The 57,609-nt window shown below is 50.2% G+C and overlaps 1 protein-coding gene across 1 annotated transcript; it reads right to left on the bottom strand.

Moving 5' to 3' along the window:
• Positions 1-35,530: 35,530 nt before the first annotated feature.
• IL37 (interleukin 37) lies at positions 35,531-52,401 on the bottom strand. Its single transcript, XM_088796344.1, has 8 exons — positions 52,354-52,401; positions 47,578-47,712; positions 41,454-41,513; positions 40,573-40,690; positions 39,320-39,382; positions 36,453-36,566; positions 36,063-36,205; positions 35,531-35,811 (listed from the first exon to the last, which is right to left on the bottom strand). The coding sequence occupies exons 1-8, from the start codon at positions 52,399-52,401 to the stop codon at positions 35,548-35,550; spliced, it is 945 nt and encodes a 314-aa protein (XP_088652470.1). The 3' UTR covers positions 35,531-35,547.
• Between the last annotated feature and the right edge of the window lie 5,208 nt (positions 52,402-57,609).

The raw sequence follows: 57,609 nt of genomic DNA, 5'->3' as shown, positions 1-57,609 counted from the left end.
CGGACTTTTTGCAGCCGGTCCTTTGGTCCAGTATAGATGCGTTTGATCACAGGCCCTCTCCTACCTCTCCTCTTGTCACTCACATTAGGCCCCTCTTCCTCACCCTTTGTCAACCCTACCTCTAACTCCCGAAGGTTTCTCCCTAGAGTGGTGCGGAAGACCAAACATCTGTAAACTAGGGGAGAGATTCAACTTGCCAATAAGGGACTGAAAGTCAAATGGCTTTATGGGTAGGAGATTTGTCTTTTCTGTACGAGAGATGCAAAGACACCAAGAAGCCAGCTCAACACTGCACTGGCATTTTCACTTTCCTCCAAGGACCTGCCCCTCCCCATCCCAGACCCTGCATCTGCCTTCCCTTTCAGAGAGCAGGTGGCTGTGAGGCCTGAGCTCAGACTCCCACCCTCTATGCCCCTTCCCATCTCCCCAGCTCATCTCTCCTCTCGTGCTTCCTGCAGGTCCCTCATCCACCGGCAGTCATCTCCCGTCCCCTGTGTTTTCAATGCTTTCCCTGCTTTGGGAACAGGCCCTGTAGCCTGCTCTCTCCTATTAAGGTACAAGTCTAGAAACATGAACATGGACTCAGTATTAGATCACAGGAAGGACTTACTGTGAACTGGCTGGGTGTGAAAAGGGTACTGTGCTTGGGTAAGACAATATCCTTACATTTGAGAGATACACACACAATGAAGGGCTCGGCACGAAGACGAATTCTCTGCGACAGGTTCAGCAAAACCTCTCCCTCAACCCTGATGCTCCATCTGGCTCGTTCTGTAACCTCAGCCCCATTCAAAGGCAAACTCCTTAAGACAGTCCGCATGTCTCTGTTCCCTTGGACAGCCCCGCTGACTCTCTCCAGCCCACTCCACGCCACTCCACGGCCCCGCACCCCAGGTGCTCTGGCCAAGCCACCAGTCAACTCACTGCCCTGCAGGTTCCCCCCTCTCTGAGCTCACCTCTTAGCGCCACACCTCACCGGCACCTGGCAAGACTGTCACTACTTGAAAGGCTCTCTTTTCTTGTGTCCGTGACACTGATTTCCTGCTGCTCTCCCGCCTGACCTCTCTTACTCTGTGTCTCTGCAGCAGACACGTCTCTTTTCTCTCGTCACCCGGGAACTTCAAGTTCCCAAGACCTCGGCCCTCCTCTGGTTCTGCACCACCAGCTTTCAACCATATGAAGGTCGCACGCGTCCTCTGAGAATCTAGTGACCGTGACAGTCTCTCCTTCATGCCAACACCCCCACGGTTACTCTGCACGGGCAACAGGGTCACCAGAAGCCCTGCAGCCGCAGGCTCCCCCACAGGCCCTCCAGGAACCTGACCCCTCCGCACTCCTTAAATTCCAACCCACGTCTCCTGTCTCCATCACCTCCGAGAGGCACACGACTCCCAGGTTTCTTGCTCTGTTCCTTCCTGACTTTACACCCACACCTAAAAGCACCTCCTCGTAGCTCTCCTCAAGTGGGACAGCCCTAAAAGCCAATCTCTCAGGCCTCCCCTTTCTTGGCCCTTCCTCTTGGCCCCGTGCCACAAGCAGAGGGCGCGAATCTCTAGTTCCCTGAGATTCCACGCACTCACACTGCTCACCTTCTCTTCCGACGCCCTCCGCCTTCTGCACTTCCCCGCCCGCTGAATACCTACTCAGCTTTCCAAAGCCACACCAGCGGGACAGGCAGTGTCTCCTGTATCACCACCCTTCTGTGTCTCTCTGAGGACACAGACAGGGACCGATCTGGCTGCTGACACACAGGCACTAGCTTACATACCAGGACTGGCTGAATTAACAACTGAATTCTTAAAAAGAACATAAAAAGAGAAAGAGAGGTCACACGGAACAGACGTCTGAACTGTGTTTCCCCAAAGGAACCTCTAATACTCAAACAAACGTGGGCAAGAAGAACAAAAAAAGAAACTTAAGAAAATGCTCTGAAATCCCAAATTTCCTATTCTATATAAACGAGTAATTTCTCCCTAAAACATGAAACACCTTAAATCTGAGAGACTACTACTACTAAGTTAAAGAAATAGCAAGAGACCAAAAAAATTTGATGACCACTTTCATATCATTAATGTTCTGCACTGAGACCTCTGTGTGTTTTATAAGGATTAATAACGGAGTCAATTGAAAGGAAGCTGAAGCAAAATACCAAGTATTTCCTAAGAGTTTTAGCAACATTTTTCTTAGGATATAAAAATACATACTCCAAAACTTACATTAGCTTTTGTCCACAAATGGTCACTATGCAGTTCCGGAACCGTTGGCTCTCTTCCTAGTGCAGGAAATGAGCCATCCTAATTCTTATTTGGAGAATGAGAAATACCGTGCCTCCGTGGAGACTCATTATGGCTGGAAAGGTTTAGCCTTTGCACCCCTGAGGAAGAGTGCACTCCTAAGGCGGGGGAAGGCGCACCACTGCAAACTCAACAGAGGACAGAGGGCGTCACAGGGAACGACGCAGGCTGGTGTCAAACACTTACCACTCACCCTGCTCAAAATTCTGGGTACGCACAGCACTCACTGCGCAATACCAATCAGAAAGGCAATTTCTTCAAAAAGGAATAGCTACTTAAACGGTTCACGTCAATGCGGTTCACTTTATTGTAAAGGTTTAGAATTCTTGTTGAAATTCATTCCTTTAAAACTCTGCATTCGTTCGTTTTGTGCCTGAGAAAATTAATTGTTCATAGTCTTCAAAAAGGTCTAAACAATGTTCCTGTATATTCACACATAATACACACCAATCAAACTATATCTCTATGTCACTAGACACACAGGTAGATGATTGAGAGATGACCCACAGAGAAAGGTAGACCACAGACACACAGACAGAATGACAGACAGGCAAAAACCAAAGAGAAGCTGCTGTGCAGGGCGGCCTGCGGGGACTCAGCTCCCGCTCCCCACATAAGAACGCGGGATGTGGCTAGGCCAAAAAGGAACACCCACGGAGCCACAGGGAAGGGAGTCATACCACTATAGTCTCACTGGAGGCTGGATTCACACGACATGCGACCTGCTGTCCGCTTTACTGCCTGCCACCCGACCAACTCCACTTGACTCAACTCTCCACTCACCAACCAGCTCAGCCGCGGCAGCTATATCAGGGGCCAATTGGCTAATTGGCTACTACAGCTGGCGGCCAACTAGCCACGGCCGATGGCCATCTACTACCCAAGTCAGCACCCCCCCACGTGAGGCTGAGGGCCTGGAAACTGCTCTCTGGGGCTCTGTCCCACAGAAGCTCATGCAAATGAAGACGAGCTAGCACCAAAATATATATACAATCCATGTTCATCAAACTGCTGCCACTGAGCGGTAGAAATGAGGCAACCAGTCTGACAAGAACAGGCAGCCTCCCAATGGGACTCCTTGATAGAGGTAACACAGTAGCAGGCCTGGAAATCTTAGGAAAAGCAACACAACTGGGGTAATGGCTGTCTCCCCTAGAAAGTCCCCAAGAGCTGGCAATAGAAACTATGAATCCCTGCAAATGAAGACAAAGTTGGAAAACAAGGTACCTCTGTCTTGGGCTAGCTCGGTCACACAAGGAAACACTGCACGCTCCATTCCCACTTTACAGCGCCGTGTGGGAGATGGAAGGAGAAGGAGACTGCAGAGTGGGTGAGGAGGTAGGGCCGCTCGGACTGGGGAGGGAGGACTCCTTCTGGAAAGGCCAGCCCCTGGAGGGAGTCTCCTTGGGAGAGGCTTCGGAGGTGTGCTGTGAGGGAGGGCCTCGCGGACACGGTCCAGGCTTGGACCCTTATTCAGACAAACAGTGTTCTCTCCCCTAAGTCAAAATGATGAGAAGGGGGAAGAAAGATCGTCATTAGATGAAAGGACTAACCTTCTTGTGAGAATTCAGCGTAGATTCGAGTTATTAATGACATAATCTTTCTTTTTCTCCTGAGAAGCTCAATCGATTTCGCCAATAATTCCTCCAAAAACACATGTCAGGGTTTTCAGGATTAACTGGCCTTTCATATTAACTAGTGGCACTTGCGTTGATCCTTACGTCTGTTTGTACTCTCCAGAGGACCCACACAGAGCGCACACTGAACAGCATCATAGGTCATGACAACCGAGGGGTCGGTGTTGAGAGAAACTATCTCCATCACCTGAGCTACAACACCTTGCACCCATGATGAACCAAAAAGACCTTCAAGAGAAAATAGAAATGATCAGGTTTTGTAAGGCTGTTCTTTAGAGAAAGACTTTTTGTCATTCTTAAAGTTCAAGAGAAACCAAACCAAAGAAGAAAGAAAACCCATTTGTACATTAATTGACTAATCCTGAATTTGTAAGGAATTCACTTTGGGCATCAACTCCCTTAAAATTCAGATTTTGAGCGTGTTAGCAGTTTGGATTTCACAGCCATGCAAGCAAACGTTCAAGATTTGTGCAGACTCACCATTACATGCGTCAGCCACAGGCCCCTTCAACCAACTGATTTCTAAACTGCAATCAACCAGGCTGCCGTGTTTCACTTCTTTACTGGTTCTTTTCATGGACGACGTGAAGTCCATCCTCTCTAGTAAGCATTCAAACACTTCTGCAAAAGTACACCTGTTTCTGACTTACTTGTGAGACATGCAAACTAGGGTTTTTCGAATGAGGTTAGCATCTACTGCTATACCACCGTGAGCTGATTTCTAGGTGCTCATTTGATGATTTCCTCCCTCCACGCTTCCCTCTCAGGTAAAATATTACAAAATACAAGTAGATACTTACTTTATAAAAATAATAAGTCCTTAACAAACATCACTAAGCTTCCCACTGTCTCAGAAGAGCCACGATGAATGTATCAGGGAATTCGCCTTCCAGTTTCTATCCTTCTTACGTTGTCGCAAAATTAGAATCATGTTCTATTTAGTTTTAGATCTTACCTAACATTAGAAATGAGCCATTTCGGAGGTCATTACATAGGATTCAAAAACATGATCAGTAATGGCCGCATGCTAGTCGATCACAGGCCCTAGCCTGTGTATTCGGGTTGTCTGCACTTGCTACCGATAAAATGGAGAATTACCAAGGAGCTTGTTCTGTACAAGACCAACAACCAAGTAGTTTAGGCTCTGTGGACCACTTACTGATGCTTCTGCACAATCTCTTTTGTTTTCTTCTACAACCCTGGGAAAAGGCAAAAACCACTCCGAGCTCTTAAGCCTTCAAAAAAACAGGCGGTTGGGTGGATTGCGCCCAGGGCTGGAGTTTCCCAGGCCTCCCTGGAGGCAGAAGACAAAACCCTTGGTGGTGGCACTGCAGCACATACGCTTGGGACAAAGTTCTGAAAATAAAATGGATCAAAAATGTAAGCAGTGTTGGAGCTTTCTATCCTCGTTATGCACAATGACCTATCATGTTGGGCCACACTGAAAATTTAGAAATAAGCATCTACAAATACCTGTAGCACACATGAAAAGTTCTGAGCCCCAGAGAATGATGTGAAAATGAAGTAATAAAATGTACATCGCTACAAGCCTAAAAACTGATTTTTTCCCCTTCAAACAAAAATCACAAAACGTTTGTAGTTCATGCAACTATCATTCATTGATGTATTAATTCCTGACGAAGAGTCCAGAGTCTTCTGCAGGTAGGTGGGCAAATCTGTCCTGGATTGTGATTGACTTAAAGCCCTTATTTTTACTCAAAGAATAACTGTGAAAACAGTTAAGACTGTGGTATTCAACAACTTCTTTCTTTAGTGTGAATTATTTTCCTAATAAGGTTGATTATTGTAAATGCCTAAGTTACATTAGTGTTATACAACAAGTCCCATCTTCATAAATTCATTCATATTCTCCTATCTTTCAACTTGGAAAAAGAGCTATGCGAAAGATTTAGAAAAATATACTTACTGGCACGTGACACACAAGTGTGGTTCTTTCTTCTAGTGGAAGCAGCAAGCTGAACACAGTGGGTAAAGGTGCTCTAGGAAGAAACAAACAAATAGTCAATAGATCACCAACACAAGATGCCTCCATTTTTACATAAATTTTACACTCTCTCCAGGTCACACCAGCGACTAGACACATGCCATCTCAAAAAGCAACCCTCTAGACTGTTATATACTGTTTCGCAGTATCTTCTACTTCACGCCTGGACACCTCTCCTCTTAGGCAGGGGAATCCTAAGCAAGCACACACAGAGGGAGATCGGTACAGCCCAGGGAGGGTCTACACACCGCCCTCCTCACATTACAGACCCAAAAGGGCATAAGGCAGTCTGGGTTTGTTTGTTTGGTTCTGGTTTTTAACCTCGCTTATGGAGTAGTGGAGTAGCGAGGGTGTCTTTGGCAGCCGAAAAAGAAGTTATGTCTCCTACACTAATTTACAAAAAAAATGAACTTGAAAAGAAAAGAAAGGAAAGAAAACCTTCAAGTCAATAAAAAGCTTTTTTGAAAGTGAATGATAGAAAAAAGTGGAAAACACCAAGCCTTCTATCTAAACACAGAAATGGAGTAAAATCTATGAGCCATTTTCTACCATCGTCGTGTCTACTACTTGCACCACACTGAGACCAGCCCTGTGTGTCCCTCCCCTTCAGGGAGCTCACAACTGGCTGGGGACAGGGAAACACACCACCAATGAGCACCTACTGTTTCCTGCACACCTAAGATGTACTAAGCCCTGTGTCAAAGATGGAATACATCAGCTCACTGAACCCTGCATAAATCCTAAGGGCTAAATGAGACTATTTCTGTAACAAGTAGAAAAAACAAAAAACAAAAGTTAAGAAAGCTCTAATAATTTGCCCAAAGAAGCACCATGAAAACATGGCAGCACTAAAAATTGAGTCTTGTTATCTTTAAGACATAAGCTTGTTTGATTTTACTATGTGGAGGTAATAAAGCTGTAGGTGATTCATACCAGTGAGGAGTGAACTCACACGTGTACAACACTGAGATGAGAGAAACTGGCACAGATCTGTGCTGTTACCATGGAAATCGTCATCATCCCAAACTCTTAGGCGAACAGTTTTACCCAAGAACTAACACAAAGAAGCCCCAATAATAATATTCTGAACCGAGTGGACTGAATACCTGGGTGGACTTGGAGGCACCTCATGTGAAGAGCTGCTTTGTTCGAACAACAATCCATATTTGGTGGGCCAAACATTTGCAACCTGTCAGGAAAAAGGGGAGAAAATACAGGTAAAGGAAGCTACTCTTTAGAACATGTTTTAGGAAACATGTTAGAACATTAGATTTTCTTCCAATTCAGTAAGGGTATTACAACATAATGTCAATTAATATATTTTTTTTTAAAGGTTATTCTAACAAGTCTAAGGCAAAATCAAATCTAAGGAAGAGTTCAATGTGAAATTCCTGCCAGGGGCTGATATCAGCACTAGGCGTGAAAAAGATGATGAGAAAGAGGAAAAGACTAATATTGTCACGTGCCTTACTAAAAGCAAAATGATTTCTATTTACCAGTTAAACTGAAGAAAAAAAACCTCTCAGAAAAGACTTCATAATTTACTTCATTAAATTATATTTTATGCAAAGGACAGAAAAATGGTAAGCAACAAAATCTAAATTTTAGTTGTTTTAATTGAATGAAAATAATATTAGTGATTACTATAAGACATAAGAGTAGCCCTACTTCTGAAAGTAATTAATTCAAGAATAATCTCCAACCAAACACAAATCTATAGAAACACTCAGGTTTACCTGAAAAGGTAAAGAAGCAATGTAATCTTTTCCTTCTATGCTGTGTATGTTAATACACGAGCTCTGCAATATACATATTGTGGGGAGTGTGGGGACAGAGCCAGGAGTGCAGTTTCCAGGCTCTCAGCCTCACGTGGAAAGGTGCTGGCTTAGGTAGTAAATGGCCATCAACTGTGATTGCATGGCCATCAGCTGTGGCTTATTGGCTGTCAGCTGTAACCAGTGAGCCATTGGCCACTAATATAACTGCTGTGGCTACGCTAGCAGAAAATGGGGGCTAGCAAGAAGATGGTGGCTGAGCCTGCAAGCGGTGCAGTGAGGGTTGCGAATGGTGTGGCTCCTGCTTCCTGTTTCTCCAACCCAGCCACCGGCGAGAATATAGTGGTATGACTCCCCCATCTATGGCTCCGTGGGTGTTCCTTTTTGGCCTCACCATGTCCTGCGTTCTTGTGTGGGGACCGGGACCAGAGACCCTGCAGGCCGCACTGCATGACACATATGCATTTCTCTACTTCAGCACTACCTGAAAGAAACGGTACAACAAGATGGGTGCTTTTGTTTCAAAACTACTCCTATAATCACAAATTACAATTCCCAACAGCACAAATTCTTGAATAAATAATATAAAATGCTTAGGCTCAACCACTCTGTTAGTGGCTACTACTTATTTTCAACAAAAAAGCCATAGGAAACACGGAATCATAAGATACAATAAAATTTCAAAAAAAACTTTTTCAGACTTATCCTGTGATACAATGAAGTCACACCACAATGCCTAAAATTAAAACAAAATGCTCTCCTACGAAAATTGTATCTACATGATAATATAGTCACTAATAATAAATAATAATTATGACATCTACTAAACAACTGTCTTTCTTCATGAGCTCAACACATACAACATGGGAACAGAAAAGAGTTAAGATAAAATTAGACTAATTTATGATAAATATAAGGAAAGATAAACTATGTTTGCAAATAAATTTTATGAAAAGGGAAGGAAAGATAAAATCCCAAAAATCTAGATAGAAGCCTTGCAACAAAAGTTAACTGAAACGGTGGCTCAACCTGTATTCAACCCTATATCCTATATAAAGTGAAAGATTATCAGAAGAGCTGAAAATTGCCAAGCTAGTTAATCATCTCCAGATTTTCTGCATTCTGAAACCTTCCTAGACTAGCGTTAGAAACATTTTTAGAAAAACTAACAATTTCCTTTTCTTAAAAAGCCATCTCACAAAAAATAAACTAGAAAAGGCCATTCAACTTTCACTGGTATGCTTGACAATCACTGAAAATATTTAATGACATTTTTACAAGTTTTTTAAATTGTGGTATAAAATGTACCACTTTAGCCATTTTTAGTGTATGGATTCAGTGGCATTCATTACACTCACAACGTTGTGCAACCTCAACATTATCCATTTCCAGAACTTTTCCATTATCCCCAACAGCAACTGCCCATTCAACAAAACTCCACATTTCTCCCTCCCCCAGCCGCCATTCTCTTTTCTGTCTCTGTGAATTTGCCTACACAAAGGAAGAGGAATCACAGAGTGCGTGTCCTGTTGTATCTGCCTTATGTCACTCAGCATCACATCCTCAGGGTCCGACCGCGCTGGAGCGTCCCTCAGACTTTCCTTCCTTTCAAAGGCTGAAAGATAGTCCTTTGCAGGCGTGTCCCCCGTATTGTTTATCCGTTCATCTGTGCACAGACACCTGGGTTGTCTCCACCTTGTGGCTACTGTGAATAATGCTGCTGTGAACACTGCTGTACGACTGTTTTGAGTCCCTGCTTTCAATGCTTTTGTGTGTGTACCTGCTCGGGGAAGGGCTGATCACATGGTGATCCTGCTTTAACTTTTTCAGGAACGCCAAACTCCTTCCCACAGTGGACTTTTTACTTTGCCACCAGCAATGCACGGGGTTCCAACTTTTCACCTTCCTCACCAACACGTGTGATTTTCCTCAATTGTTTAATACCAGGCGTCCCAGTGGGTGTGAAGTGGTGTCTCACTGTGTTTGGATTTGCATCTGCCTAATGAGTAATGATGCTGAGCATCTCTTAGGAGCTCACTGGCCATCTGCACATCTGCTTTAGAGAAATGTCCACTCAAGTCCTCTGCCTGCTTCTTAATTGGGTTGTGTTTGGTTGTTGTTGAGTGGTAGGAGTTTTTAATGGCGTTTTAGCAAATGAAAAACCTGCATCAGAGCTTCACTCTGATCTGAAATGTCCAGAGTCTAAGCTGTTCCTGTCACCGTCTCAGCTTCCTTTTATGAAGTCCCATCCTCCCATCTCTGAAACCACGTAGCATTTGCACACGCCCCTGTACCCCATGACTCAGACATCATTAGCTCCGTGCACATGTCCCTCAGCTCTGTCTCTCACCTCTGTCTTCTCTTTATTCCGGGCGCCGATCTCTTTCACCCGAACTGTCACAAAACAATATCCCAGACAGGAGTCTCTCTACTCCACAGCCAATGCTACCTATTGCCGCCAAAGTAATATCTTCTCAGAACACACAGCTGAAGATGCACTTTCCATTTGAAGGTCCTTGCTAGGTTCTTTCTGAGTTCCTAATCCGAGTTCCCAGGTGCATACAAGGAACTTCACTTTTGTCCCACCCAGCACCTGCGAGCTCCTCTCCACACCCACACCCTGTGTGCAGCCATTCGGAAGTTAGAAAGCGTCATGTTGTTCCAAAATTCTTTTTGCTGCGAAGCGAGGGGACCCCACGCCGGTTCCATCGAGGGACGGGACACCAGCCCCGCCTTGCGTAGAGAGGGAACACGGTGCCTTCTCTAGCAGGGAACTGGATCCCTGCCCCGCCTGGCGTTGGGAGGAAACACAGTGTCCCCTCCGCATGGGACGAGACCCCAACCGGCCCATGCGGAGGAAGGAGACCTGGCGCCCACTCCAGCGGGGGACCGGACCTCAGCACTGCACACCTAAGGGAAGGATCTCGCGCTCTCTCTGGCGGGGAGTGTGACCTTAGCCCCGCCTGGAGGAATTAGAGGACCCGCGCCCGCTGCAGCGGTGGAAGGTACCCTAGCCCCTACTAGCAAACGAAGGAGACCCCACGCCAGCTCCAGCCAGGAACCGCACCACAGCTCCACCTGGCGTAGGTAAGGGACCCTTCGCCTGCTCCAGCAAGGGACGGGACCCCAGCCACTCCTGGCGGAGGCAGGGGACCTCACAGCCGTTCCACCCGCGAGTGTGGACCCCGTGCTTGTTCCAGCAGGACTACAAGACGTAAGCCTTGCCTGCCAGAAGGAGGAGATCCTGCACCTGCTCCAACAGGGGACTTGACCCGAGCCCCACCTGGGAAAGGGAGGGATCCGGGTGCCCACTTCAGCGGGAAATGGAACCCCAGCCAGCACAGAAAAGGGAGGAGACCCGGCGACCTCTCCCGTGGGGGACGGGAACCCAACTCAGCCTGGCTGAAGAAGGGGACCCGGCACCCCTCCACCTGGGGACAGGGCGCCTGCCCCGCCTGGCAGAGGGAGGGGACTCGGCGCCCGCTGCTGCTGGAGGGTGGGGCGCTTCCCCACCTGACGGAGGGAGGGGACACAGCGACCGCTCCACTGGGTGAAGAGAACCCTGCCCGGTATTGCAGATGCAAAGGACCCGGCGCTCAATCCAGCGGGGGATGGGAATACAGCCCTGCCTGGCAAAGGGAGATGACCTGGCACCCACTCCAGCCGGGAAATGAATCCCAGCCCTGCCTACCGGAGTGAGGGGATCTTGTGATCGGTCCAGCGTGTGTGTGCGGTGTGGGGGGGAACCTTAGCTTGCCTGGAGGAGGGAGGGGACCCCGGGCCCGCTTCTGCAGCTAACTGGACCTCGAACCTTCCATGTGGAGGACAGGACTCTGTGCATGCTCCAGCAGGTGCCAAGACCACGGCCCCACCTGGCGGCGGGAGGGGACCTTGTGCCTTTTCCAATGAAGGCCGGTACACCAGTCCCTCTGGTAGAGGGAGGGACCCGCTCCAGCGCGGTCCGCGATCTGGACCTTAATAGGCACATGGAACAAACCCAGTGCCCGCTGAGCGAAGAATGGGACCCCAGGCCCTTTGGCAGAGGGAGGAGACCCCGCACTTGCTCCAGCAAGTGCCAAGACCCCTGGCCCTTCTGGCGAAGGGAGGAGACACTGCGAGGGCTCCAGTGGGGACCGGGATCCCAGCGGCTGACGGAAGGAGGGGACCGTAGCCCGATCCGCGGTGGCCGGGACTCCGGCCCCTCCTGCAGCAGGGAAAGGCCCTGCACCCGCTCCAGCGGGGACTGAGAATCTGGCCCTTCCTTGCGGAGAAAAGGCACCCCACGCCCGCTCCAGCTAGGGCCGGTACCCCAATTCCAACCACCCCAATCGGGGGCAGAGCCCCTCCTGCCGCCTGACTGAGCCGAGGATGGGACCTCGGGCACCTCCTGGCGGGGTGGGGTCCCGGCGGCCAACGTGCCAAGCCTGGTGGTGGTGCCCCAGTGGCCGACTGGTCAAGCTGGGGAGGGGTGAGGGCGGTCCAACCTCCCGGGGCCCCTTCGGCACCCGGCGGGAGAAGAGGGACGGAAGCGAAACCCCCGAAACCCGGGTGGCCCTGGGGCTGAGCCACGTGCGGACCCTGACAGCGCCGGCTGGGAACCGGGCTCTGGCTGCCAGCGGCCCAAACCAGAGATTGGGGCCATGACACTCCTAGTGAGGGGCGGGACCCTGGCCCCCCCGTGAGGGGCGGGGCCCTGGCAGCTATTGGACCAAGGGGGCGGGGTCTCGAACCCCTGCTGGGGGGCATGGCCCTGGCTGCCACCCGGTTGACCCGGGAGGTGGAGCCCCGGAACCCCAATGGCGAGGGTCGGGGCTTTGACACACGGAACGGAGCCAGGTGGTGGGGACCCTAACCACCCCAGTAAGGGACAGGGCATTCGCAGACCACGAGCCTAGCTAGAGGCGGGGCCCTCGGCCACCCCGACAGGGGGCGCGGCCCTGGTGGTTGCCAGGACAGCTTTCGGGCAAAGCTCCGTGCGGGGGCGCCCCCCACCAGCTGCCGCTGGGCCGAGCCGGGGGATGGGGACTGACCCACCTTGGTCAGGAGCGGGGTTTTTGCATCAGTCCTGCGGAGAAGGGGGCAGGATCCCAGGCCCCACCGGTGAGGGGCTGTGACCCAGTGGCCACTGGGGCAAGCGTGGGAGAGGGGAAGGGGGACCTTGTGGGCCACCAGGCCTAGCCAGGGTGCGGAGCCCTGACCCCCAAGCCGGAGGGGGGGAGAGGGGCGGGGCGGGTGTTGGGGCGGGTCCCTTGCAGCCGCCTGGTCAAGCGGGAGGGCGGCCAAGGCAGCTGGGCTGAGAATGAGAAGGCTGAGGGGGGTGATGGCACTAAGAAAAATGATCCAAATCCTCAGAAAAAAGGCAAAAACACTCTTCTGTGCCTTTTCTGTGTCATATGGCAGCACTGTCAATAGGCCCAGCCAAGGGTCATGTCACCCTCTGTAAGTACAACTTTGTCACTGTTTACTACTAACGTAGAAAACAGACCAAGCGCAAGTGGTATTAGTGCAGTAGAGATAAGAGTGACATCTGTCTGGTAGAAAACAGAATGTGTAACGTCAGCAAATCAAGAACTAGAAGTAAAAGCATGAATCCAGACACCCAGAGGCAGAAGAAGCACTGACAGTGGCAGTTGCCTCGTGGAAATAGGATGTGTTATTTTGTAAGAATCTTCTTTTAAACAACTTTTTAAAGTCCAAGAAATAAAAAATTAGTTTTATTGACATTGTTGACAGTAATCAGAAGTCTACTAGGGATTCCCTCACCAAAAAGAATGTATTGGTGGGGATTCCATCGGTGCTGCAGACACAGAGCCTATGCACAGAGGCGGCAGGAAGCTTCCGACAGGGAGGACCAGCTGTCACCCAGGATGCCCCCTGCATGGTTTTGAAAGCATAGGGTGTCGGACACCTCCCACAGGCCTTCCTGATTCCTGTCTAGGCTAAGGTCTCTGTCCGGAACTTTGGCAACAGAAGACCTATTTACAACCCCTTTTCCCAGTGTCTTCAGCCCCCTGCCCAGCTGTTCATGCTCTTCAGGACAGTCTTCAGCTGCAGCCTCAGCCCCTCAGCAGGCCCCGTGCCGGGAGACATACAGCAGCTCACCAAGAAACCATTCCACTCAACGGTTTACTCTGCCAGTATGATTTTGGTGGCCAGGTTCCTGATCCCTCCGGAACCCCAGAGCCCATCCCCAGTGCATGAGGCCCCCTGGAGCACCTGGTTGTGGGCCAAAGAAACCAGATGCTTCAGTGAATGTTGTCCTGGAGCTCATGGAACTCAAGTGCAAAGGCACATGATCCAGCAGGTGCTGTGTGCAAGCCGGGTGTGCCCTGGCAACCGCCTGACAACCAGGTGCTGCTACTCGGAGACCTGTTCCACACGGCTGTTTCTCAAACACGATGGGTCCGCCAGGGGCCCATAGAAGTCAACTCTCAGGTTTCACAAGCTATGAGATTGTTGTGTTTTATTTTGATCACACTCAAAATGTGTTATCAGAACCTCTTCTGGACCATCTGGATGACCACCATACCCCGGAGCCACATGACACCAAGACTCACGTTCGAGCTTTTGTCTGAGCTCATATCTGTGCCAAGTGATACTCCAGGCTGTCACAGTGCCTGTACGAACAAAGTGTTTGCTGTAGAGAAGAAGGTGGTAAAACTGAATTGTCACACAGCCTGTGGTAGGGTGGAGGTGCTGTAGCACTCAGGACCCTAACCATGTCACAAAGATCCGGAATGGCCAGATGTAACAACTGACAATGTAACAATGTAAATTGGCAGATGTAACAACTTGCTGCACTATTATGTACCGAGTAGTAAATATCCAGTAACTGATTCTTCTGTGGGATACTCCAGAACTAAATACTAGCTTAGTGCCCATTTTAATGTTGATTTGTATAAAAGTGCAATGCTAAAATCATATTTAACTGAGGAAGAAAACTTGAAAGGATGGGGAGATATCACATTGAATCGGTGCTTACTGAGGTGCCTTGTAAGAGTGTGCCGTCTGATTCTCCAGAAGTAGGAAAAAGAATGTAAGTTGCTGGTGCATTTTAGAGACTTTATTTAAGAAAACAGAATTTTTTGCATTTGTAGTATCAGAGTCAAATCTATTACATACAGAAGCAGGTCTGAGTGACATCTTTCTGCAGTTATACCCACAACCAGTTACATACTGTCATCAGAATGTATCACCTGAAGCAGGGTTGGTGGGAACGCAAGGCGCCCTGATCCCAAAAGGGACCCCTGGCTTGCAGTGTTTACAGAGAGGGTGTGGATGGTGCGTGTGCCAGGAGGGGAAGACCAGAGGAAGCCCACAGAAGGCGCAGCTGGGCGACTGCACCGAGAGTGGCTGTGTAAGTGTCCTCTTCCACGCCTGCTCCCCCACCCGCCCTGTCACCACCAGCAAGGTCCTTCCCCCCAGCTCTCCTCATTGCCATCACTCGTGCTGATCTCAGCCTCCTCTTTGTTTTCTGTTTCATTTTATATCTGTTTTAGCTTTTGTACAGTATAAGTGCATGAAGCTGAGATTTGGCTTTATGTTTGCTCGTTAGTTTTAGGACAAAAATAATTTAATCTAATTAAGACCTATTAAGAACTATTTTTCTTTAAAAGTTTCTAACCCTTAAAATGACATATTACACACCTGGGAGGTGTACTGGCAACATAAAGAATATAGGAAATGTAACCCAAATAGGGAAGAAAAAGCAAAACAAAAACGAAGATTACCTCCACGCTGATCACGCCGCCTTGGTCCCGGGTGAGGCTCATGATCTCTGAAGCGCCTTCACATCTGCCCCCAGGAGAGAACATCCTCGCACAGGTGCTGGTGGGATGGACAGCTTGGGAGGCTAGCTAGACATCACCCTTCCCTCCTGCTTGCAAGAACAGATTTTATTCCTCGCCGCCATGAAGTCATTGCTTTTTCTCCAGTCACAAAATGAGATGCCAGCAGGGCCCTGCACTAGTGTGAGATGACACTGAGATAATACAGATGGAAACACCCTGAGAACTAGAAAGTTTAAGACACAGGCTCCTGGCCCAGCTGCCACCCCCAGGCTGAGTTCAAGACCTGATATGTAAGTTGATGGCGGTGTTTTACTTGGTCCCCTGGTCCGAAGTGAAGAAGATGAGCCGGCCTCTGTCCGTGCAGGCCAGGAACCAGCCTGGGAAGGCCACAGACTCGTAGGTGGAGGTGGAGCCCAGCTGGACGTGGTAGAAGAGGAAGGCTTTCATGGGCTGGGCCTCATTGTACAGATGCAGTATCTTCTCATCCTGAAACAGGAGAGGACACAAAAGAGGGGCGGGGCTTTAAGTGGAGTTCAAGTCACTCATGCACACCAACAAATGTGCCAAAGCTCGAGGATGCCCACCCATCAACCAGAGTGGGCCAGAAACACACATTTCAAAGGAGCAGAAGAGAGCATGCACGACAGCTCACATTCCAGCCCAGACACGGCACAGGGAGGAGTCAGGGACAGGCCAACCATAAGTTGCTGTGCTCAAACAATGAATTGGAACTCTCCTAACACAAGAGGGGACCCCCAGGGAAAGGACAGACATGCAGACTTGCAGCAGGAAGCCAAAGACTGACCCCCTGACCAAAGCTGACAGTGACAGCCGCCCCCTGCAAGGACCCTGCTTGACGAAAATTGGCAGGTACGTGGGCTGGGTCTCTGACCAACTGTCAACATATGAGAAAGGGAAATGCCACCAAAAGATCCAAGAGGGTCTAACAGACCAAGAAAATCAACAGAGATGGCAGAAGGCCTGTCCGCATCATAGCTAGAAGTGTGCTTGTAAACGTGAGAGTGTTGCACAGTTAGGTCAAAGGGGCACTTCTAAGTGAAGCAGGAGCAAGGGCCCCAGGGACTTGGGAATGACCTAGAATGCGGCCACACCGCACGCAATTAAAAAGAAGAAGAAAACAATGAATGGGTAGAAAGTATGCAACACTAGACAAGACCCAGACATTTCAATAATTGATGAGGGGACTTCCCGGTGGAGAGAAAGGCAGAATGAAGACAAGTCCGCACGTGAGGGCAGAATGGCCGATGTACGTCAACATTCCTGGGAGACAAGAACCCCCACATGTGAAGGGCAGGATCCATCACAACAGGGTCCACGGCGCACAAACAACTCAAAACGTGCGAGGAATCCAAATGACTAAAAACAGGTAAAAGTTCTTTTTTTTACTCTAAAATTAGATTTTCTACCAAATAAATTTCTTGTAAAAAAGAAAAAAAAAAGTGGGGCTTTTTTTTCCCCACATTATTTTTCTTAGTCACTGGCCTTCAGTTGCAATGTGGGCTGCCCTCCAACACCCTCACAACACAGACACATTTCTGGATCCTGGATTGCGAAACAAATGGGGTCCCTTTGCTATTGTCAAAAGATGGGAAACTTGCACGGGAAGATAGTGACCATGGCTGATAAGACGAGCTGGACGACCGTGTCAGTGTTCTTTTGAAGTCAGGAAAAGACCAGTGTCTTTCAGGTAGGGCTGGAAGAGACCTTACGAGTGTAATCCCTGCCACCCCAGACCACCAAATGGCCATCCATTCATTCATTCATCCACAGCATGTGCCAATCACTGCCCTGGGATATGGAACAAACACAAGAGCTGAGCAGAGGGCAGACCTCAGCTTAAACAGCTGGAGCTGAGAAGCTGCCCCCGAAGCTGCCCTTCCTGACCGTTGAAGGTCTCTGTCCCCCAGCAAGTCTGGCTGGATATGATGATGAAATGTGCCTTCCTCTGCAGGTCACCCCTTTAGTCCTGTTGAGACAGCATGGAGTCAGGCCGACCAAGCCACTCCTCCTCCATAGAACAGGCCTGCAGGGCCCGGCAAGCACTCTTCTCCACCCTCTCTGCTTCCTCCATGCTGCTCAAGACAAGCTTTTCCCAGGCAGGGGTGACATTCTCCTCCTTCTTGTAAAGCCACACATTGAGGGAGCAGCCACAGGATGACCACTCACTGGGAGCCACACTGTCACTCCATGGAACTGCCACGAGGGTCTGACCCTGAAGGATCCACACCTGCTGACTCAAATCGGAGACCTCACTGAACTGAGAGCCATTCACTCATTTTACGTGGTTTCGACATAAAAGAAGAAGAAAACGTCATGATTGGGCTTCTTTACAAGACACCAGAAGAAGCTCATCTGGGTCTGGGTTTACGCAGCCCCAAACAGGCAGCACTCATGTGACGCAGCCAACCAGCCTTCTTCCAGTAAAGCTGTGTGCTCTGGTGAGGGGGCAGGTGGCCTAAGAGGGTAGACCATCAGTCCCAAGGTACACGTGTGGCCCAGCCACTCTTGGACATCACTCTGTGCTCAGTCCAATGTGGGGTCTGCAGCTACAGAATGAGTAGCACTGATCCAGTGGGAAGTGGGCGGCACTGCGGGCCAGGGTCATACACAGGGAGAGGCAGAAAGTGCCCATGTCCCAGCCCCCAGCGCCCATCCCAGCATCACCTGCTTTGTGGAGTGAGCTAAAGTTGGGGGCGCTGCAGATGTCTATCATAGTGGGCTTGTCTCAGCACCTGTGGGGGCAGTGACAGGAAAGATGAGCCTCTGGAGACATTTCTAAGACCTCCCAGGGCCATTGGCGGCTAAGGTCCTCATGCTAGACAGGAGGCCTCAGTCAGAAAACCTGAGCCACCTCCTGGGAAAAACTTAAGGCAGCCTCCAAGATGGGAGAGCAGGCCAGTTGACAGTACCTCCCCAGATGCCCCAAGGCCAGGCACGATTTTTACCTTAAATACCTCACAGCCCCTGGTGCCTGTGGCCCTTCACATTGGCATCTGCTTCTGTCAGGGAGCAGAGGGAGGGCCCTGAGCCAGAGTAGGAAGAATGAGCCCCGAACAGGACACAATGCGGACCCTGCCTGGCACAGCCCCACTGCTCCCCAAGCAAGAGGACTTTCCAGCCACCTGCTGGCAGAGCTAAGCACCTTTACTGAAAGTCCAGGGGACTGACTCAGCTCCAGCAGCTCCCAACAGCAGTGACGACTCTGACAGTTCTGGGGCATTTATCTGATGAGCACAGGGAGGCTCCTGCTTCCTTGTTGGGGTGTGACAACCATGTGACCGGAAAGAAAGCCAGTTCCTCCTGCAGGAAGATCCTGTGAGACTCAGATGAAGAAACTGCACCTCTGCTCCCTCAGTTTCACTGGGAAGCCCCACAAGGAAACAGAGTTGACGACAGAGCTGGGCTTCGCAGGAGGGGAAACTGAGGGACTTCCCCAAGCCCAGTTCTGCTGCCATTTCGCCCTGGGGGTAGGACTGGAAATGACCTAGCTGAAGGGAGCCCTCCTCCTGGGCCCGGGAGGCATGCCCTCCATAGATCCACTAAAGGAGTTCTGTGCCCACAGGACGGCCTGCGTGCATCTGGCACGATCCAGTGGCATGCTTCTGGTATGATTCAGTGGCATTCCTGGCCACTGCTCCCCCTGGGCCACCCCTGAAGGGAGGGTCAGGCTGACAGCCGCCTACCTACCCTCTTTCAGACAGTAGGTACCCACCTCCGTCCCTTTGAGGAGCTCAGGCGTTTAGAAACACACCCTTAACTGAGGCAGGTCTGGTCCCCGGTGCCCCCAAAACACAGCGGTCTCCAGCAGTGCCTCAGTTCGAAATGAGTTAGGCAGTGATTTCACCAAATCCAACCTCACTCCTGACATACCCATTCTGCTCTAGTGATGCAGAACCTGAATAGGTTCTCAGCCAATGGTGACAATTTATCTTCTTGTACCATGTTTGTTACACCACCCCCCACCCCCACACTTCACCCCATCTGCTGAGGTCCAGCACAGAAATTTCCTGAGGCACAAGTTAACTTGGCAGAAGTGAATTTCAGGAGACAGAGCAGAAGTTCCTACAACTTCATACACACCCATCTAGCTGGGTAGAAAAATGCTGAGAATAAGACAGAAGCTTCTAGGCGAGCCCTTCCATGAGACCCTCTTCCAAACTCTGAAAGCAGCCCCCTTGCTGAACCCCTTGCACTTTGCACCCCCTTTCCTTCTTAGCTTTGGCGGGACCTGGTTCTTTCCTGTTGAGGCCCCAGTCCCATCACTGTGGGTCCCAGCTTATCTGCTCCCACAGGAGAGAGTGTGAGAAAGAATTCAGACATATTCTGTTCAAAGCTAGGCTCAGCCAGTGTCCCTTCTCCTGAGTTCCCTCTCCAGCTGACGAGCCTCTCACCATATCCCCTTTTTGGGATGCTCCCCACAAAATAGCATCTAACAGGCCCTTGTCACCTGGCCCCCACATTCCTTCAGGAGCCAATCTGCAAAGCAGAACCCACATGAGGATTGGGCTGCACACATGTGAGAAGGCTGAGGAGTGAGATGGCCTTGCTGGTTAATTCCAGGTGGTAACTGCTGCAGGAAGAGAATAGAGGGCACAGAGCCCAGAGCTCGAAGGAGGACCTTGTGGGACTGATGCCCAGACCAGGAGGGTCCTCTGCCAAACCGACCCACAGGCTCTGCAAAGAGAGTACCATCTGGGGGTGCATGAACCATAGCCCAGGGACACAGCCATACAGCTGTATCTTTGTTGATTCCAAAGCCTTTGGGTATAACTTGAATATTTTCATGCCCAGATGAAGGTTGCAGCAACCTGTGTATCATGGTCGTGTGTGCCCTCTTTTGCCTCAGCTCCTTGTCCCCTTGATCCTGACCTTGACCTAGCTTCCCAAAATTGAGAGAGTCCAGCCTCCCCGGAGTTACCAGCAGTCAATATCCATTCTGAAGCCCCCAGTTTAAACATTAGTGCGAATAAGTATCAGAGAAATTAGACGGAATAGGGTGATGGCAATAAGATGGCAGACAATTGACATGTAGAGAGCCCATCTGCTGAAGAAGTGGGCCAGAATGTTGGTCTTGGAGTGGAAGGGGTACCCTATCTGTGTCTGAGAAAACTATCAATATTTATGCTGGTTATAAAAAGAGAAGACGTGCTTCTGCCATATAAACATCACCCAGTTTGCCAGATTTCTTTCTATTAATGTCATACAGTGATACTTTGGTTTTCGAACATCTCAGTTGATGAACATTTTGGTGTACAAACGCCGTAAATTTTATGGATCTATAGTATCATTAGATAGTAAAATTCACGCTAAATTTGCAGTTTTAGGGGTTGAAAGGTCTGGAACGGATTAATCCATTTTGCATTACTCTCTATGGGGAAACCGCACCTCAGTTTTCAAACATTTCAGATCTCGAACGGTCTTCCAAAATGGATTATGTTCGAAAACCGAGGTACCACTGTATGTTAAAAAAAAACCGAGGTACCACTGTACTGTCAAGTAGAACGATGGAAATCATGCACATTGTTAAGTGTGCATGAATTGAATTCAAGTGAGTACTCAGAAAGCCAAAGATCCTACACATGGAAATACTTTTAAGAGGTCACTGAATTCACATTCTGATTTTCGAGCTCTGCAGTATTATCACCCAAGCTTGTCTGGTGGCAACACAGCTGGTTTGCGCAATTCTCATGTCCATGAGAGAGAGCATGATCATTCACTACTAGAATCTGTCCAGAATCTGTTTGTAGACCCAGAATCTCTATAACAACTTATCCATGTAACCAAGCTGGCAGTCACAATGAATAAAGCAGAAGAGACCATGGAGTAGGAAAGGTTATCTGGCCCCCACAACTGACAAATACACAGGATCAAATTAATAGCAGAGAAAGATCCAAGATGGCGGAGTAGATAAACACTGCCTGCTTCCTTCCATGAAAATGTTAAAATTACAACTTAATTATAGAATAATCAACCTAGAGAACCATCTGAGTTCTGGCTGAACAGAAAGTTTATAACTAAGGATATAAATAAGCCACATCAAGACTGGTAGGAGGGGCAGGGATACGGAACAGGCTTCACACCTGTGTGTGATGGTTGAGAATTGGGAGTGATATCTCTGCCTCAGAGGTTCCCCCAGGAGGAGTGAGGGACCCCAGCACCATACCAGCCTCCCCAGGCCGGAGTACTGGTGCCAGGAAGAAGAACCCCCATAACTTCTGGCTGTGAAAAACGGTGGGGATTCCCACCATCCAGGTGGGATGGAAGGCTGTGGGAAACCCAGACACCCTCTTAAAGGACCCTCGCACAGACTCATTCACAGGCACTCAGCTTGGGCTTCAGCAGAGGGACAGTGACTTGGGAAGCATGGGAGGCATACAGGGTGGGCAGACTGAGGTGTGTGGACTCAGAGGATGGCCTGGAGGAATGTCATCATTTTCCCTGTGTGTGGTTCTGTAACATAGGAGCTCATTTCCTGGTAGGTTCTTGGATTCCGTGAGGCCAAAAAAAAGACAACAGAGCCTTAGGTAAAGGGTTCATACCACAGGTATATTCTTGAGGACAGCTGGTCGAGACACAGGAACAGCATCTGCTAGGCATCCACGCCCACTGGGGCAATCCCGACAGTTAGATAGCATGCAGAACAAAGGTGGCTTACAGCCAGCTGGTTACATAAGGAGGGCATCCAAGTGGTCCAAGCAGGCATGGGAACAAGCCAGTGACCTTGTAAGCAAGACCGAGAGCTTGGGAACTGCTCTCTTAGCCCTGTCCCAACACTCCAGTACAGGAGACCGAGAGCCTGGAAACTCATCTGCTGGCCCTTTTCCTACACTCCACCCCTCCAGGGTCTCGCCTCACAATCTACATGATAAGTGTCTTCCGCATGGGGCCCTATGTGATGAACCTGGAGTATTGCACTATAAGCTACAATAAACAACACAATGCAATAACAATATAATACAAGCCTGAAAGGGCACCTCTACTGTCTCTGCAGTCAACCAGGCCATACCATCCCACATTGAGTACCCCAACCAGGGGCGGGGTTTGTTTACCTGGCCCTTAAAAAACGGTTTCAGTTTAGTCCAAGTGATGGTCCAGAGGGCATGCATCAGTGCCCATTGGTGCAGACCGCACCATTCAGAGAGATTGGCAACTCGAATCCTCCACGGCAACCCTGAGGTCAAACTTGTGGGCAGCTCTGTGCAGACCCGACAATCTGACGGATTCACCATACCAGCAAAGGTATAGGCCCAATCCACCAGGGTATTGGCCATCAAAGTCCTTAAGGGTGATAATAGAGATGCTTTAAAGACACAAGCATAGGCAAATCTTGACCATCAGGTAAAATACATGAAAGGATTTGGTCTTGTGATAGGACCGTGGCAGGACGGGGTGGCCTGCCCAGCCAGGTGTACAGTACCTTACACCTCTACCTGATGGGGTCACTGAGGGATCTATATGCAGGGCTATTGGAGGGGCATGCACTGGCCCAAAGGGGCACAAAGACAATACAAATGTTCCCTTTGTGATACTCTTTGGAGAGGCCATGCATGAGTACATCACTGTGAATACCGGAGGCCGCTCTGCTACTACGCATGGGATACTGATGAGGCCTACATCAAGGCCTGTTCCCCAAGGGGCAACCAAGTCGATCCACTGCCTGTCTGTGACGCGGAAGGTCCATGGCCATGCCCACCTCTTGGTATCACAAGTTGGATGGCCTGAGGGGCAAGAAGCAGAATATTATTTTAAGTACCAAATCCCGGTTTCAGTGATTCATGTGTCATCTGTACTTGCAGCTGGATAGGGGCTGAAGAATGTTTCAGAAGGGTATCTATAGGTGCGACAGCTCCCATCAGCAGTCTTTCATTGAACTGTCGCAAGACTGTCCACAGGCGCTGGGACCAGCCATGCAATGAACCAGACTCCAGCTTCGAACCCCTTTTCAACAAGCCCTTGTAGCTCTCAATGATGCCGGCCTCCCTGTGGAGGCAGGTTATATGGGGTATGGAACCACCAGGTAACATCAACTCCTGGAGCCATTGCTGCACCTGACGACCCATAAAGTGAGTCCCTTGGTCACTTTCAATCACCTCTAGGCAGCCATAAGCAGCAAAATGGCATTCAAGACCTTTCTTCACAGTCCATTGGTCGAGCTGTATAGCAGGGAAAGCCGCTAGGAAACCTATGGCTGTATCGACACATGTCAACACATACCAATAGCTTTCAGAAGATGGCAAGGGACCAATGAAATCAACCTGCCACTGGTCCAAGGGAGTCGGGCCCCGGGCCACCTCTCCCTGCTGCTGAAGGATGAGGTGAAGGTCTCTTTTAGAACAGACAACACAGTCTTGGCAGGCTCGTATTACCTCATCGAATGTTAGGGGTAGTCCCCATTGTTTTGCAACAGCCCACATGGGTTTCGGCATGCAGCAAATGCCTATGCAACCATTGGGCAACTTGGCTTGCTAGGGCTTGTTCCAACCAGTGCACCGTGGCTAGGGTGTCTACTTGATCATTCCCGGTGTCACTTAAGGAGCATGCCCTGTGACATGGAACATAGTTACCTCTTTTTCATGTCCAAGTGTCCAGAGCTCCTTCCACATTTCTCAGCCTCACAGGGAGCGATGCTGCATCATCCAATCATCTACATACCACTTGGAGAGCCAGGGATAAAACCTCAGTACACCACCTAACTGTCTATGCAGTCAGCGGGGAGGGCTTGTTGATCACCACCAACCAGACAGCCTGCATTTCTGCCCACTGGCTACTATGTTCCATGCCATTGTCCATCCAGATGGTCTCCATGCTTGGTTGAAAGGCCACTGCTCACCATTGAGCTGGCTGTTCCCGACTGGACCCATCCATATACCAGGCATCTCCTAGAATGGGGGCAGTCCCTTCCCAGTATGGGCTGGGTTCGGGCTCAGTGGAACTTTCCACTGGCATTGCCAACATGACAGCAGTGTACGTCACAGGTCCTAATAAGAGTTGCAGTTCATCCCTTAGAAGATTAGTACTCAGCGTACTCTGCTGCTGCAGATAGGCTCCCTGTTTAACCAGAGTGGGTGTTTGTGCCACTCCACTCCAAGATTTCTGGATCTAATCCTGAACCCATCCTGCAATGGGATAAGTTGTAACTACTGTTACAGGGACAGCCCCCGTTACAGGTTCCACAGCCAAGAGAATGAATAGGTGGCTGCCAGTCGCTTCTCTATTAGAGAGTGCGGAACCTCGGCTCCCATCCATAAATGAGACCAAAACCCAGCGGGTTGTTTCGTTTTCACTGGCCTTTGCCAGAGGTCCCATCCAAAGCCATCAGCAGTCACGTGTACCTGCAGCTGGCAGGGTCGTGAGGGGCCCACAACTGTGAGCGCTTGGGCTGTCTTCACCCCTCTCTTGGCTGCTGCGAAGGCAGCCTCTTAGCTGGCAGGGTCGTGAGGGGCACACAACTGTGAGCGCTTGGGCTGTCTTCACCCCTCTCTTGGCTGCTGCGAAAGCAGCCTCTTCTTCTGGGCCCCAATCCCATCTGGCACCCTCTTTTACCAAATGGCATAAGAGTCACAAAATTTGTGCCAAGTGCAGTATAAAAGCCCTCCAATAGCCCAAAAGACCCAAAATCTCGTGTAAACTTTTCACTGTAGTGGGGGTTGGAAATGCCTGTTTCTTATCTATAACCGCCTCAGGGATCACTTTTGTCTCACAGGCCAGGTCCTTGGTCCTTGTTGCTGTTTATGGCCCATCCACTTTCTTGCAAGTGGGTCACCAGAGCTGGGGCAGCTGCTTCTAGAGCTGAAAGAGTCAGAGGTTAACATAGTGTCATCAATGTAGTGATACAATCACACCACTGGGGGTCGCTCCCATTGAGCAAGATCTTGTGCTACCAGGCGGTGGCAAAGGGTGGAGCTAGGTACATAACCTTGGGGTAGGACCGAGAAAGTCCACTGTCGGCCTTCTCAGGTAAAAGCAAACTGTTCTTGGCTTTCCAACGCAATCACAATGGAGGAAAAAGCATTAGCCAAATCTAACACAGTGATATGTGCCCAGTTCATGACTCCGTTGATCCATCAAGGCAGCCACTTACGGGACGGCAGCATGCAAAGGGGGGACCACTTTACTGAGTTCCCGATAATCCACCGTCATACACCAAGTCCCACTGGGTTTCTTCATTGGTCATTCAGGGGAATTAAAGCACTATGAATGGGATGCACAATAGCCACCTTTTCTAATTCTTGGATGGTCTCTCCTATTTCCTGGTGACCTCCAGGGAGCTTATATTGTTTCGTGTTTGTCACACGTCCGGGAACAGGAAGAACTAATGGGGAGTGCTTCACCTGCTCTCTCACCGCTGCTTTGATCACGCGTACCCGCAAGCGGAATTCCCCGACTGTGGTGTGCAACCACAATCCCTGCAACACGTCCACCCCTCGAATGTACTCTGGTACTGGGGAGATGTAAACTGCATACTGCTGTGGGGCAGGTGGCCAATCCCCAAGGCCAGGCACACTTCCTTTACCTGGATGGACTGTCCACCATAACCCGCGATGACAGCAGACGGCTGGGGGAGTGTTTGGGGTTCCTGTGCAGGAGGGGACACTCTGCACCGGTGTCCACAAGGACAAGGATCGCAGCACGTTGGTGGTGGACCAGTAAGTAGCCAATCGTACATGAGGCCTCTGGTGCCCACTTTTCCCCACCAAGCGGGTCCCGCGGCCTCCTCCCTAGTCACAGTGAATGATCCACATTCATCGGCCTCCACTACCCTTGAAGCGCTGGGTTTGGGGCAAGGTAGTCCTGCAGGGAGACCGCCTGGACACCGGGCAGAGGGTGGGAAGGCCTTGGCAGAAGGTTTTCCTTTTCCCTTCAAGGATCTGAACTGCTGTGCAGGCTCCAATTGCGGCCGCAATTCCAGCAAGATCTTGTTAGACTTTCCATCCAATTTTTCCCTGTCGGCCACTGCTGCTAGCATGATGGTCAGCCCATATTTGGGTGCAGGTGACCCGAGTGGGTCCCCTTTTCCCCTTTGGGTGGTGCTACGTACCCCTTCCACAGCTTCCGCCTCTCCCCGGTTGGCCACAGTGCAGATAACAGCGTTAACTGGGTGCCCCACATACGGGGCCAGAATAGCCATCAAGGGGCAGAAGAGAGCAGAGGGGGCCAGTTGCAAGATCATATTGCACATCCCAGCCATAAAAACCTCCTCATCCAGCCCCTGTGTCTCTACATTATAAATCGCATTCTTCGTGCCCAGCTGCCACAGTATCTGCTAGAGCTCTGCAGAAGTTTGCCAGCAGCTCTCCATTGCTGGGAGGTCACTGGCATTGGGCCAAGCAGATCGGACCACTGCCATTATCCACTCCAAGGGGCATAGTTGCCCTGAGTCTGGTGAGCGTTCTGTAACCGCTGCCACAATACAGGGTGAGTGGTAAGAGAGGCCAGCCTCCCCACCTCCAGCCCTGACAGAAATGTATCATCCACCCCCCTACCCCACAACCGCAGCAGCCAGGCGGCCAGTGATTGAGGGCTTTTGCCAGAAGCGGGACCCCAAATCCACCAGCTCTGCCGAAGTATATGGTCGGAAAGCCAAGTGCTCGACCACTTGGGAAGAGGGAGGGGGGATGCCCCTGTGGCCCACGAGGTTGTTGAGTCTTTATTTTCTGTGTTATTATGGGCCTGGCCAGGAAACAGGGAGCAGCCACTGACCCCTCTTCATCTTCATTGTCTTCCTCGGAGGTGTCAACAACTGTGGGAGAGGCTTCCCCACACTGGGATAGCTGCTCCCTCCTCCACTTTAAGACCTGTACCGCTGGCTCTGAAAGACTCCGGGTCTTTTCCCAGGCAGCCCGCATTTTTTGCTCCCAGTGTAGCTCCTCCCAGGTTTCCTGTAGTTGCATGTCCACACACAGATTGCCCACTGCCTTTTGGAGAACTGTAAGAAATAACAACCCACGGTGTCCGCCACCCAGGCACTGCACTTTTCAAAAGACTCCCCCAACTTCAATAAGGCTTCTTCCAATGCATTGGGGAACCCTTCCATCTCCTCCTAGTCTTGGGGGGAGGCCAAGCCTCCAATAGCAAGACTACAGCAGCCCACATGCTAGGGGGGGGCCACTCCAGGATCCCACCTTCCGGGGGGCAGAAGGCTTCATGCCTTCCATCTGCACTGAATCCTGCTGATGACTACGCCCAGTGTAACGCAGGAGCTCGATTCCTGGCAGGTTCTTGGATTCAGTGAGGCCAGAAAAAGAGACAGCAGAGCCTTAGGTAAAGGGTTCATACCACATGTATATTCTCGAGGACAGCTGGTTGAGACACAGGAACAGTATGCGCTGGGCATCCACGCCCACTGGGGCAATCCTAACAGTTAAAGAGCATGCAGAACAAAGGTGGCTTACAGCCAGCTGGTTACACAAGGGGCACATCCAGGTGGTCTGAGCAGGCAAGGGAACAAGCCAGTGACCTTGTAAGCAAAGCCGGGAGCCTGAAACTGCTCTCCCAGTGACCTTGAATGTGGGGCTGAGGGCCTGGGGACTGCTGTCTTAGTCCTGTGCCAACATTCCTGTATGGGAGGGCGAGAGCCTGGAATCTCCTCTCCTGGCCCTTTCCCTACAGGTCCTCTCCTGTGCAGCTGGCAGGCAATCACCATCTTGCCTATGTTCAGCCCACAGGCTTATGGCCAAATCTGAATCTGATTGGTCTGGTAATCTCTGGGGTTCTGCCCTGCTGACTCCCTGGGACCCCACCCTACCCAACTCCCTGAGCGGCCAGCCCCACCTGCATTGCACTCTTTCTTGGAAAACTATTAGAGTCCAGCAGGCTCCAGGCAGGTGGCAATTGGCCTCAGTGTGCTCTGAGACTTTTGCTGAGTAGCTCCAGGCTCAGCACTGGCACCAAACCAGAGTCTATATTAATTTGGTGGCCACAACTTTTCCATCTCTAGTGACTCTGAGACCCTGCCTCACCCAACTTGTGTACTTCACAAGGCTTTATCAGTGGCCAAACCTTAAGGAAGCTGGAAGGTGGTAGCAGGCTTTGGGGGTGTCCTAGCTATTTGCAGAGCTACCTCAGGCCTGGTATTGGTAGCAGACATCCTCAGTTCTCAGTGCAGCCTCTCCCACACACTTCCAGGTCCAGGACAAGAAGTGAACAACTGCAGATCACTTTGTAGCATCTACCAGGTAGTCCCCCACTGGTCACAGGCAGTGAGTGACCTGGGCCTGCACTGGAGCCCCTCTTAAGAGGACCCAGAACCTGGAGGTTGGCTTCAGACCATAGCAGAACACAGCACAGTTAGCCCCACAAGTGGCACACACAAAGGGTGGTCTCAACAGGCACCAAAGCCCACTGGGGAGAATCTCATTCAGTGAGATAAGCCCCCCTGCCCCCCCACACAGCAGCCTGTAAACTGTGGACAGGGCCAAACCCCACAGCCAATCAGCCTGAAGGCCAATCCCACTCAGACATGCCAATAGCAATACTCAACTATAACAGGAGTGCACAACCCAAACAAGGGACACTCCTGGAGCACCTGGAACAGGTGACCAGGGAGACTGTGCCAGGGCCCCATAGGACACCTACCACATAAGGCCACCCAGCCAAGACTGGGAGACATAGCAGATCTACCTAATACATAGAAACAAACAGAGAGGCAGCCAAAATGAGAAAACAGGGAAATACGTCCCAAATAAATAACAGAAGAAAAATCCAGAAAAAGACTAAATGATATGGAGGCAAGCAACCTACCAGATACAGAGTTCAAAACGATGGTTATAAAGATGTTCAAGGAACTTAGTGAGAACTTTAACAGAGAGATAGCAAGCATAAAAAAGGACATAGAAACCATTTTTAAAAAGTCAGAAAAATACAATAACCGAAATGAAGAATGAACTAGGAGGAATCACCAGCAGACTAGATGATGCAGAGGATCGAATCAGCGTTTTGGAAGACAAAGTAGCAGAAAGCACCCAATCGGAACAGCAAAAAGAAAAAAGAGTCCAAAAAAATGAGGATAGTTTAAGAGACCGCTGGGGCAACATCAAACATAACAGCATTCACATCATAGGAGTACCAGAAGGAGAAGAGAGAAAACAAGGAATTGAGAGACTATTTGAAGAAATGACAGAAAATGACACTAACCTGGCAAAGGAAATAGACATACCAGCCCAGGAAGCACAGAGAGTCCCAACAAGATGAACCCAAAGAGGCCCACACCAGGACACATCATAATTAAAACGGCAAAGGTTAAAAACAAGTAGAGGATCCTAAAAGCAGCAAGAGAAGGGCAACTACCGTGTTTCCCCAAAAATAACACTGGGTCTTATATTAATTTTTGCTCCCTTAAGGTTTATTTTCAGGGGATGTCTTATTTTTTCATGTACAACAATCTACATTTATTCAAATCAGTGATGTCATCTTCTTCTGGAACGTCATCATAATGTATTAAATGTGTCTGCGTGGCTGATGATCTTAACTGGGGCTTGTTTCCAGGGTAGGTCTTATTTTTGGGGAAACATGGTAGTAACTTATAAGAGAGCTCCAATAAGACTATCAGCTGATTTTTCAACAGAAACTTTGCAGGCCAAAAGGGATTGGCAGGAAGTATTCAAAGGGATGAAAAGCAAGGACCTACAACCAAGATTATTCTACCCAGCAAAGCTATCAATTAGAATCAAAGGGCAGATAAAGAGCTTGTCTGACAAGAAAAACCTAAAGGAGTTCCTCACCACCAAGCCAGTATTATAAGGAATGTTAGAGGGACTTCTTTAAGATAGAAAAAAAAAATTATGAATACTAAAATGGCAATAGTTACATGTATGTCAATAATTACTTTCAATGTAAATGGATTAAATGTTCCACTCAAAAGACAGGAGGGTTGAATAGATAAGAAAACAAGACCCTTATATATGCTGCCTACAAGAGAATCATTTCAGATGGAAAGATGCACAGAGATGAAAAGCAAAGGGATGAAAAAAGATATTTCATGAAAATGAAAATGGGAGAAAAAAAAAAAGCTGGGGTAGGAACACTTATACCAGACAAAATAGCCTTTAAAAAAAAAAGGCTATTACAAGAGACAATGAAGGACTCCGTGATCCCATTTCTGGGCATTTATCCAAAGAAACCCAAAATGCTACTTTGAGGGGATGTGTGCATCCATATGTTCATTGCAATATTGTTTACAATGGCCAAGATGTGGAGGCAGCCTGGGTGTCCATCGATGGAAGAATGGATAAAGAGGAGGTGGTACATATATACAGTGGAATATTACTTGGCCAGGGAAGGGAATGGGTTCTTGCCATCTGCAGCGGCATGGATGGACTTGGGTCGTGTGCTAAGTAGAGTATGTCAGACAGAGGAAGACAGATGAAACATGATTTACAGAGAACATACTGGCAATTGCTGGATGGGAGCGGGGTTGGGAGTGAGTATAAAGGGTGAAGGGATTAACAAGTACAAATTGGTAGTTACAAATAGTGAATGGTATGTAAAGTACAGCATAGGAAATATAGTCAATAATATGGTAATAACTATATATAGTGCCAGGTGAGTGCTAGACTAGTCAGGGGGATCACTTTTTAAATTACATAAATGTCTAACCACTATGCTGTACACCTGAAATTAATATAAAGTAATATTGAATGTCAACTGTAATTGAAAAATTAAAAAGGGGCGGGGGGGAAGGTGAAGAGGAATAAGAGGTCCAAATCTCCACCGCAGATGGGCGTGAATCAGCAAAGGCTGATTGTGGCAGTGATTAATCAACATTCACCTACAGGTTTTTGTGTGGAGGGCCATTGCTGGGACAGATGGTACGGCCATGTTCAGCTTTGAAAAAAACAAGAACTACCAGACTGTCTGCAAAGGGACCATACCATTTGCATCCCCACCAACCATGAGTGTCCCTGCTGCTCCACAGCCTGTCAGCACGTTGTCATTGTCCAGATTTGGACAACTCTAACAGGTAGGTACATGGTGGTGCCTGCTTGTTTTTAAATTTGCATTTCCCTAATGATACATAATGTGGAGCGTTTTCTCATGTGTTTTTCAGATTTTGAGTTTCATCTATTTCTTTGTACTTCTGTCATTATGGCTACTGGAAAATTTTAAATTCCCTACACAGCTCACAGTTGTGCCTGGCATTATATTTCCATTGGACACTTGTCTAAGGCTGAGCGGTTGTTCCGGGAACACCCAGGAGCAGCACGTGATGGGAGGCAGCGGCTGAAGGATAGTGCAAAGCACAACCTTTTGCTGTGACATCGCTGGCACTCATTTTTGCAACCACTCAAACCAACGCATTTAATGTCCAGCTTTTTAAAGTTAATTACCAAGTGGTATGTGCAGTTGCAGGCTCATCTGATGATTTGACTTCCCTCTGCCACCCCTGCCCCAGCGCTGTGGGACTCAGGCCACTGTGTGTCACCTGACCTCCCACTGTGGTCTGTTAATGATTCAGGCCATCATGCTCATCTCAGTCAGGCAAATTTGTCTAGAACACACATCTGCTCTTGCCACTGTCCTCAAAACCGTCAGAGCCTCCCTATGGCCCAGACAAGAGAGTCCAAGGCCTTGCCCTGTCCTGGCTAGGACAGACACACACTGGGAGGGTGCAAGCCGGGAGCGTTCACGAGTGCAGGCAGGTCCCCAGGCTGCGGCAGCTGGAGTGTGTCACCTCCTCCAGAGAAGGGCAGGGGTGGGTGGTGGCAGGTGTAGGTGAGGGCCGGGCTGTGGCTTACCACATGGGAAGGCAGCCCCTGTCACCTGGGGAGAGGGGTCCCTCTAACCACATCTCCCCTTCTTTCCCATCTCCCATGGCCTGAGCACAACCAGGAGACAGGACTAGAGACCGTGGAGGCTGCCCACAAGCTCAGTCTCACAGATGTAGGGCAGGTGTGGGCTAAGGGGCACGCACCGCCTGAGTTCTGGCCAGCCCATCACTGCCCGCCCTGCTCCAGGGTGCCCGCCTCCTCTGGCCAAGAACTGCACCCTAAAATACAGACCCGGAGCTGATGCTACCCCTCCTCGCTCGCCTTGGCTTCGCGAATACACACTGAAGAGCCACCTTCAGCCCCTGCCCCTCCGGGGTCTTGCTACAGAGAGGGTCCGGCTGCCAGGGCGCCATCTCCCGGACCTGCCCCTGGCTGGCCCAGCTGTGCAACTGTCAGCGCTGTGCCTCATGCAACCAGCAGAGGGCGCCGTGACAGCGAGTGACAGCGAGGGGCCTCTGGAGGCCACACCTGGGCGGGCCTGCTGGAGCTGAGGCAGGACCTGTCACAGCCATGGAACCGTGCTTTTCTAACTTTTTTTTAAACTGCAATCAAGTTTGAAATATATTTTACCTTGCAGTCCAGTGCACACACACGTACATTTACTACTGATGTTTAATATTAACCTGCACAAATCTGATTGCTGAAGGCATTTCAGAGTGAAATCAATTCGAGAAATAGTTTAACAAAATTAAATTTAGTTAATTAATTAAAGTGACTTTTGGTCTTTGCACCTCCAGCCAATTAGTTTTTTAATGGTTTGTTTTTATATTACTGACACATTTATTTTGCAACATTCAGATTTTTTGGTATTACATACATGAAAGTATGTAGTATGTGAATACATATTTGAAGTTTTCTTCTTTTTCTTTTTCTTTTTAAAGATTTTATTGGGGAAGGGGAACAGGACTTTATTGGGGAACAGTGTGTACTTCCAGGCCTTTTTTCCAAGTCAAGTTGTTGTCCTTTCAGTCTTAGTTGTGGAGGGCACAGCTCAGCTCCAGGTCCAGTTGGCGTTTTTCTAGTTGCAGGGGGCGCAGCCCACCATCCCTTGCGGGACTCGAGGAATTGAACCGGCAACCTCGTGGTTGAGAGCCCACTGGCCCATGTGGGAATCGAACTGGCAGCCTTCGGAGTTAGGAGCATGGAGCTCTAACCGCCTGAGCCACCAGGCCGGCCCCATTGTTTTTGAACTTTTCAATGCAACTTATTTTGAAATGTTCTTTAAAATGTTTAAAAATATATATATATACGGGATTTAACTAAAGTCATAAAGGCCTATGGTCTCCTTAAAATGAAACATTTAATTTTCATGTATTTTTTTCTTCTGGGCAGCAGAATGCATAAGAGTTTAATTAAAACTAGAAAGTTACCAGATTTCCAATCAGACACAGTTGTGGGGGGAAAAAACTTTGTCATCCCCTCTGTAATGTGTTAAAAGATAAACTGAGGCACATTAAAATTTTTTTAAGTTTATTTGAGCAGAAATGCGTTCGAATCACAGTTTCCCATCTAGCAGACAGGAAGGAGCTCCGAGGACCTGGGCAAAGTGAGACTTTCACAGGCAGAGGAAGTGGGACAAGGAAGTCACAGAAAGTAAAAGTCACACAAGGCCCCTTTCCTTCAGGGGACAGCAGCGGTCCATCAGGCAGGTTATCTAGTGCTGACCAGGACATTCTGGATTGACAGTTTAAGATTCCATTTCTGGGAGAGAAAGCTGACACTGGGATTAAGTTCAGTGTGGCAGTGTGGGGGCGGGGGAGCTCATGAGCAACTCCATTTTGGGCCTATTGTCTTGTTTCCTAATAAACAAAACAATAATTATTTAATATTTAGAGTCATGCTCTAAACAAGTTTCATCCTTAGTTTGAATATCTTGCTTGTGTGGAAAAGTTATCAAAGGGCAGGAGAGCAGGAAACAAACTAGGGAGACACCTGGTGAGATGAACAGAACTCCTTAAGTGTTTACAAATGTGAAACAAGAAACACTGTATTTCATGAGTCTGGCTGCAACAGTGTCAGCTGGAGCAAGTCACACAGTGATATCATGAACCTTGAAAAGGCAAAATGCCTCACACAATGGTGGGGGGTGGGGAATCACCTCCTTAACCAGCCTGTGGGAAAGCCAATTAGCATTGTGTGAGACCAATGCAGCAAAAAAGAAAAGGTTCCACTTTTAAATAGTAACTGCTGATAGATTATTAAGTAAATTTTCGTTGCAGGTTGATAAACATATGTAAGTGACTTGGCATTGGGCGTCGTTAATACAATAGTTGGGATTCCCTAAGAGAAATTCTACAAGAGAAGCTATCGGGGGCAAGATATTCAAAGAGTAAAGAAATAAGATATTCTAGAAAACGTCGCACCCAGTAAAGGATTGAGGGCGTGCTTCAAGTGGGAGGTCATAGGGAAGACGCTACGAAGCACAGGTCCCAGCGAAAGGCATCACGCCTGTGGAGTGAGTAGGAAACAAGACCTCATGCATCTATGTCTACGTGGGCATGTGATTATAGTATGATTGCTAACCCACAAGGTGACCTATCACGGTGTCACATTTATATCTACTGACCAGCGGTCTCTGGCTATAAAGGACAAAGCGAGAGGTTGCTTCTCTCCTGCAGCTTCCAGAGGAACTGGTCCTGCCGACACCTTCACTTTAGCCCCAGGAGATCCATTTTGGGCTGATCTCCAGAAAGGTGAGATGACAAATCGCATCATTGTAAACCAGGGTTTGTGGTCATCTACAGCAGTGGCCATACAGGCAAGTGAGCTGCTTGTGCCTGCAGAGCATAACCAGTGACAGTTCCCCAGCCCTTCCTGGTGCCCTCCCGCTCTGCTCCCCGGGAGCCCATCTCCCTTCGCGGGCACCTGAGCCAGCTTAGCAGGCGTCCCAGATGCCGACTGGCTGCTCACTGGGCCTCCTGGCTGTCACTTGACACAGATTCCTTGTCTCTGTGCCTCTCCCACGTGAGTAGGAAACAAGACCTTGTCAGGGACCCACCCCAATGTTTTCCACTTATCTCTTGGATGGTGGTGGTGATCACTGTTGCTTTTATTCCAGTCACACGGGCCCTAGACACAGACTAAGCCACTTCTGTGTACTTCTGCCCCGGGGTCAGTCCCCCGCCCCTGCCAAACCCCATCAGGAACCCACCATGGAGCCCACAGCCCCTCCCCAAGGCAATAGCAAATTCCACCTGGCCTGACCGTGAACAGGGCACACTGCAGAGACTGACATTGGGGGAGCGCTGTGGCCAAAACTTTATTTCATCACAGAAGGAGGGAAGGCCTTGCTGGGGCTCACGGCGGCTTTACCAACGTGCTCAAATGAAAACTCGGTGTATTTGTTGCCCCCAAGACTATCCGTCATCTCCACAGGTTCCCCAGCGTTGAAGGACGTGCAGAGGAACCAGCCAGTGTGGGCAGCTGACTCCAGGGTGTTCCGAGAACCCACCACCGCCCTGTAGAAGGTGAATGGTAGTCGCTGTGCTTCTTCCTGGGCAGCCACGTATTCCAAACTCTGCTTCTAGGAGGTAAAGGGGTAATGAGCCAGAGAGGCCCCTGGGGGGGAGTAGGCCCAGCTGTGGGATATTGGAGAGCCCAGAGGAGGACGGGAAGCCTGTAGAGGGACAGAGAGCCCGTCTACCTCACTTCCTGGAGGCGGTGCTCTGTTGGACCAGCCCAGGTGAGACTTTGTGCAGAGTAAGTGGCACTGGGGTCTTGGAGTTCCCCCTTCAGGGTGGCTGAGGGGTCAGGAAATTGGGCTGGAATGCTCACCTTCAGCTGAAGGGAGGGGTAGCTTTTGCTGTTGTCCTCTTCACAGCAAAGACAAAGCTCTCCGTTAGAGACCGCCAAGAGAACCGGACTCCCCTTCTCCTCATAAGCTGAGCACAAGCGAGAGGCCAAGACAGAGAAGGTCTCTGGGAGAAGAGAGGAGGGGTCTGTCCTCAGAACGGGTGTGCCGTCTGCCAGGGCATAGGACCCATCCCCTGCGGCCAAGCCCCACAGTCCAGAAACACCTCCCTCGGATCTGGTCACCACCGCGGACTACCATTCCATTCCTAGTGGTCCCCGGGGCTCTGCTGGACTCGGAGGTGTCCTACAGCCTGAGCAGAGCCCCAGGGGGAGGACCGTCCCCTGGGAACAGAAAGCAGCCAAGAGAGTCACCTGGGAGAATGTAGTGCTTGTTGGGCACGGCCGTGAGGGTCCCGCAGTCCAGCACCACCACCTTCTGGTCCTGGTCATACATGCTGAACTTCTCCGGGATGGTGGTGACCATTTCTAGATTAGAGTGTGACCAGATCCCAGCTTCACACTGGGAACAAACAGCTCGGTCCTTCCCGCCCTGGACAGCAGCCCACTGGAGGCTTCTGCCACCCAGGCTTCCTGCCTTGCTCCAGACCAGCTATGTAGCATGTAGCATGTATGTACACACATGGTGTCTGCTTTGGACACATGGGTGCAAATCCAAGCTCTGCCACCTGGTGCTAGAGGACACAGGAGTCACCAACCTCTCCAAATCTCACTGTCTTCACCTCAGAATTGGGGGTAATAACAGCAGCTGCTTCAGAAGGATGCTCATTAAAATGCTTGTATAGATGAATGACACTTACCAGGTGTCTGAGTTTGATAAGAACTCCATACATGTTATCCATTCTTCTTCCAGTCTGTCCTACACTCTCCCCTGGGGCACTGTGCTCCCAGCAATGCCCAGCGTGGGACACGTCCTGACACTGACTGTGCCAATGAAGGGACAGAGGAAGAGGGCTGACAGGTGTAGGCAGGATGCACCCAGGAGCCCAGCACCGTGAAGGCCACTGGCACGGGGCTGCATCACAGCCACAGGGCTTGCGGCCGGCCCTGGAGGAACGCCTTGCAACCAACAGGCAGGACCGGCCACCCCAGTAGCCAGGGGCTTTCCAGGGAACGGCTCCCAGCAGCACACTCAGGCCAGCCCTGCCCAGAGGTGGGGCCCTGCTCAGGAACCCTCCCAGTGGGCCTGCCCTGGGCAGGCGGCGGGACAGCACAGTCGTGGGTGGCGGCTGTGACATGTCAGCTCTGGGACGGCAGTGGCCACTGCATTGAGTGAGCTGCCACGTAATCAGTCATCTGTGGTCGGTGATCAGACCTGGATGTGGAGCCAGGGCCTCTCTGTCCTCCTGCACAGGAAACGCCCGCCTCTGGCTGGACCCCTCTGCCCCAGGTTGGGAGGACTCTGCCTGGAATGCTGGCTGTCGGCCGCCTCCCCGAGCCCAGCCGCTCAGCCCCTCGGGGCCATAGCACAGGTGTCAGTGCCCCCGTGTCATCCCCACAGTGCTGGGCGCTCCTGGGCACAGGGCCCTGTCTGACGTGCCCTGTCCTCCTTGGCCCCGGCGTAGCGTCATCGACAGTCAGTGTTTATTGTCAGGATGAGTGGGTGAGATCCTAAGTGAGTACAGTGATGTGGGGCCAGGTAGACAGTGGGTCCCAGCCTGGCTCACACTAGAATCTCTCAGGGGCTTTTCTGGGCCCCACCTCAGACATCTTGAGCTCACAGGACCCACGCAAGCTGATTCTGAACATGAAGCCAGATTGACGCTGAGCCTTCCCCCTTTTGAAACGTGACCACATCCCTGACTCTGCCTTTCTGATCAGCCCCAGTGCTGGCGATGCTACTGGTGTCAGGGCTACTCCGAGCATCATGGCCTGCGTCCCTGGTCCCCAGTCTCGGCTGCACACCTGACCTCCTGGTGAGTGAGGCCAAGACCACGGGTGCCTGTCCCACACCCCTGAAATTCCGATGCAGTTGGTTTGGGTGACACCAGACCTGCCATATAAGTTGCATTTCTAGTACTAGCATTGTGCTTTTTATTCCTAAATGCTTCCTAAATCTGTCCTTTTCCTAAATCTGTCCTTTTCCTGTCACCCCCAGCTGGGCCCCATTCTTTCCCACTCAGGCATGTGCACATCTGTCCACTAACTTCTCTCGCATTATTCCTGGCCCCAAACCAATGTTAGCGTCAATGGTTTTAACGTGCTGGTTGTCTCTCCCGGGGGGCAGCGGTCCTCACTTTCCCGTGCATCACAACAGACAGGCTGTGTGCTGGTGCCACCAGGTGGGGCACGTGCAAAGCAGGGGTAGACACGTCCCAGGGATGGGAGCCTGCATGGCACTGTGGGCAGCATGTCTCCCCTGGTGAGCAGAGCAAGGCACAAGGCTCACACGTGGCCTGCGGTGCTGCCGGGCCTTGCGCCTCCTGACTGCCCTGCGCCGAGTGTGGTGACAGCAGCCATACCTTACCGGGGCAGACAGCACTCAGAGCGCCTCACACTCCAGAATCTGTCATTGCTGCCTGTGCACCTGGGGCTGGTGGCCACCCTCTTCCTCAGTTTCTGCTCCGGGAAAGTTGTTGTCACGCAGCACCCTAACCGTTTGTCCCTACCATCCTTTCCTTAAGGAAAGAGGGTTGCAGGGTTGTCCCTCTTAGGGGTTGAGTTTTATAGGTTTCCTCTCTTGGTCCCAGTATGCTGGGTCTGCGGTCAAAGACGAGTAAGTTTCCTCAAGGGAGGGATGACTTAAGCCAGACGGGACCCCAGGGACCCCCATGAGTTAATGTGAATAGAATTTAGCCCTTGCCGCCTCCCTCGCTTTCCCCACTGCTTGTGTTGTGCAGGACGCAACAGAAAGTGGTGATTAATGTTTTCTCCTGAGTTTACTGTGAGGGTCACGTGCCACCTGTGGGAAGGGTCCTAGCTCAGGGTGCCTGTGGCACTCAGAGGTGTGGGTCCCCACTCATCCTGCTGCCAAGTTCCTGGTTGTCATAAACACTGTGGAGAGGGCCAAGTTGCCTGTGGTGGTCAGAAGAAGCTGGAAGTTTCCCAGGCTTAAACCTTTACTCACCCCGAGCCCCTTGGCAGGTCTGTGTGACCTTCTCTCTGTGCAGAGTCTGAGGCCCATCTTTCTCATCAGCCCCTGGGATTTGCTTCTACAAGGGGAAGCCTCAATCCCACCCCAGCACCTGAGATTCCCCAAGGGCTGAACCGAGAGGCCGTACCTGCGTGTGTAGGGCTGAAGGAGGTGACACTTGGGCCTGGTTCCAGGGGGCCTCCAGCTGGGGCTGGAATCAGAGACAGTGAAGTCAGCACATACAGTGGGTGACACAGGGACTCAGGGGCCTCTGGGGCCATTTAATGCCTCACTTTATTTTTGTGCATTTTCACAAACACCAAAGCAGACAGACATTAACAGTAACTTTTCTGGTTGACTATGATAGGGAATGGAGACAAACTGAGGGGACTCTATTTCTGAGTGCAGAACTTCCTAAAAACATGTGTGTCAACTTGGGTAGAGCCCCACGGCCCACAGCTGTGACAATGACCCGTGGGGTCGGGGCCTACCTGACAAGACAGCAAGTTGTAGAAATGCCAGAGGGACCCGGATGCACAGAGCACACACAGCCCGTGGCTGAGGAGCCCCACCTGGGCTCCCAGTGCAGGTCCCAGCAGCAGGGCTCTGTGGCCACAGGGCATCAGTGTCACACAGCCCTCCCACACCATTCGAGCCCCATCCTCCCTCATGTGCCCCAGCTCAGACAGTCCTGCTCCAGAGAAGCAGGGGGCTGATAGGGAGGCTGGGGACCCTGTGGGAGCAGGAGGAGGCCACCCTAGTGTCCCACATACCCAGTGTCATGGGTCCAAGTTCCCGGGTACTGGAAAATGACATCATTTTGCTTCTATGCCTGCCCCGTGTCCACTTCCCCTGTCTCTGGGACAAAGTGACATGCCAGCCACCATGTAGCCCCTGTCCCAGGAGCAGGGCTGCTCCCAGGCCTCTCTGCTGTTACTGTTGGCAAGTCCACACTGTCCTGACTTTAGTCTAACTCTGATGGTCACGTGATGTGGCCTCTGGCGTGTTCCAGGCCCCTCCCCTCACACTCATGCATCAGACAGTCAGTGGGTCAAAATCCTCCTCTTATTGTGCCCCTTGAGCCAACACCCAAATGCCTTCCTCCAGGGAGCGCCCTGCAGGCCCCAGCTCTGCCGGTGGCCGGGTGACAGACCTGCATTTGCAGGGTTCAGAACCATCCCTGGGGAGGCAGGGCTTCATCCCCTAGTCTCTGGGCAGAGCTGATCCATTTACCTGCTGCCATGGGTTCCTGTGACATCCTCGTCTCCTCAACGGTCTATCGTCTAATTCGTCACCAGTTCTCGAGGCTCAGTCTGCATGCCAGGTCCCCGAGAGGCACTCCACAGGGTCCTGTTTCGCGAGTTCCCTGAGACCCCAAGCGCATTTTCACAAGAACCTCACCTTCTGAGCTACACGGGGGTTCAGCTCTCTCACGGCCTGCAGAGTCCATCTCCACTCCCGTGTTCTCCTCCAGAAAGGACATTTTCAGTGCGATGGAGCCTGGGATGGTGGACAGGACCTGAGTGGACAGCAAGGACACTGGCCACGGCACCCTCTGATCCCAGGAGGTCTAGCTGAATGCCCTATTGTCCCCACCACCCTCTGATGGCCCTCTAAGGGCACGATATCCACAATTTGACTTTATGTTGTTTCTTATTTGGCTGTATCCCCTGAACCCATAAAGCAACACTGCCTTTTCAGTTTGGGGTAAATCAGGGGACACAGAGAAGGCACAGAATATGGCAGCCAGGCGACCTCAGAACAGAGGTGTATGGCAAAATGTAGATGCCCAAATGCGTGAGGATACTGGAAGTGCAGCTGGAGTACCCGCAGATGTCCCCGTGAGGTGCTTGGGGGGCAGCCTAAACCAAGACAAATGCAGGTGGCATCCCTCAGGACCCAAAGCCGGCAGAGCGTGTGGCCGTCTGAGAGCCATCTCTTCCCACCTAAGACACCAAGATCTCTTCCTGAAAACCAGTACTTTCCAGACTCTGAAGTCAGTCTGTTCAGCCTTCAGAGGACACGCTAGTGGTCCCAGGGTTTGCAGGCTCCCTAAGCTCAGTGTGCACCTGGCCCCGTGGCACGGCCCTGCTTGTTGGAGGAGCCGTGCTAGGGGACAGCAGCTGGCTGCTGGGCTAAGTGGTGTCTGGTGGGTGTCAGAGCTAATAGACAGTCCATGGAGGAGCTTCTGGTGGAGACAGCAGGGTGGACCAGTGCTGCTCTGCTTCCCTATCATGTCTGCTGGCCTCTTGAGCTGGGGGAGGGGGGCAAGGCCCACCTACCTGGGCTGGGGTCCCCACGGACTGCGGCTCTGTCTTGGGCGCCGGAGCTTGGCTGGTCTCCTTCCCTCAGGATCTCTGACCTGAGGAGCCAGTCTCATGCACATTTTGAGTAGTCAGTGTGGGCGTGCATAGGTATGTGCCACGGCTGCCTTCCTTTAGCTGATAATGACATGCTATTGCCGTACCATGGGCACAAATTCCTGAGGGAGGGAGTACTTGTGCCACATCCATGCAATACATTTCAGGGTGCTCACGACAGACGGTGTGGCTGCCCATCCACCCAGACAGCAAAGGTGTGGGGAAGAGATGCAGCGGAAGGACAGGGAGATGCGAGGTCCCTGTCCTCATGTGGGCTCTTTCCCCCAGTCCCGGAGTTCAGGCAGGTACAGTCTCCTCATCCCAGAGAAAAATGTCCACCTATCATCTTACCTCCTGGTGTGCTCTGGAACGTCACTGACTCCTACCTCTGCCTCTTCTTTGATGGGACATGCACAGCACCCCAGAGACCTTCCTTGACTAGGCCCATGGCACGGCTTTCCACTGGTGCTTCCTGCAGCTTGCAGTGCATTTGCTCTCCTCTCCTCGTAAGTATGGCTGTGCCTCACAATGTCCCAAAGAGCTGGTCATTCAGAGGAAAGTCCACGTGACCACGTAAGATCATAGCTGCAGGCCACCAGCAGCAGCAGCAGCCAGTCACCTGCCAGGCCTGGACTGAGCCCCTGGCTTTCTGTCTCTAGCTCCCCAGTCCGCTGACACCCGGCTGGGACGTGCTATCCTCACTGCTTTCCAGAACAAAGACACAGCAGGTTTAGGGGTTTGGCCGTGCAGCCCTGGTCACAAAGCTGGGCCCGGAAGCACAGGACAGTTACATGGGCCTGTCCAAGCACGTGGCAGCTCATCCTGCAGGCGTGTTGCACACACGTATGCAGGACAGTGGTCAGCACACTGGGTCCTAACACGCCTGTCCTGCTAACAGTGCTCCTGCTCTGCTGCTCAACATCATACTTCATCAGCACATTTGTGTGTCATGTTTAGTTGCTGCCAAATGTAATCCCTTTGCCAGCTGGGATAAAAATCCCTAACTTGTCTGTTGAATTCCTAACAAGGAGAGATCTTTGGAAAACATCTCCATAACCCTTGGGGGGGGGGGGGGCGGGGTGGAGGGAAAGACGACATAAAAACAGAGTCAAATGGTCACTAACTGCCTCCCAGGCAGGTGGGCTGTGTCCCTGCAGGCACTTCTGTCCTCACTGGTCAGGAGAGGCTAGGGGTGGCGGTGCCCTGTCTGCTGACTGTGACAGACTTGTAGAGACCAAACCAGGGCTCCAGACAAGGAGGGAGCCAAGAGGAGTCCTCTGTGCAAGGGAGTGACATGCTGGGTGTGGAGTCGTCACTGCAAACTCGCCGAGGTCCCCCCACAACCTCAATACATTTGACAACCCTTAGCACTTGTGTTTCTATTTATGGGAGGTGAGGAGGGGGACAAGGGCCAGCTAATCTGTGAGTCACACGTGTTCGGACCTTATCGACCTAATCCCCAGTGTTGGACATTTCGCTTTTCATTTTCCCGCTATTACCTACAGTGTTGTACTAAACATGCTTGGACGTGAACCTTCACATGTTTCATTGATTACATCCCTACAGTAAAGTTCTAGGATGTAATTGCTGGGTTGAAGCATATACATATCTGATTTTATATACTCTTTTAAAATTTGCGTCTTAACAGCCATTTTTAAGGAACCTAACTCATTAGATAATTTTTTCACTTATCTAACCGCTCATTACTGAGGCAACCCCCGTGCAGACTTTTTGAGAGGCTGTATTTTCCTGAGAGTGTGTGTTTGGTGCATTTGTTTTCTGTGTGTATGGGGTGTATATACGCCTGTGTGTGGATACTTTGAGTGTATGTATGTTTTCTTGGAGTATGTGTTTTTATGTGTATGTTTGTTTGTTGTATTTGTGGTTACATATTATTGTGTGCCGTGTGTTTTGTGGCTGTATTTTGTGTATGTTATGTGTGTTATGTATGCTGTGTGTGTTTTGTGCGTATTGTGTGTGTGTGTTTGGGGGGGTGGACAGCCCTCCAATCCTTGGTGTCTGCACAGCACTAGGCCGGGGCCAAGGAGGACAGGGCACGTCAGACAAGGCCCTGTGCCCAGGAGCGCCCAGCACTGTGGGGATGACACGGGGGCACTGACACCTGTGCTATGGCCCCGAGGGGCTGAGCGGCTGGGCTCGGGGAGGCGGCCGACAGCCAGCATTCCAGGCAGAGTCCTCCCAACCCGGGGCAGAGGGGTCCAGCCAGAGGCGGGCGTTTCCTGTGCAGGAGGACAGAGAGGCCCTGGCTCCACATCCAGGTCTGATCACCGACCACAGATGACTGATTACGTGGCAGCTCACTCAATGCAGTGGCCACTGCCGTCCCAGAGCTGACATGTCACAGCCGCCACCCACGACTGTGCTGTCCCGCCGCCTGCCCAGGGCAGGCCCACTGGGAGGGTTCCTGAGCAGGGCCCCACCTCTGGGCAGGGCTGGCCTGAGTGTGCTGCTGGGAGCCGTTCCCTGGAAAGCCCCTGGCTACTGGGGTGGCCGGTCCTGCCTGTTGGTTGCAAGGCGTTCCTCCAGGGCCGGCCGCAAGCCCTGTGGCTGTGATGCAGCCCCGTGCCAGTGGCCTTCACGGTGCTGGGCTCCTGGGTGCATCCTGCCTACACCTGTCAGCCCTCTTCCTCTGTCCCTTCATGGCACAGTCAGTGTCAGGACGTGTCCCACGCTGGGCATTGCTGGGAGCACAGTGCCCCAGGGGAGGGTGAAGGACAGATGGGAAGAAGGAGAGCTACAATAATAACAAACAATTTATTGATATTTTCACCATGGTCCAGGTACCTTGCTAAACACTCTTCACCGAATGACGTTCTAAATTCTTGGAACAACCCTATTTGGTTGGCTCTGTTCCAATGCTCATTTCATGGATCAGAAAACAGGTTGGGGGAATTTGGAAAGTGGCAATAAGTCCACAACTAAAATGTGACAGAGCTCAGATTGGAAACTAAGTCTGCCTAATTCCACAGCCCAGGCTCTGAGAAGATAGGTCATTTGCCCCCCATTAAATGCTCAGGACGACAGAAAGCGTGAGTCTGCTGGATCTGGGGCTGGAAAGGCTCAGTCTTCCATACCTGAGGTGACATCCTGCATTCCAGTCATACTGATCCCATGACATCTAGTGTTTATGTCACGTACCAGTAGCTCCGGTCCTGGACAGTAGGACCTTTCAAAGCCAGTCAGCAAACAGCTGACAGAAGCTAGGTGACCATCTACCTGCCCTGTTCTGGGGCAGCTTTGGTCCTTCCAATGGGGCTGTGTCTCCTCCTTCTCCCTGCAGGGCAGCAAGTGCCTTCTCTGGGACTTCAGAAGCCACAGGTGATGGGCAACGTGAGGAAATGCCAGAAACCATTAGGAATTGGGTGGACTATTGGAAAGATTCCTGGGTCAGAGGGGAACCCCTCTCAAAGGGCCAGAACTGAGAAGGGTCCAGACCTTCAGATAGGAGAGTGATCAGAGGCTTGGGCCAGCGTGAGGGGCGGGAGGGCCTATGGGCCACGCCGAAGCCCCACAGATGAAAGGCATGTCCCCACTCGGGACATGGGCTTTTTACTGACTTATTCCCCAGAGACAATGCTGCATTTAATCTCACATTTGGGCCTGTTCTGTGTGGAGAAAGGAAGTCTGTGGTCTCAGGAGGAGCCCCGTCTCGACTGTGACAAGGACGAGGGACAAACCCAACACTCACTGGAGCTGTAGGTGCTGATTCAGGAAACAGGTGTGTCCAGTGTCCCAGACCACTGTCCTCAGCCACACTCAAGCCAGCACGGAGGGGCATTCCCCAGGGAAAAGCCTGTCCTTGCCTTTCCCTGCTTTCCTTCCTCAGCCCAGAAGACTAGAAAGCAGATCTGGGGAGGACACAGCTGTGCAGACCACAGCGCTCTCCTGGGCAGCCAGTCCCCAGGCCTGGCCTCAGCGGGGTGTGTAATGAGAACCCAGCTGAGTGTGATCTCTGTAGTCCAATGGGCAGAGAACTGCAGTTCGCCTCCTGCGTCCTGCAAAACATGGAGTTTTTCATCTCTCAAGATTTGTCCAGGCAATAAGTTTCACTCTCTGTCTAGAACCAGCCAGCCCAAGGGGCTGCACAGTGTGGATGCCCAGAGACGTTTGAGCACGGTGCCCAAGGGAGCAGGGGATGCTGTGTCTGAATGCCTGGTAGAAAAGGTGTGGGTGGGTCCCCCCCACACAGCAACAGGGCCCAGCAGGTGTCAGGGGCACAGGACAAGCACTTGGGGTTGGGTGGTGCCACGTCCAGCTGAGTGGCCCTCAGCAGGTGGCTGGAGCTTCAGAGGACCAGCACCTTCTAAGGGGCCACAGAGCTGGGTAGTGAGCGGGACGGAGTCCAGACAGGACAGAGTGAGAAAGCAGAGGGAACTCGGGGTTTGGAGGTCAGTGGAGAGATGGCTGCCGTTCCATCATTAGTGCTAGTAACCAACATGTCCGCTGCCCGCTTCTCACGTCAACCTCGTTGCCCACCAGTGTCGTAGGTGAGCGCTTGACATGTTCCCACAGTCGTTCTGCACAGCATCCCACACACGTCCAGGAAGTGGAGGTGTGAGCCCCACTGAGCAGATGTTTATAGAAAATCTGTGTGTCTTTTTATCCCTGCGGGCTTGGATCCTGCCTGTTCTTTGTTTAAAAAGATAACAGCAATGACAGTGAATGAGAATCCTCAGCCTCATGCCCCGAGTTTCTGACTGAGCGGGTCTGAAAGAAGCCCAGAAATGTGTGTTTCTACAAAGGTCCCCAAGTTCTTCTGAGCAGCGATTCCAGTCTTACTTTCAGAAACATCACATCTTCCTAATGTGTTTTCTTTGGAAACATAGTGACATGTGTGACACAGCTGACAGCCATTGGTGCTTGGCCCCCAGCGATAGCACTAACGGTGCCTCATGCAGCCTCAAACACAGGCCACAATCGGCATCCCACTACAACGGAGACCGGGATGTGGCACAGCCGGGACGTGGAAGCACGGCCTCAGAGAGGCCAGCATTCTCAAGGCTGCTAATGCATTCATTCACTCCATTTGTAGGGACTTGTTCGCACAAGGCACTCTGCTGGTGCTGGCAACAGAAACGGTGAACAACAGCAGACACTGCCCCTTGCCTTGTGAGAACTGCAGTCTGGTGGAAGACATAGACGTCCACAAAGGTTCCACCAAGCAAGTTCAAGCAGCAACTAGGACAACAGCTATGTCAGAGACAGGCCAGCCTCCAGGGCTTGCATCAGGGCTGTGAGTGAGGGGTCAGGGAGGACCTCCTTGGGGATGTGACTGCTGAACTGAGACCTAAGGAAGGCATGCGGTTTAACTAGCCCAAGAGAGGAGTGGTAGCTCTGGGGGTCACAGTCATTTCTGTTGTTACTGCTAGAATAAGCAACAGCAGAGTAAAGGCAGAGCAATGAGAACCCCATGGCGACCTGGCAGATCACCGTGTCCCGGACACCACATCTGTGAGCCTTGAGTCTTCACGCCCTCCTTCCACAGGAGAAGAAAAAGGCCACTGCCCAGAGGTACAGAGAGCTCACGGCAGCCTCCTTCCTTCCTCTCAAATCCCATTCTCAGGCTTCCAGAAAGTCAGTTTCCTGGCAACAAGTAAAACAAATTGTTCATGAAAGACTATTTCAAGATAAAGCTTTGAGCGTACATAGGGCATTCTATCACTCTGAACTCCGTCCCTGGAAATTTGACGTTTCAAGCTAACTTCTGATCCTTACACGGCCCAGAGTATCCCTGAGCCCCTGTATGCTCCCACCCCCATCTCCACACCATTCTTATATGAGAAAAACAAAATACATAAAGTTTATCTTATTCCTGCACTCATCCATCCATGGGCTGTGCTGGGCCTGAACACACCAAGGTAAAAGCTATGATGTGGGGGAATCATGAGCTCTTCTCAGTATTTCACAATGTGTTGATGGTGATGGTGATAATGGTGATAGTGATGGCGGTGATGACGGTGATTAAGATGATGATGAAGATAGTGGTGATGATGGTGAAGATGATGATGGTGATGATGATGGTGACGTTGATGATGGTGATGAAGATGACGATGAAGGTGATAGTGATGGTGAGGACAATAGTGATGAAGCTGATGGTGATGGTGATGATGGTGATGATGGTAACATTGATGACGTCCCATCCACAAGGATTCTGGCTCAACTGGTTTGGGGTGGCCTTCAGGCATCAGTGTTATTTCAAAGCTTCCCAGATGACTCTAATGTACAGCCAGGACTGACAACCACTTCCTTAGACCAGTAGTCTCCAAACTCTTTGATTTCAGGCAAAATACATGCATAAAATTATCAAGGACCCCAAAGAAGTTTGTTTGAAAACAAACTTTTAAACACAAACACATACATACATATCTTTCCTTAGCTATCAGAGCAATGTCATCACCACATGTCATGTAGATCTGGAAAACTCCACTGACCACTCATAAAAATAAAAAAGGAAAAAATGCATATAATGTATTGTTATGAAATACTTTTGACTTTGTGGACCTTCTGATGATGCCTTAGACTAAGTTTTCCACACCAAGGTATTGCCCTCTGTACCCTTTACACACACACACACACACACACACATACACACACACGTTGTCAGCTTGTCCGCCTCCCTCCCTGGCATCTCCACCACACCTAAAGGAGGAATCATACCCATTGGCTCTCAGTCAACACAAGACAATCAAATTCCACATAGGCTGACTGACCGATCATGAGGAAGAGGTGGGATTGTCTCAGCTCTGGCCATTTAAAACAAAACATGGAAGATTTGCAAAGTCAGTGAATAGTGTAAATAAGACTGCAAGACCTGCATGGGCAAATAAAGTGCTTTTACACACCCTCAAGCTCTCTGCAAATACACTAGACACTAAGCACATAATTGCTCAATCAATCACATCAGCTTCATGACAGGCAATGACAAGCAGTCTAGGCTGATCCAGTTGAGTATCAGAGATTGCAGATTGGCCACCCTGGGAAAGGTTAGCGCCACAAGCAAGTTCATTTGGCCCACACAGTGTTATTTTTAACAGTAATGTGTTCCCAACATGAAAAGCCAGGATATTTCCTATAAAAGTCTGGGTTTCTGGCTCTTTTTAATGAAAGCCTGGCAATACTGGGGCTGTGTTTCCACAGCGGGCTAGCTCACAGTCGAAGTGCCCCTGTCAGGTGGGGCTCAGGTTCCCTTTCTCACCCCAGCCCTCTTCTCTCCATTCATACCTGTCATGCCCAGCAAGTATTTTATTTGGTTTTGGATATTTGTTGGAGCTCACGCTGCTTTGTTTAGAAAGTCCATGGGTCCTGAAGGCCTCTCCTCTCCTGTAAGCCCTATTAGTAATGCTGGACTCACTCCGCTTTTACAGACATCAGCCTTGCTGCCACCTCTACTACCTCTGGGACCTGATGGGTGTGGAAGGCCTCCCAGCAGCCAGGAGAGTGGCATAGAGTCCACGCAACTTCCTCTGAGTCAAGACAGCACACTTGGCTAATTTACTTCTATTTTACACACAATTATGAAGGCTTTTTATTGAAACCTGATTTTCCAGTCTAGAAGGAAATAATTAAAAGCAGAAAAAAAATTCCAGCTTATGAACATAAGGAGGAATCCCTCCCTCACCCCCACTCCCCAAAAAAAGCAGTCCAAGGAATTTTAAAATCAAGATTAAAGGTGGAAATGAGCGGGAACACTTGTCTCCGTGCCAAGGCTTACTATGCAGCTACAGTTATCAGGACAACGTGGTACTGACAAAGGGATAGACATAGAGATCAATAAACAGAAGAGAGAAGCCAGAAACAGACCCACACAAATGTGCCCAATTGATTTTTGACAAAGGAGCAAAAGCAATTCAATGGAAGAACGATGCACTTTCTAATAAATGGTGCTGAACAATGAGACATCCATAGGCAAAAAAATTAACCTCTACCTAAACCTCAAACCATATACAAGAGTTAACTCAAAATGGATCATGGATTTAAGTTTAAAACATAAAACTATAAACCATCCAGAAAAAAATGGAGAAACTTTGGTACCTAGGACTACGCAAAGAGTTCTCAGACTTGACACCAAAAATGTGATCCATAAAAAAAATTGATGATTTGGACCTCATGAAAATTAAAACATTTGGTCTGCAAAAGAGCTTGTCAAAAGGATGAGAAAACAAATTACAGGCTGGGAGAAAATTATTTGCAAATCACATATATGACAAAAAAAAAAAAAAAAAAAAACCACCTTGTATTTAGAATATAAAGAACTGTCAAAGTGAACATTTAAAAAAAACAACCAATGCAATTTAAAAACGGTCAAAATACATGCACATTTCACTAAAGATGATATGCTGATGACAAATAAATACATGGAAAAATGTTCAATATCCTTAGCCATTAGAAAAACACAAATTAAGACCACAATGAGGTATCACTACACCTATCATAATGGCTAAAATGAAAAAATAGTAATAACACCAAATACTAGTTAAGATGTGGAGAAACTGGGTCACTCAGACATTATGGTGAAAATATAAAATGGCACAGCCACTCTGGAAAATAGTTTGGCTGTTCCTTTTAAAACTGAAAAATAGGGGTGGCCAGATGACTCAGTTGGTTAGAGCACAAGCTCTGAACAACAGGTTTGCCAGTTCGATTCCCACATGGGCCAGTGAGCTGCATCCTCCACAACTATATTGAAGACAACGAGCTGTCGCTGAGCTTTCGGAGAGGCAGCCGGATGGCTAGAGCATTAGCTCTCAACAACAAGGTTGCTGGTTCAATGGGATGGGGGGTTGTGCCCCCTGCAACTAAAGATTGAAAACAGCAACTGGACTTGGAGGTGAGCTGCGCTCTCCACAACTATATTGAAGGACAATGACTTGGAGCTGATGGGCTCTGAAGAAATATACTGTTCCCCAATATTCCCCAATAAAAAATTTTTTAAAAAAAGTAATCTACTATGACTATATGACCCAGCAATTGCACCCTTGGGCATATATTTCAGAGAAAGGAAGACTTAAGTTCACACAAAAATCTACACATGAGTGTTTTGTGGTCGCTTTATTCATAGTGTCCCCGAACTGGAAGTTATTCAAATGATGGTCAGTGGGAATGGTTACACTGTGGCACACCCACACCATGGGATGCTGTTTGGCCAAGAAAAAGAGTGGACTTCTGATACAGCCAACAACTTGGATGAACCTCAAGGAAATTATGCTGAGCGAAGAAAAGCTAATTTCAAAAGAATAGCTACTTTACAATCCTGTTTCTATATATTAAATAACATAGTCGCAGAGATGGAAGACAGATTAGTGATTGCTAGGGGTTAGGGATGGGGGTACGGTTAGGTACCCATAGGGGGAAGCATGAGGGAGCTGTGTGGGGGTGGTGCAGTTCAGTACCTCAATCATGGTGGTTACATGAACCTACACAATGTAATAAACTGTGGAGAGTCTCTCTCTCTCTCTCTCTCTCTCTCTCTCTCTCTCTCTCTATCACACACACACACACACACACACACACACACACACACACACTCTCACAAGTGAGTGCCTGTGTAACCGCTGAAATCAGTGTGCTGTGTGAGTTATACCAGCGTCCAGGCCCTGGTTTGATGTTGTTCTGTGACAATGCAAGGTGTCACCACTGGTAGGGGCTAGAGGAGGGCGCTCAGGACCTCCCTGTACAGTCCTTTGCACTTTCCTGCAAGTCTGTAATTGTTTCAAAATTTAAAAAAAAAAAATGTTTTTAAAGCCTGTATCATTTTAATTTTAAAAGGCCCCTTTTAGGGTTGGAACTCATATCTCTATGTAACAATCAAGATACATATGGCCCCTGGCCTCCAGGAACTCGCAGTTCCTTCTGATTTGTTCTGTCACCCTAGCCAAGCCACTTCTGTTCTCTGGCCCTCACTTTCCCATCTTCCAAATGAAGATTGAATTCCTGTTAAGAACTCTTGCGATTCTTGAGATGAAGTGTATTGAATGGACCTGGGAGGGTACCATTTGACAAAAACATGGGTTTTTCACTTCAAGACAGAGGCAGCAGCAGGACTTGGCAGCCATGGGGACAATACGAAGATGAGGGCCACTTGACACACGTTTTGAACCCTGCAGCCTGGTTGGTGTAATGGCTGGTGGAGTGTGAAGGAAACAGGGGCTCATGGAAAACATGTGAGCCAAGGAGGGGAGATGGGGAAGACATGGGAACACCCGCACCTGCAGGAGGGGGACTCAGCTGCAGTTAACCCCACCCTGCCTGCCAGTCCTCACCAGCTGGCGGAACTTGCTGCTGCTCACTGCCCCAAGCTGGTGCCCACGTACCAGCATACTCAGGGCCTTGCATCCAATTCCATCTGTTACCCAGTGACTTCCATTTTTACACCTTCAGCCCTTATCTCTCCCACAGAATCCAGACTGGGTTATCTAACCACGAACATGACACTGACACCTGGCCCCAAATGGCAAAAGGCCAAAATCAAGCTCTTGACGCACCGTCACCCAAGCCTGCCTCCTCCCCATTCTCCCCTCCGTGACGGCACCCCTGACCTGACATCCCTCCACGGCCTATGAACATGTCCTTGTGACTCCACCAGGTGACTCCACCTCTGAGATATATTCCAAGTCTGTGCACACCCTGCCACCGCCAGGGTGTCTCCCTTCTCTGGGTGTGCCTCTACTAGGATGGTCCTCCTACGCCTAATTACATCCTGTCACTCCCCACTGAAAACCTTCCAGTGGCTTCCTGTCTCCCTTAAGACAACATCCAAATTCCTCACCTCAGCTTATGAGGCCCAGATGCCTGGGCTCCGCACTGTGCTGCACGGGGTCTCCTCAGGTGCCTCCGACATGGCGAAGCCCATCTCGGGCCTGGCTCCTTCTCATGGGCGCCCCTCAGCCACTTTCCCAGACCAGCCTCCCTCAGGTTACAGACCTGCTGCCCTCCCCACATCACCTGTAGCATTTCCTTCATAGAGTGTGTCCCTATCTGAATATTTTCGTGATTTGATGTTCATAACTAAGCCGGCCCCTTGCCTTTCTCTCCTATGAGCTCTATCTATGGGAAGTGACAACGGTCCATCTTGTCACTGCACACACACACAGCAGAAGCCTGGTAACACCTGTCAAGGGGTGAGTTACTGGAGGCGCCCTGTGTGCTCCTGGCTGTGTAAGTATGTTTGTCCATGTTCCCACAACTGAATGAAGATAGTTTTCATCTAAGGAATGTTAAAACACAAAGACATGACCACGGTCTGGAGATTCCTGTTAAAATGGCTAGCAGCAACAAGCACAGTGGTCCCCCTTTATCCGCGGGGTACCTGTCTCCAGACCCCCAGTGGACCCTGGAGACGGAGGACAGCACTGAGCCCTGTGCGTACTGCGTTTTCCTACACGTGCATACCTATGATCAAGTTTAATTTATAAATCAGGCACAGTAGGAGATTAACAATGACTAATAATACAACAATTATAATAAAATACTGTCATTCAAGTTATGTGAAGACTTTAGGATACAGTCAATAATATGGTAATAAGTACGTATGGTGCCAGGTGGGTATGAGACTAATCGGGGGATCACTGCATAAGGTACGTAAGCGTTGAACCACTATGCTGCACAACTGAAACTGATGTAATGTTAAATGGCAGCTATAACTGAAAAAAAAAAACACAGTTATGTGGATGACTTTGGGGCCCTTATTAAGTAAAATAGGGGTGACTTGAACACATGCACTGCGCTACAGCACCAGTTGATCTGGTCACCTAAACGACTACTGAGTGACTAAATGGGGATGAGGGACAAAGTGGTGAGTCATGTCCTGGGTGGGACGGAGCGGGACAGTGCGAGATTTCATCACGCTACTCAGAATGGCACGCAATTTGAAACGTATGAGTTATTTCTGGAATTTTCTATATAGTGTTTTCGAACCGCGATTGACCGTGAGCAACTGAAACCTTGGAAAGTGAAACTGTGCTAAAGGGGGAACAGCTGTAAGATAACAGGTTAGAAATAAGTTAGCAGTGGTTGCTTTTGAAAGGTGGAGTCAATGATTTTCTTCAATTTGTCCGTGTATTCCAAGTGTTTGCATTGTGTTACTTTGATAACCAGGGCTGGTGTCATTTACTGACAACCTGCCTCTGGTCACTAACTCCAGAAGTCAGCTCAGAGTGGGGAAAGCAATCAGGACAGGACCCAGCCTCCGACTACCAGGAACCAAGCAAGACCCAAGCTGGACGAAGAAAAAACCACAGGACCCGTGACCTCAGCAGCCCAGAGAGCTGATGGATATAGTCCCCCCTATCGGTGCTGCGGCTCTGTGGCCTCTAGATGTGTGGCAGCTGGGCAAAGACCTGCTAGAGGGGACAGTGCTGTGGTCACAGATGGCACTGGGCCACCAGATCTCCCGTGGGTGCTCACGGTCCGTTCATTACCACTTCTGGGTCTAGTGCGTGCCAGGTGCTAAGCTAGGAGTTGCAGCCACATGGGAAGTCGGCACCATGCTGTGCCCTCACGGCACTCACAGGCAGGGGCGTAACAGGAGGGCACTTCCAGCAACAAGGTGACAAAGGCCAGGCCAGGAGCCAGGGGGACGCTGCCTGTTCTGGGCCCAGCTTCAGCACGGGATCGGACTGGAGGAGAGGAGGGCTCCAAGTCTTCCCTCCTAGAACGCGCCCTTCGCTGGCAGTGTGACACTGAGTAGAACCATGAAAAATGCAAATCCACATTTCCATGGCACTTATGGGGGCCTTACGAGGATTAATTAGCCACATCTTTCATTCACTAGATTCTAGTCTTTTGATCAGATTATTAAAGCTCAAACTAAGAACCACATGAAGAAGTTAACAGAAGGGCAGGTGTGGCCCCCAGATAGACACGCTCAGGCCTGCTGGGTCACCCCAGCCTTCTCAGGTGTGTGAACGTCTCAGGGATTCTCCAAGGACAGCTCTGGGTCAGCTGATATGTCCCCACAGCTTCAGGGACTCTTGCTCTGCAGTCTTCTCTCTGAGAGTTGACAAACCAGATACAAACACCTAAAAATCAGCATTCACAAACAGGCAAATCGGGGTAGAAAAGAGGCTTTCCAAAGGCCCCGAAATTGAACTTTATACGAGACTACAATGAGGGTCTGAAGTGATGGAAATTATTCCTGGGTGCTTCGTTCCCAAATTTTCTCAGTGAGCCTTAAATTGCTTTGAAGACAAGGGAACAAACAAACGCTATATTTATGAGAGGTCAAGTTCGGGGAGGTGAGGGGCTCTCCGGGCACTTGGCCACATGCTTCGCTTCCATGAATCCCTGTTCACAGAAGATGTAGTAACAACACCTGCAAAACAACAATTGTTGCAAAATCAGGGAAAAACACTTCACACCACCCTCAGCTTCCCAGGCTAGTGTCACAATCAAAAAACACATGTTGTGGTTGATTGCATGACACAGATTTAAATGATGTGGCAAGAAACGAAAAACAGAAAACGTGGTTAGCTGATGGCAGCCAGCACACAGGGGGCTGGTCTGCGGGAGGCAGGAGGATGGGACAGCTTCTGTGACCACAACAGGAAGGAACTTAATGAGTGGCATCCCCGCTCATTATCTTCTCTGACCAGTGCTATGAGGTGGTAGGACAGATACTACATCTGACAGAGGACTTGCACACAAAATAAAGAATCAAAAGTAAATATGGAGCTCTTACATAATGATTCTAGGTCCCAATTACAAATGTTGGGGGGAATTCCCACACACCCACCAAGCAATTCTCTGCGACACCAGCCAGGTGTCCCACAATTTCACTCAGTTCTGACACTACCTGGGTACAGCGTCAATTCTTGCAGACTAAGGGTTCAGTCCCACAAGACTGTCCCCCGCCCCCACTTCAGACACCACTTGTAACCTCAGGTTATCATCCGTGCTTCGGCCAACCAGCTGCGGATCGGAGGTCACCATGACCCCCTCCTCAGTTTGAGTAATTCGCTGGAGCAGCTCACAGAACTCAGGAAAACATGCTTACTAAAGGACAGGATGAAGGCCACAGTGACCAGCCAGATGAAGACACACACAAGACGGGGTCTGGGAGGTTCCTGAGCACACCCAGGAACTTCAGTCCCCGTGGAGCTGGGGTGTGTCACCCTCCTGGTGTGGGTGTGTTCGCCAGCCTGGAAGCTCTCTGAACCCCATACTTTGGGACTTTATGGAGGCTTCATGGTGAAGATATGACCCATCGTTAACTCCGTTTCCAGCCCCTCTTCCTCTCTGGAGAATAGTGGGAGGAGGGAGGTTGGGGATGAAAATCCCAAGCTTCAGGTGGTCTTTTGGGCAACCATCCATGAGCCCTCCCAGAGTCATCTCATTAGAACCAAAGACAGGCCTGTCACCCAGGAAATTACAAGGGTTTCAGGAGCCCTGTGCCAGGAACCAGGGCAGAGACCAACACAGACATTTTCTATTATCTCACATCTTCTAACATATTAAGACAAACCACAATTTTTTTAAATGGGCAAAAGATCTGAACAGAAAGTTCACAAAAGAAGACACGTGAGAGGCCAATAAGCACATGGAGCAGGTTGGTCACCAGGGAGGAGGTTAGGGCCACATGAGGTGCCTGGGCAGACGGACTCAGGAGCCTCACACTGAGTAAAGCAGCGGGGGGCAGGGGGGGCGACGTGGAGCGACGGGACCTCCCTGGACAGAGTACAGGACAGTGTCACCATCACGAAGAACTCGTGGGCGGCTTCTTACATTACACAGAAACCCACCATCTGAGCCAGCAGGTCTGCTCCCAGTTCCTCAGCCAAGAGCCCAAGTCCTCAAGGAGACTTGGCTGTGCGTGCTCACAGTGGCTCCGTCTGTCACTGTCAGAGGCTGAAACAACACACCTGTCTGGCAGCAGTTGGACTGTGCACGAGTAGTGGCCCATCTACGAAACGGAGATCTACTCGGCCATGGGAAGAACAAACGGGTGCAGGCAGATCTCTGGGACGCTGTGCGGAGAGAAGGTGCCAGACAGAGTGCGGCTCCATTTACAGGGAACTGTGGGGGCCGCTGAGGCTGCAGTGGCAGAAGGTGGGCCCTGGGTGCCTGGGGGTGGTGGCAGGCTGGCTGCAAAGCATCATAAGGGAAGGTTAGGGGTGATGGAAATAGTCTGTGACTTGCGTGGGGTATTAGTGTCACAAGTTTTTCATTTGTCAAAACTCGTCAAGCTGTACATTAAAAAATGGATGTTTTATTCTGTATAAATTATACCTCAGTAAGGTTGATTTTTAAAAGAAAATGATATGGCTAATTGTGACCTCATTTAGGAAAAAAACAAAACAGTGTTACGTATTCCTGTGCACAAAGGAAAGGCTTCATCCTAGAAGGACGCCAACCAACCGGTAGCAGGGCCACTGTGGGACAAGCGAGTGCACTTGGGAGTGAAGGGTAGGAGGGGGGACGTGGATCTTTTCTTCTACAAATTCTGCATTGTTTGAATTTGGTGGGGAAACAACTTAGGAGGAGGATGAGGAGACAGAACGTAAGTGACTGTCCAGGGAACACCAGACACATTGTAGCAAATGCCGCCAAATTTCAGTGGGGACACTTCATGCGGTGGGTCCTGATTTCAAGTGTGAAATAAATGTTTATGTCTTGTTACCACTAACTTCTAGGGATGGAAAGGCTTCCTCCTCCCCAGCTGTTACCTGATAGCGCTCAGGACTCACCTGCCTCAGGGCACTAAGTCAGCCCCGCCTTCAGGAACGGTGTTCTGAGTGTTCCAGAATGCTACAACCAACGCCTCCCGCATCTTACACAAAAAACATGAATTACATCGCATTTCATATGACCCACCTTTCAATGCCCCCAGGCTGGCACCTTGGACATGTTTTCTCCGCTTTACAACAGTGCCCGCACACTGAGCCGATGTGAAGCTGAAACGCAAGTAAAGCCTAATTTCTCTTAGGATGTTTTGGGGGTTCCCTCGTTTCTTTTCACTCCTCTGGCATGTGGACACGCAGCCACTGGGTCTCGAGCTGCAGGCCTTTCTGAGCCCCACCTCTGGAGTGAACACAGGGTCCATTTGTTACAGCCTCCGGGACCT

This window comes from Rhinolophus sinicus, chromosome 2 (assembly GCF_057876585.1).
Source record: "Rhinolophus sinicus isolate RSI-liver-muscle chromosome 2, RSI-T2T, whole genome shotgun sequence".
In the NCBI taxonomy this organism is placed as follows: domain Eukaryota; kingdom Metazoa; phylum Chordata; class Mammalia; order Chiroptera; family Rhinolophidae; genus Rhinolophus; species Rhinolophus sinicus.
Note: the sequence above shows the minus strand (reverse complement) of the source record. Positions and strands in the feature narration are given on the sequence as shown.

What these genes read in the sequence shown, in the direction of transcription:
- IL37 (XM_088796344.1), bottom strand. Translation starts at nt 52,401, where the DNA reads ATGGGCTTCGCCATGTCGGAGGCACCTGAGGAGACCCCGTGCAGCACA. An exon ending in CTTCAGCCCTACACACGCAG is followed by an intron (nt 36,567 to 39,319) that starts GTACGGCCTCTC and finishes ACTCTAATCTAG; the next exon opens with AAATGGTCACCACCATCCCG. An exon ending in CAAGCACTACATTCTCCCAG is followed by an intron (nt 36,206 to 36,452) that starts GTGACTCTCTTG and finishes CTCTTCTCCCAG; the next exon opens with AGACCTTCTCTGTCTTGGCC.